Raw genomic sequence first — 72,089 nt, 5'->3', positions numbered from 1 at the left:
GTGGCCTGATTTTCCGCAATATAAGCATAATTGCTGTTGCCTTCTCTTGTCTCTTTCAGTTTTAGTTAAAGGGGGCCGTACACCTCCGATTTGCATGGGTTCTACCGTGTTTTCCAATGTACGTGGATCATTATCCTTTGACCAGACATACACAGCTCGAGTGTCTAACCTTATCCGGTCCGCTTTTCAGTCTTGTAATCTGTGATCTAATTGCACCACAAGGTTGATGAATTTTCCACAGTCTTTAGGTGGGTTAACCACTTGAGCAAGGACACCCTTTAGTTCCCCTCGTAGACCCCGATGAAATAGTGTGGTCCTTTTTTCCTCAGGCCACCCAGCTTCAACGACTAGTCTGTTAAATGTTGCTATATATGTAAGCAAGTCTTGACTTCCCTGACGGAGTGACAAAAGTTAGTTGTCTAATGCTTGGCCTTGGGTATGACGAGCAGAGTTTTTCCATTTCCATCTGGAAACCACCAAAGCCATGTAACAACGGGTTATCCTGACTTACCAATGGTACCGACCAATCCGCAGCACTGCCACTCAGATATGACAAGACAAAAGCAACCCACGCTTGGTCGTTAGGAAAAGCCCCAGGTCTGCAAAGGAAATGAAGACGGCACTGGTTCATGAATGTTGCATACTTCTTGGGGTCCCCTGTAAATCGTTCAGGTGGAGCTAAAGGAACTGCCCCAGGAAGGGTTATTTGTACTGGATTGGTGGAAGAAGTTGGTACTGGTGCTGGCGGAATGTTACCAGGCAATGGGGTCTGTCCTGCCTGTGATTGGAGCAATTGTCTACTTATTTTGACGGTACGATCCTTAGTAACAATCAAATCCCTCCTAAGAGCGTTGGTTTCTTGAATGGCTGAATGTACTTCGGCGCGTAATTGTCCCAACAACTGAACTAACTGGTCAGTCTCTGAAGTCTCCATGACGCCCAAGTGGATAATATCATTGAGGCTTTGTGTTCTGTTACGCTCACCTGGTATCCACGGGGACACCACCCATCCCTGGTTGGATGATTTGCACTCTCTAACCCTCTCCTGGTCCCTTGGTAAGACCTCTGGTTAAAGATGGGTCTGCAATATAGGAGAGCTGGATTCAATACCAGATTGTCTTTATGTTTACCCACCTCCCTTGGCCTCAACTCCTTCCTCCCCCTTAGGCCCTCTCCTCACCTTAATATTGTAAAAGGTGGATTCCCCGTCCTGCTCCTCATGGCAGGGGCACGTAGATGCGGGGGGGCGAGCAGCGACCAAGATAATTCACTGGTGCAAGCCCCCCTGTGGGAATCCAGGCTTGCTGCGACGCCGTAGGTTTGCTGCTTTACAGTCTTTATATGCAGTTCTTATGTTCCTCTTAGTTCGATTAATAATGTCTTGCTTCTTTCCTTTTAGGTATGGAAAAGTATGTTGGTGTTGTCATGCAGTTTGAAGATAAGCATGGGCCAGTAGGTGAAAGCGCGGTGTGCGTGATGCTGTCCGATGAGTAATGCGCGATGCGTGGCGCTGTTTCTCCTTTTATATTGCTAACCTGTGTCTTTTTTCTCCTTGCAGGTTGCGATGTTCCTCGCCGAGCGCTGTAATGTTCCAGCAATGATACTGACCAGGAGATGACTAACCAGGTAAGAATTGTGTGGTTTTCTTCATTCGGGAGGAAACGTGAGTAAACGCTTACTAATGCTGTCTTTCTTTCTCCTCTTTCCAGGTTATGGTATTCCAGGATGCATGCAGTGCCGGATGATGGAGTTCGTACCTTCAGGTGAGTGGAAATGAAGTTGGCGATGGATTGAAGACAGGATACTGTTCCAGGTAAGTTTTGTAGTGTTCTTTCTCTCTCTGCAGGTCCTTGGTTTCAGGTAAGCTGGCATCAAAGAACTGGACACAGTGAGCATTACGCTTCCCACAGCAGAATAACGCAAAGCATGTTCTGCTGTTTGGGTGCGGTTTAAATAGTCTCAGGTAAAGTAGTCCAGGTAAAATAGTCCCAGGCCTGCCACACCCAAAGTAGTCCAGGTAAAGTAGTCCCAGGCCTGCCACACCAAAAAGACTAGACCGCATAGCTCAGTTCCTTGTAACTGAGCTATGTGTGTGCCTTCATGTTGGCTGAACCCCCCCCCCCAAGTTAAATAGTCCCAAGTAAATAGTCCCATTCTAAAGTTGGTCTTCAGGATGGTTATGAGCCTGGCGGCAAAGGCGCCAGGACTGACTCCAAGAGAGTCTTGGATGAGGTTTTAAGGCCTTTGACCTGGCCCTAACTGGAAGGCTGACTTGCCAGTGAGGGCCAGGGGCAAGGGTCATGACACTTCTTGGAATATAGGGTGAGTGAGTCCGTCTTATCAAACTCTACTTTACTTTCCCTTTTATTCCACTTATGAAAACTGTTTTCTGTAGGTTGACACACATTTTTCTTATATTTAATAGGTTCCTTTTCCTCTTTCTTTCTTTTTCTATAGTATCTCTCCTGATGAACCACATACAACACTATGGGGAACACGTGTTGGGAGATAACGAGAGACAAGTAATGCATGGGAGACAATGAGAGACAAGGAATGCATAAGATACATGTATTGCCCCTGTTTGTATGAAATAAATACATTGGAAGAAAGATGAGCAATTCATCAGTTGCAATATGTTAAGATTGTATGGAAAATAAATACAGCATTACATGACAAACTGGAGTCGAATCATAAAAAAGAAAAGATTTGTCATCAGTTTTTTCTACACTGGGAGCACACACTGTACAAGTACCACCTTAAGAAAGATGACACACACCATGCATGATTCCAGAGATGGAGAGGCAGGGAGTACATCTCACCTGGCCCCCTAGTACATGTGGATTCAATTAGAAATCTAAGGGTCATCTTTGACAGCCGAATGTCATTTTAATCCCAGGTGAGTCAGTCACTAAAACTGTCCATTACCCTCTATTGATCATTCGAAGGGTGTGTCCTCTGTAAGAAACGGTCCTTCTACCCTTCTGGTTAAGCCAGTGGCTGTTTGTTTGGGCATAATCAAAGAATTACTGTCATGCGTGTTTCCCAGGGTCAGCCTTCCATGGAGGAGCACATTAAAAGTCAAGCCCTGTCTCATATTTGGATGGTGCTCAGTGATGTGGTACCACAATACCTAACCGATCTGTTTAAATGGCACCAACCTGGCTGCTGCATGGGTTCCATCAGGGAAGCAAGATATTTGTTATTTATAACTCGCTTAATACCCAGAGGTTTCTAAGCGTGGGCACGATCAAACCTGTGTTGCTCCGTGTCGTGTTGCTTCCAAAGTGAGCACGTTGCCGCTGAGCTATCCTCCCAAGGCTAAAGGAAAATAGGTTCCAAAAGTGCCTATGGGAGTCAAAACACTTAAAGTGAAAGGCAGTTTTCTATGGAATGCCTTCCCAAAATATATATATATATATATATATATATATATATATATATATATATATATATATATATATATATATATGTTTGCTTAGTTACTTGAAACCATTCTTTTTACTGGTATAAGCTTCGATTTAATATCTACTACAACTAACATCCTCTCATCAGTGATTGAAGTGAGCGGGGACGGTCAGGTTCGGTGTTCCACTACCTTGTACGACCATATTCAGCATTCTATACAGAGGATTTGTCCATTTATGTCCCTGTGCAAGTGTAAAGTTGTAATAGGCGCCTTAGTTACTAGTCACTTAGACTATTGCAATGACCCGGCCGCAACACCTTGTCACATGTTGCACTATGCTTTTGCCTACCCCATGCCGAGACCACAGTTCCACTACTTTGTTTGGTACACTTCTACCACTGCCTATCATCCCTAAAACCCATCATTATGAGGATGATGCCCACCTCCCGCTGCAATCATCGAATCCAACTAGCCCCAATTGCGCCTCCTCCTCTTGATTTCAATGTGCAACCCTCACAACCTACCTTCTCCTCATCACTCAAAACAGGGTTAGTACACCTGCTTCATTAAACAGCAATTCTGGATCCAGGCGACTTTGCAAACGACAGCCCGATCACAAACCTCCCCATGCCCAGGAAGATCACTCAAAAGATTGGATCACCCTAATTGCATGAACAAATATACCAGCCTTCGGCAAAACTATTCATCTGGTTCCAGAACACGGTGAAGTACTGAAACCGCAACCCTCGATGATGATAACGTACCTCTCATCTGCCTGCCAGCTAACATTTTTCCCTCACTTCTAACCTGTCTCTGTGTCTCACTTCCTCTACCTCCATTCTAGTGCTTCACCCATCATGGTCACGTCCCGAGCACAGCTGGCCATACCACCTACCTGACTTAAACATGTCCAATGTTGGTTGTCCTTAATCTATGTGTGTCCACTTTTGTATTGTCCCCGGTGACGGTTCCATTTACTCCCCTCCACAACCTGGTCGGAATGACCCTCAAACTCACCCCATTGTAAGAAGTTCACTGCTTCCCATCAAATCTTATTTCTTATCTGTTGTACATTCTTTTGTGATCAAAAGATCATTATTCCTTCTGTCTAGTTTGCCTGCTACCTTTCAGACAACACAAGCTGCTTCAGATAAGGAGTATCAGATAGTTTCTCTGTACAGCCAAGTGCAGAGTCCCTCAGGAGTCAACCCAGTTGTCTGCTATTTCCGAAATTATACATGGATCTTCTAGGAGCTCTACTTGCAGTCCCCCGGCATATCTCTGCACCAATTAACTAACAATTAACAGCCATAGCTTACGATATGCCTTGTTGAAGACATATCATTTCTAAAACGCTGTCTAGCACTTAACCAGTTGTGCTCCTCAGTAAACCAACCAAACAAACGGATATCTAAGCATGGCTTTCCGGCATCATGTGCCAGATCCTTGGCTTTCTCACCGACTGAAACTGCCATTCAAGCAACACATCCTGAAAAAACTATACGGCCAGGATTTTATACCACTGCTATTGCACGGGATAAAACCCTTTGTACTACCCCTAACTACGTGACCACCGTCCAATATTTAGTACTGTTTCCTCGAGACGGGGGAAATGCATTTGAGTCAGTTGTTCCAATCTTGCGCCGCTCAAAGCTGTACAATACGCTGCAACAAGATTGATCGCCGGCATCAGAAACTTTGATCATATCTCCCCCACGATCAGGGAGCTACACCAGCTGCCAATACCAGCTTCGATCATATTAAAATGTGCCTATATTTCATTCAAAACAATATCAACTCAAGTGTCATCTTACCTAGTTTAGAAATCTACTAATCCTCAGGGTTATTGCCTTTCCAGAAGCCTCACTTCTGGAAACAAGCCTCCTGTTATGTGTCTGCTTTGTGGTACAAGATCAGAACAGACATGTCATGGATTCAGCCCTTTTACAGATCATGAAAGAACTGAAGACCCTACAGGTCATACACTTCCTCAGCTATCCATTTAAACTGTAGGCCACCAGCCAGCCTGTCTCTGACACATAACCATGACCAATATCTACTGAAATGCTTAAACCTTGTACATCACTCCATTGCTTATCGGACAGGTTTGCACTTTATAAAGGCCTATACATATCCTCACATAACATATGGTAGGACATGACAGTTCAAGACCACCTGGGAGTACATCAGTGTTATCAGATGTTTGCATGCCAGGCTACGTTTATTGTATGAATTTAGAAATGGTACAATTGAACGATTTGTGTTAGAGTCAGCGTTGGCAGCACTGCCACACTTTTGTTGGTGTTGGTCATATTTTTGCACTGGAGTTGTAGCTGAATGCCTCTGCAGGACGTCCCGCCCCTATTCTGTCTATATGTTGGAAACCGGAAATTGTGACATGCGCAATGCCAATAATAGTACGTATACCATGAAAAGCATTTGAGATTAGTCATCCACTGAGAAAACCCTACAAGACGTGTCCCTGAAGAGATGATGGTCTCCTGAGAGAAACCCCCAAAGAAGTGTGAAGATGTGAACAAAAAAGGCTGGTGACGTCACAAGAAATGAGTGTGACACACTGAAAAGGATGACCAGAGAAGAGAAGGCATAGACCTTATAGAATCTGATGAGGAAGTAAAGAATCAAGAAGACCTTCATGTGCGGAATGAAGATTGCGCATGTGAAGAAGCACTGAAGAAAAGGCAAGTAATTTTATAACTGTACAGATGCGGTAATGCAAATAAACTAAGTAATCATAAGGATGGGTATACGTAGTGAATAGACTTCAGGCGGTGCCGCTAAATATATATATATTACATGGCTGCACTAGCGGCCATGTATTTATGGTTAAGTTGCTCAACTTTATGGGCGGCTTATAACTTTGCTCCCCGTGGATGAATCCTCACAAAACTTTGCAAAAAAGTAGTTGGCCCACTCTGAATTTTGCCAAGTTTGGTGAGGTTTCGTCAAGGGGGTGAAAAGTTGTAGGGGGGTCCCAAAAGTGAGTTTCTTTTCCATAGACATGATGGGAAAAGACTTTGCTCATGCCTACAGCTCAAACCCCTGGACGGATTTTCACCAAATGTGTGGCAGGAGCGGCGGCTTGGTCCCGAAAGCGTGCTTTTGTTAATTTGGTGTAAATCCATCCTGTAGTTTTTTTTTTAAATGACCAAAACTCAAGGCAAAAGAATTTGTGATATCTGTGTCCTGTCCATGGACCCATTTCCCTGTTCGGTCCACGGACCGACCTCTGATTGGCCCAGAAAAATTTGCTGACTTTTGCGTGGTCCACGGACATTGGGACGCGGCTGCTGATTGGGTGGTGAGAAAACGTGAAATGCGTTGGTTTCTGCGAAACGGCCGCCATATTGGATTCACAGACTTTTTTGGGGTCCGTGGACCGCGTGGCGAAAAAAAAGAAAAAAAAGCAACATTGCACTTGTCAAACTCAACATACAATCTCTGGAGAGGTGGGGGGGATGAGGATGGGATGACATATGGCCATAAGAAGCCAAAAAAAGGGTTGTTTCATCCCTGACAGTCCGCGGACACTTCAGATGTCCTAGGACATCTGTACCAATTTCTGCATTAAAGGGTTGGGGAAAAACAGTTTTTGGATGGTTTATAACTTTAGCGCCACTCAATGAAACTGCATGTCATTTTGCAATTTTATTCTAAACCTAATCCTGAATGGTTTTGCAAAGTTTGTGGGATTCTGTCAAGAGGGGGCAAAATTAGAGGGGTGGTCACAAAATATTGTAAAGGCATATAAATGTGGTGTCATTTGACAAATTTGCCCAACATTTAGCAAAACGATTTTGGATCTAGATATACATAATAATAATAATTTATTGTGATTTAGTCCAAATATTAGAACTTTACACAAAGCATTACAATGTTCCAGAAAAGATAATAAAACAGAACAATAAAACACATATTTCATAGTTATACAAAATTACAAAAGTACAAATCTTCATGGTTCTTCACACTGTAAGAGTACATATAAAAAATTGCATTTATAAAATAGAAATCTCTAGTACCTCTGATGCAATTACACTGGTGTACACATATCTAAAAACATTATCAGTGCATCCCGTGTAAATCAATTTCAACAACAGTAAAACAGTAGAACAGGTATAATCGATACAGCAGAACTAAGTTAAGTTTGTGGCAATAAGTTTCTAACCTGAAGCAACACTCTGAACAGGGCAAGTTGGGAAGATATTGTATATGAGTTGAGACAGTAGACCCAAAAGGAATCTCCAACGATACTCTCATAACTATGGACCAGTCTTCCTAACTGATTCATGTATAGTGGGCCCAATTTGGGGCAAGAGGTAAGAACATGTCTGGCAGTTTCCAGGGTGCTAGGGTTCTTACAAATACGACAGGTCCTATCATTTAAAACTAAGCCCTGTTGGACACCCGTAATAGCGAGGACCTGGAGTTGCTTTGTTTGAAGCCTTAGCAGGAAATCTCTTACTGCCGGATCAGGGCATACTAATAGATACAGCTGCGTTCTCCTGTACCTGTGTATTACATTAACCACAGCACCATACCCTTTCAATCTTTCAAGGTGAGAGTAGTTTTCACACCAGTGCCAGTGATTTAGTTTACGCATAAAAGATTTTTTCTAATGAATAAATGGTCGCATTTTCTTTTGTGCGTGAGTCCAACCAATCTCAAGGAAAAGTGATTCATTCAATGTTTAAAGTTATCTCCCTGTATGACCTTCTCGATTATTTCCCACTATCGCAAGCAGTTTGCCTTTCAGTGCAGAAAAAGATTTTAAGTAAAAAAATCCCCGGGCACGCAAGGCCATACCCCTCAAAGAAGTTAGTCCTAGTTCAAGTCTCAGGGACTGCATAGAGCATGATGGGCCCAGACCTAACACTGCTCACCAATATTGACCTTCTAGGATATTAAGCCAGTTTAAGTCCTGCATAGCTAACGCTTCTAAGCCATAGAGTATAGTTGGGACAAAGCACTGCTGATATAACTTTATAGTGCCTGCCAAGCTAAGACCCGTATTCCCTCTTGAGATTTTGCAAGCCTGTAGTGTTAATATTTTGGCTCGTCTTTTTTTACATGCGATTATCCTATTGTAATTAGGGGTTGTATCAAACTCCAAGCCCAAATAAAGGTAGGAATCAGCAAACTCGATCAGGCCCAAGCTGGATTCAATACCCAGCCAGATGGAGCCCTTACTGCTGATCCGCATTACCTTAGTTTTCCTCAAATTTATGGCCAAGCCCAGCTCAGAGGAATACTGTGCAAGTTCCTCTAGAAAGCTCTTGATGCCTAATATTCTTCTGTCGAACAGTATCAGGTCATCTGCATAGAGCATACCTACCTTTGGAATTGGCCCCAACCTAGGGGGGCAGTTTGACCTTAATCCCATACGTAGGAGTAAGTCAGAGATGTAAAGATTATACAACGTAGACACAGCTACACATCCCTGCTTTACTCCCATATTAATAGTAATAGATTCAGTCATTGCACCTTCATTGTTGAGTCTTACCTTGGTGCTGTTTTCACTATGTAGTGCTTTTAAGATCTGAATTAACCAGTCGGGACAATTAAGGCTAGTCAACTTGGACCAAAGTTTCTCTCTTATGACCTGGTCAAATGCGCTAGTAAAATCAACAAATGTAATATATATGGTAGAATCTTTGTTGCTCATTGTGGTATTAATCAAAGAATCTAGCACTTTGATGTTATGAGTGGTGCTGGCTCCTGGTCTAAATCCTGTCTGGGCATGATGCAGAACTTGTTCAGCAACTATCCAGGATTCTAGCTCTCTAAGCACCAGTGTCGCAAAATCCTTGCCCGTAGCATCCAACATGGACAAAAGTCGGTAATTGGGTACCTCCCTACGGTCACCTTTCTTTTGAACCGGGATCAACAACGACTTTTGCCATGTCGTTGGCACGGTACAAGAGCGACAGACCCAGGAAAAGAGAGTTAGGAGAATCTGAGCCCAATTTTCTGGATCTTTCTTCAAGATATAATTTGCTAGGCCATTTGGACCAGGTGCATTAGATCCCTTAGAATTTAAGATGACTTGTTTTATACTTTTAAAGTTCATAGGGAGTGGCCAAGGTTCTGCATATCCCATGTTGCGATGAGAGTAGATGTTAGAATTCTAAAACTTACTCTTAACATGTTGTACCCACTGAGGAGATTGGATTTATTATTTTTTTGACAGATCACCTCCAGTCCCGGGCAATGTTTGCCAAATTTTACGAGTATGTCTACTGCCAAGGATCTGGATACATTTTTCACATCTTGTTGTAGTTTTAGGTAGTGATAGAGTATGATACTGTTGTTTGAAAAACTTTATACAAACAGCTATCTCGTGAGGGATTACCAAGGGATAACCTGCCCCTCTGCAGGCCCTAAGTTCACGTCTCAGTTGACGTTTGCGATCCCGGATGTTTATATCAAATGTCATTCTACTCTTACTCACCCACTTTATTTTAGGTGCAGTTTTCCACCCGGCAACCATCCGGATCAGTCCCCTTATCCATTCTTCAATGGCCTCAGGGTTTTTGCCCCAAAGAAGCTGCTTTATACAGCAGTACAAGGGAAAAGCAAACGTATTCAGCCTCTCAATATTCTTTTCAGACCAACGGATCCTGTTCCCCGCCCGATTGACAACCACATTACTGCAGGGACACAGCTCCTCCTGTCCAGCAGGGCCAGTCATTACTAATACAGCCACGGAGTGGTCACTATAAGAATTCAATACCATCTGCAATCGTAGAACATGCTCCAATAGGTAGTCAGAGATGGCCATGTATTCTAGGATAGCCGACTTAGAGCCAGAGACCCAGGTTTTCTGTCCAGGGTAATCAACCTCTGTACGCCCATTTAGAACCGTACAGGAGCACTCCTTAAGCAAGTCTAACCACACCTTCCCCTTACTATTAGATTTTTTATTTGGAATACTACAATAATCTGAGACGTGTTGATAGCCCCCACACCCACCCTCATCAACCAGTTTTGCATTTGGTTGTACTTGATCATAAGTATATCCTTGCCAAGTAGAATAAATGGTGTCCAATTGGTCAATGATTTGCCCTGTGCAGGTTTCCCCGGGGGGATCATAAACACAAATTATTAGAATATCCTGATAGTTGCCGAATCCCCCAAGGGGAGAAACTTGTACTGCCAGTATACTACCTCCAGGAGATGCTTGGTGTACCAATCTTGGGTTTAGCAAGGTTCTAGCACCAATCAATAAGCCACCACTCAGGCGACACCGATTCCGTTTGATAGCTGCAACCTGAAAAGTGGTAAAACCATCGAACTCAACATCAAAAGTACACCAAGTCTCCTGTAACATGAACACATCCTGACTCGCCAGGAATTCTGAAAAAGTACCTCCATTTAGCCAATGGCTAAAGCCTCTGGTATTCCAACTGGCAACAGCCCAATTTCAACCTGAGCCAGTTTTCAACGCAATCATGGCCTTCAACCATTCCCACCCCTGTGCATCAGTGCAGTTCATCTTGGATTTAGCAAGCAGGATTTCTGGGGTAGCAACTTTTTGTTGTGCTACCTGAGCACAGTTACATTTAGTGCAACCGTCTTTGACCTCTTCTTCCATGTATGGTATGTCCAGCACGTAGCCCATAAGTTCTAATGAGTCTTTATGCAGTCTAATTAGAGATACAGGATCGTGGTTGGCTCTAGGTGTGGAAACAGCCTGTGTTAGGCTCTGCTATTATCCAAGGCTAATAGATTGTTCTGGCGTTGCAAGATCACGGGAGTTGTTGGGGTTTAGCCAGTACCCCTAGTTGTTAAGTAGAAAAGGAGGTTTGTTTCTCCTGGCTATCTTGCTTCAGTGGTTTGAAATAATCGTTTTAACACTTTAGTTAATGCGATACAGGATTCGCTTTTATTAGTGATAGTGTTGGATTGTGTCTCACATTACATTGATAAGCGTCATATACACTTTAAGGCAATTCTAAAAAAGTGTGCATGGTGTCCTTGAGGTATGTCGGTATCTTGGTGACTAATGGTTGTATCACATTGTTAATGTATCTGGCTAGTGTCTCATTTATTCCTCCTATTCCACTCATGATCGGTCTGCCTTCTGGAATGGTATCAAAGGTCTTATGAATTTTGGCCAGGAAATAGAGGGTTGGCATGATCGGGTGATCTGTTCTGAGGTAATCGTATTCCTCATCCATTATGAGTCCTTCTGTTTGATAATTTTTAAGAAGTTCCTGGTGTTCTTGGAGGATTCTTGCCTGTAGGAAGCACCATCCGGGAAGTACGTGCCCGGATAAGGGAACACATTAACAGCATATACTCACAAGATCCAAGAATACCACTGGCCAACCATTGGCAGAAGAATCACCAGATGGACGACAAGAGCCAGATAAGATTTATTGGACTGAAGACCGTACGGCTGGGAACCAGAGGAGGAGACAGAATTAAAAGACTCAGACAAGAGGAAGCACGATTGATCTGCCACTTTAGATGTGTTAAAAATGGCCTCAACACGGATCATGATTTCAATGTCTTTCTGTAACTATTCTCACCTTTCCAACCAACCAGCTCCAGCTCCTCTGGACCCAACCATCACCCACGGCAGACTCCAGGACAATCACGACCTCAATGGCCTATACCACTCCAAGGACCTCCATTGATCAGGGAACCTCCGTTCTCATCCAATACCTTGACACAGCAGCCCTACTGACAGGCATGGCATATACATGTCATCGGAATCAACAAGGACCAACAAGGACCGACTGACCCCTTTATGCCCAGACAGGACCACTGTCACTTGGCTTCCTACATATAACCCTTTATCCCCCCAAGCATGACACTTCTCACACCACATCCATGCCAGACCTCATCCCTATAGCATGGCACCATTCCAGCCCAGACTCTTAGGGGCTTAACATTAACATCCCCCCGCCATTCACATGCTCTGATTTTATCCATGTGCAAATGGTTTATGTATCCATGACCACTCCAACAGGCAACCACTGCCCCCCTAGGACATCGCCCTCTCCCAGCTTGCGGACCCCTTCACCCGGAGCACTAATGCCGATGCCCACAACCATGGGCACTTCGTGCCAACGGGGACACTATTCCCCTCGCGCACACGCATATTGTCCAATACCCCATCCACAATATGCAATGCACGTGCATGTGCAGTCCCGCTCCACCTCTCCCCTGTCACACGCGCACGCGCATACGGGGATACTATTCCCCTGCGCATGTGCCGTAGTGACAATCCGTGACTTGGCACAAGCGAGGTTAAATCAAAAAGGGCCATCACACTGGCACCATCCAGGAGCCGCCGCAACGGACCGTTGATTACAGCCACTAACAAGGTCAGCCTACCTCCTTGCCCCCTTGCGCCTGCCCTTGTCATGCACTTAGCCACAGCTCCGCCTCGATCGTTCAGGCTGATAATTTATGTATCGTTCACTCCCCAAGTACGAGCGATGCTCGGCCCCCCCAGCCAATGCGGAAGGGGGGGTGCTACTTACCATGCACCCTCAACAGGCCTGCAGAGCCCAGAGTACTCCAATCTAGCCACAGCTCTGCCATTCGGACAGGCTGGAAATCATTGTGTCCTTCACTCCCCAAGTACGAGTGAAGCTCGGGCCCCCCCAGCCAACGCGGGAGGGGGGGGCGCTACCTACCATGCACCATCAACAGGGCTGCAGAGCCCAGAGCACTCCAATCTCAATAGGCTCCATGCCTGCTCACCCATCCATCCACTAGACCTCAACCGGACCGCTGTGATTCCACAACACAGCCGGCCACGCCTTCACCTGGCAACGCCTTCACCTGGCAACCTTTGCCACGCACAACCAAGCCGGATCCCATCACTCATGACAGTGCCAGGACCTCACTGCTCCAAGGGGACCAACATATCCAGTAACCTGGGATCTCCCACCTTCAAACACAGGGGCAGGGCATGCTACACAACGCACTTAGAGGCAAGTAGCTACCTCACCCTACACTGGCCTCCACCTGGCACCTCATGCCGTGCACGACCCAGCCGGACCTCAATATCCTGAGGCCCTGCCATAACTCTCCAAGGGACCGGCAACAATAGTACCTGGGATCCCCTAACCCCAGCAACCAGACTCTTGAACACTCGGCCAGGGCTCGTTATCCAACGTCCCCCGCTTGGGCTCAAGACAACCCCACCTTGCAGGAACTATTATGTACCCTAACAGCAATCCACTTGCATTTCAGGGCCAACAGAAGCATCGCCTGTCAACAGGACAGCACCCATACTAGGACCAGGACCCCAGAGGGGCCTCACGAACTTTGACAATAGGTAAGAGGCTTTAAATCCTCGCAACTCCCAACCATGACTATTACCCCTGACCTATTCCTTGCTAACCTCTGTTTTGTTCTCTCTCCTCTCTCCTTCTACCTTGAATGAGTAATTCATTACATCAAATGTTTGTACCATGTAATATTGAATTACGTGCCACACCAATCCACTTCACTCAAACACCACTATTCATGCACCTATACAACCTATATCACAAATGTCACAAATCACATGATTCATGCACCTATACAACCTATGTCACAAATGTCATGAACCACATGATTTTATGAATATTCTTCAGCCTTGATAAATACACTCTGGGTCGAAACATGTGTCGGCTGTCGAACAAGGCGTACAATCGCCTTAAAGTGTATATGACGCTTATCAATGTAATGTGAGAAACAATCCAACACTATCACTAATAAAAGCGAATCCTGTATAGCATTAACTACAATGTTAAAAAGATTATTTCAAACCACTGAAGCAAGATAGCCAGGAGAAACAAACCTCCTTTTCTAATTAGAGATATAGTTTCAGGTAGGCTGCAAAGCAACTTAGTAGTATAAGACCCAACAGTACGAAGGGGTTCTACAAAGTCAAAGTCAATGGAATTTAAGATTCTGAGAGAGGGTATTTTGTTAAGTAAAGCCAGCAAGAGAGGTTGATTTAATCAACAAGTACCTTTCGATCCCTGTATTGGCAAAATAGTTAAAGACTTTGGATCCAAATTTACAGGCGTTAGACTGTGTGACTGAGGAGTAGTTGCGCCTGTAGCAACACTTAGAGTTGGATGGGTATCAAAAGTGGGAGGCGGCACCCCCCCTCATCTCTGAATCTGAAGTGGAACTATTTATAGCTAGTACCGAAGGAGCGTAGGATTGGGGACCCTACTCAATCAGCCAACTTGTAAGAGTACCTACTGTCTGAGCAGAACGCCTTTTTCTCTGTGCAGCTCGTTTTCTTTGTTTTTTTGACAAATTAGCACTATTAAGCCGCAGTGTGGAGTTCAAAGGCTGATCGGATCCCATTGGTCTATCCCCCAATGTAGGTAAATCAGAGGGAATATGCACAGCCTTCCTCTTTGTCTCCTGATGATTAGGAAGTGCTGCCTGCCCGTTTCTTGCATTTGTCTTAGCTGGAATAACAGTCATCACTGTTTTCGGGTCTTCCAAAGTATCAGTAATTACAAGTACAGTAACTTCTTGTCTAGGCAATGTTGGTTTGCTGGCATTTTCTGGCAAAGAATCCAATTTTAGCTTCAGAATTGGCTTTTCAACAGAAATCAAGTGGCTATGTAATGCTGCGATAGCGGATCCTTGCAATTTCAGATCTTCATGAATAGTACCGCATAGCTTTAACAAGATCTTTACTGCAAAATTCAATATTCTGTTATTTTGAACAATACTGGATGTGTCATGTTTTCTGGAGTCTACCTGGAGTGACTCGCTGATGGGGCTTGCCGAGTCCAGCCTGAGATTGGGACTTGCCGAAAGTCTGGTGTCCCCCTGTGAGGTAGTCATAGCTGGACCCCCCAGTTCAATTTTTGATGCCTCTAGAGCCAATGATGGCACCGTTTTGTTTTGAGGCCCCTGGTTGGCGAGGCACGCAATCAATAGTATATGACTCCATCACCACATTTGCCTCTTGTTCCTCAAGAGTTGATGGTACAGGGAAATCTTTGCCTAAAGGGGCTCCATTCCCCCTCTATCCACGAGGGCTGAAGAATGATCCTGTAAAGCGTAACACAGTTGTAAAAGGGAATCATTATCAAGGTCCAATGGACGGTAACTGGTATTTACCTCCAGATTTTGTACAGGCAATTCCACAGATTGTATGCCTGTATCTTGGCGCATAGATTTGGCTCTGAAAAATGCATCAAGGGGGCCTGTGGAAATGGTTTGCACTCCTTATTTAGGGATGTCACCTCGGGAGTAGTGTGCAAATTTGCTGATCGAAGCCCATATGGTTTCTTTCCATGGGTCACCCCTTTATCTCGATTTGCCGCTTTCCCTGGCATCAAGGTAAAATAAGCACAGGTTCCCAGTGGTATAGTAGCACTTCAGATACCAGTCAGAATTCGCACACAATGTTTAAATGCAAAGGTTGGAGGAGAGGTCAAAGGCAATAGCCCACAGTCACTCACCAGCGCACTATAAATTAAATGAGCGGGCAAATGAAATTTCTAAATTTGTTTCTGACAGTCGACTAACAACAAAATATCAGGCGCTCAATGTTAAAGTTTCAGTTGGACAAGTACTATTTTTTTTTTAACTGTAACCAGTTAACTATACAAATCCTGCACCGCTATCCACTTGCTTAAGGCGGAAAAAGTTAAACGCTGAAGGTGCCAAAAGCAAGAAAGAGCAAATGAAATAGGCGGCCCGATATATGAAAGGAATGGAATCACTCACCCCAATACGGAGTTGGCTGTCACCCGTGTTTAAATGAATCCAGGTAAAAACAGGCACAGCAGGACCGGCCAGCGGGGGACAAGCAGCTGGACTAGCGAGTACAGCCCAAGCAATGCGTCAGGTCACCATGTTTGCTAAGGCGGCCGGGGCTGCTGATTTACCCATAGCCTCCTCACCGCTGCACTTTCTGCGAGTGTTCCTCGTAATCTCGCGGCTGAGCAAAGGACCTAAGAGGGTTACACGTAACGCTTATCGAGCTGCGAAAAAAAGGCCTGTCAAGCCGCACTGTGGGTAGTATGCTCACTGAACACACAGCCACTTTCCAAACAGCCGCTTCCGACAAAGCCTCCCTAGATATAAATGGTTTTCTAAAGTTTGGTGGGATGTTCTCAAGAGGGGGTGAAATTAGAGGGGGGCTCTCAACATTTTTAGATGGCTTATAACTTTGTTCACATTTGACGAATGTGGACAAAATGTTTGAGAAAGATTATAGACCCAACCTTCAATGTTTGTGTAAACACTGAATAGATTTTGTCAAATGGGGGCTAAGTTATATGACTATTGTATGTACACACATTTTGACACTTTTGAAAGAGAAAAAACATGGGCGGATTTCAAGCAAACTCGTGTAAGGAGCATTGGCAAGGACATTAAAGCATGGTTTTGCAAATGTGCCTGTGTTTTACATTTTTGACAAGTGTCATAATATAGGTACAAAAAATAGTCATATACCTTTGGTGACTGAGATATAGTCTGTGTCCGTGGGCAGTAGCCAGATTGTCTGGGTCATGGCATAAGGTCATGATGCGGACAATCTAACTACTGGCCAAGACAGCGAGGGACGAAAAATGGTGCTAAAGTAGCCATGTCCACCTGGGACCGGCTGTGTGGTAAAGTTATTCTAAAGTAGGATAGGTTTGAAAGGGAATAAAATGTGCTTGTGGTAATATGGTCATAGGGTTCTGCAGGCTGCCATAGAAATGGAAGAGGGGCTCTGTACAGAGCCCCGCCTTCTCTTTCCATGGTGGCCATCTTGGAAAAGGATTGTCCTTCCGACAGCGGGACACCACAGGTGTCCCGTTGTAGGAAGGAATATCCTTCATTCCTAAAGCTGGACGACAGAGGCGTCCAGCTATAGGTAGAAAAATCTATTTTTTAGCACCCTGGCTTCCCGCTTTAGGAACCATGGTTGCTAATGACCTTTATCCCCCATTGCAGGGGCTGCAATGGAACATAATGGTCCGGTGTCCTCTTTATTTATTTATTCATAACACGTTGAAGCCCGCATACATCAGGGCGTACACAGACACACTTCGCTTGGGCCGATAACGTGGGCTGCTGGGCTGTTATCCCCTGTTGCAGACGAAAAATTGTGTTAAAGTGGACAAGGTTATTCGAAAGTAGGATAGATTTGAAAGGGATAAAAATGTGTTTGTGGTAATATGGTCATAGGGTTCTGCAGTCTGCCATAGAAAGGGAAGAGGAGCTCTATACGGAGCACCACCTTCTCTTTCCATGGTGGCCATTTTAGGAGGAGGGAGGGCAATAGCGGATGTCATTTTTAAGAGAAATAGCACTTTTACTAATATTCTTCCAAGTATGGGCTTTGCACTAGATTGTTAATGGATAATGAGTAAGTGTAGGTGTAGGAACTGTGCAAGGGTAGATTTTGAGCTTGAAAGTTCCTAGATCAGTCGAAAAATGCAGTTTCATACAGTCTTCGAAGTATGGATCCGATCGCGAAGAGCGGACGCCTTCGCAGACAGGTCATCATGCTCCGTGCGAGCGCATGGTCACGTGGTACTGTCTGGAAGGTCTGTGATGATATCAGACATTTGTGGACGTCGACAGATGCAAAAACAGTGGAGAAAGTTGAAAAATGTCTAAATAAGAGTTAAAAATGATGCTAGATGGTGGGAAATGGCAGAGTTTTAAGGCAAAACATTGTAAATTGGACATAGATATTGCTATATTGGGGTAAGTATGATAGCTGTAGTTGTAGGAAAATAGCATGCAGTGATAAAAACCCATGAAATTCAGTGAAAAAACTTTGTTAAAGGGACATTATGGTTAGGTTGCACTGATAAAAACCTATGAAATTCAATGAAAAAACTTTGTTAAAGGGACGTTATGGTTACAAGTAAAACCAAAAAACCTCAGAAATTCGTGAGTTATGGTTAGCTAAGCAACCCTAACGTGCACCGCCACTGTGCACAGCTATGACTAACACCCAGGACATCACAGATGACATCACAAATGTCATTGATGACATCACTGATGACATCACATGTGAAATTAATTTTGATGAAAAGTCCCTACAAGGGTTTGTGTTTATAATGTTGGTAACAAGATGTCAGGGGTGATCGGGAGAACTATCCTGAACTACTTAATGTATTAAAGAATGTACTCATCTAAACAACATTGTATTTGAGTATTGTTAATACAGGAACCTAATCATATATAAACATAGGTAATGGCTGCAGCATGCATTATAGAAGTACAATATTTATAATCTTGTAATTTTGGAAAGTACAATAACGAATGCTACCTTATCAGAGTTTTGAGTAATGTTAAACATGTAATAACTAGATAACAATTCAAGACTTCCTACACGTTAGCTATACATATGAAGAACCAATATATATATATATATATATATATATATATATATAAATATATGTGTCGAATCTGGACATTGGATGCTATAATTCTAGTAAGCTCAACCCGTGGAGAAAGGAGGATTGATAGCTGTGTGTGTGTGTCACAGCAAGAATAAACGGAAGCTCGAAGATGGACCAAAGGAAGATTGCTTGGCTTGGTGTCAAAGGCTAAGAGCAGCCAAAACTGATTATCAGTTCTTGAAGAACAGTAAAACGTGAGAAGCAAAATCGTCCCTTGTTAAGTTGCAAAGAGAGAACACCATGAGAGTCAAGTTTCTTCATTTAAGACAATTAAATGCTTTGAAATGGGCCGAATCAGTCTAAGATGGAAATAAATGTGGGCATTCAAGCCTGAACCATGATAAGGATGCGCTCACACTCCCTTACATTCCCAGAGAAGAGAAGCAATTACAAGGTCACCTTGTAAACTACAACACTCAAGTTCATTGAATGTGGTTGATACCATTGCAAAATGTTGTTTTTCAGCACGGTCTTGTGGTTGGCACATCAGAATCGATTGTTCCAGGCAAATACAGAAAAAAGGGTAAGTAAAGCATTGTTTTGAATCTAGCTCAATGTGAAGAATTGTGTTGAATTTACATTTTGAGGGTGTGATTCCTATATAATGTATGTGTACAAAAAAAATTAACCATGTTTCTTTTCATCCATCAGAGACCTACGAAGTTCTGATTCTGTCATGGGTTTTGTGGTATCAAACCACAGACGTTAAGACTAGGATAACACATAATGCAACATCAATGAAGGAAACCAACAAATAATGAGACTTACAGTCAGAATTCTATAGAGTTCTCTTTATTTTCTAATTTTACGACAAATTTATTAACAACAAACTTTGATATTGTTCTATTAACAAGCCATGCATTCTAATTGTATATTTGTTCTCCCCCTCTTCCCTCTTAAACTCCCTTCTTTTGCAGTTTTCTTTTTTGCATTTTTCTTTTTAATATTTTCAGTTGTTTGGTATTATTTTTCTTCTAATTAAATCACTTCAATGAAACAGGCAGTATCTCTGTCAATATTCAGAGACTATTATGTAGTTAACTATTTAGTTGGAGGTATAAAGAGAATTACAGGATCACTACAGCCTTGAGAAAGCCTAGCAGGGCGAAACATGTGTTGGCTGTACTAGTGATTTGAAGAGTCATCAAATGTTTTCAAAGACACAAAGCCACCTGCCCTGAAATGGGATATTCAATGACTGTCACAAAAGTGATCGCCTAATGAAGGACTGTCTTTGAATTGGAGAGCCACTTTGTATTTATGTGCACACTTTTGTATCACAAACATGAGAAAACGATTTGATTACTCAATGAGGTATTGCAACAGATTAAGAGGATACCATTTGGCAAACAGGAATACTTTTCTTTGCCACTGTTGCATAGACATTAAATATCAACTCCTTTGTCTTTATTAGTATATAGAGAATTAGGAGACTTGAGAGTCTGTTTAATAAGTACGGTTTGGCATTTCAACAATCAATGACCTGCCTTCCTTAGGAAAGTAACACATGTGCAACCGGTTGTATTTTAACATTTCAAGCTTCTCTCCATCAATGGGATCTGACCATATGGGGTTCATCTCAGTTAGTAAACCTGTATGAACAACATTACTTCGTTGTTCAATGACGTTTACAAATGCTTTATTGTGGCAATAAGACACGAGACGGCGGGCCAATACCGCCCCGGTAATGCATTGGTGCTGTAGTAACAAATCCCAGGGGCATTACTGTGGGCGGTATTAGTACCCCGGCCCGTTGGCGGCCATACGAGCGGACGCGCTGGGAACAGAAGTGTTCCCAGCGCGTTTGCTCCTGACAAAAGAAGAAAAAATAAAAGGTAAGTGGGGTTGGGAGGTAGGGGAGGGGATATTTTGGAGGTGAGGGAGTGGAGGGAAAAAAAACGTACCTGAGTACCCGGCGGGGGACGAAGGCAGCCTCAAGCCATTGGGAGGCTCGGAGCGGGAATTGCCCCATTTCGAGCCTCTTCATTGGCTAAGGCTGCCACGCCCCCCCACCGGGAACAAACGCAGGGACGTAGGTGCATCCACAGGATTACACCATGGTATGGCTCAGAAACGAGCCAATCACGTTACGTGTATCCTGTGGACACACCCATGCCGGGTAATAATAAAGCATATCTTACTATGTGACTGCCAAATGTATTCACAACTCACCAAAAACTCACCTACATCAGAAGCACACACAAGAGGCTTCATAATTCTTCGTACACACCTTAACTTTATTTGAATAGCAAAAAATAGGCAGATCATTGGCTGTTACAATGCATAAATGTAGTTATTAAACACATCCACCACAACACAATTTGGACTAATTCAGTCAGTTAACAACAGTAACCACATAGTTTTTACTGAAAAGACCATTTTGTAACCAGCAATGTTCTCTTATTATTTTTGCACACTGTTGTTATTGATTTTAATTAATGGTGCTATAGTATTGTTTGCAATAGTACACGGTGGCTGGTTTTAAACAATCTTTCTTTACGTAATAATCAAGAAAACAGCTTTTTCGTTTTGATATGTTTGTGGAATCAAAACATTTTGGTTACAATAAATGGTTGATGTCCTTTGTTTATGGTTAGGCTCCGACTGCACCGACATGATGTCATTATTTTAGGGTCATAAGCATAGGTTATAAATGAATGCTTCCAAACAGAACCATTTTGTGTACATTCTGTTTGGTTCCCAAGTTCCTAGTTGAGTACCGGTGTCCCTATGGTTGTATAAAAACGCTTATTAGGAAGTCGAAATAGGAGATTTCTGGGAATGTCATGCTTACTAAGAAGGTCAAACTGAGAGATGACTGTGGCGTACACTCTCATTGGGAATGTCTCACCAGGAGCGTAATTGACATTTTAAACAGGCAGCATACTGGGAAAGTCAGTTTTCTTGGGAATTGCAAACTGGGAGCCTGCTCCAATGTCAAACGGGGAGCTTATTAGGAATCTCAAACTCAAAGCTTACTGAGAATGTCGAACCTGCTGAGGATGCCATACTGGGAGTTCGGTTGTATACGAATTGTTCGAACTACAATTGTTCGAATTACGATTGACCTTTGCACAATTGACCGAATTGTGAAGGTCAATTGTTACATATATGCGAGGGGAAACCCCCGCAACCCCCCATTATATATATATATATATATATATATATATATATATATAATTGCTCGAATTATCTAATTGACCGAAAGTCGAGGGTCCGAATTGACCTTTGCACAATTGACCACAATTGATATATATATATATATATGGTCAATTGTGCAAAGGTCAATTCGGACCCTCGACTTTCGGTCAATTAGGTAATTCGAACAATTGTGTTCGAACAATTTGGGTAATACCGGGAGTTCACTGGAAACATCAAACTGAGAGTTTACTGTGAGTAGCGGGCACACAAGGAGCTGACTGTGACCTTCAAGCTTACAGCCAATTTCAAACTTGGAGCGTACTGGAAAGTCAAATAGAGAGTTTACTGAAAATCTGAAATTGGTAGGGCACTTGGAATATCCAACAAGGAACCTAGGGGCAAGGCCAATCTTTCTGGCAAGGTTGAATAATGAGACTTTGGGGTTATCAAGTTTCATGGGTGTGTCAAACAGATGAACAAATCTACAGCCTTCACACATGGATTTCACAAACTCTGCATGTGCTGAACCCAAAGAGGCCCCTCAAACATTCCAAAGATAGTAAGCTGGTAGATGGTTTACTACCAACCTCAAACACCTCGATCAAGCGAGAGAACAGAAGGCTGGAACACATCTGCCTTGAACCTGACAAGGTCACGTACTATTGACAGCTCCGGATCTATAGCGATTATTTGGACTTAAAACTTTACACAGATGGAGAAAAGATATTAACAAACCTCTATACCAAACCTACGGCGGTCAACAATGTGTTACATGCAGAAAGTAACCATGTTAAACACATCATCAAGAACATCCCCTATGGGGAAATATTAAGAGTAAAACGTAACTGCAGTACAGAAGAGAAATTCCAAACACATATACTGGATCTTGAGGAGAAGTTCATCCAAAGAGGCTATCGAGCAGACGATTTAGATCAAGCAATAAGAAGAGCAGAGAAAATACCCAGGAATAGCTTATTGACCAACAAACAGAAAGCAACCAACAAACATACAAAAGTTAACTTCATTACAACCTACAGTAGTGAATTATACACCTTGAAAAATCTTTTGAGGAAACATTGGAACATTCTACAAACAGACGAAACCCTCAACAAACACATAGAAGATAAACCTATGATGGTATTTCGGAAAGCACCTACTCTAAAACAGAAATTAAGCCCAAGTCATCTGAAAGGAGTCAAAACCAATAATTTAAGCACATTTCTGAAAGTGTCGGCACCAGCAGGAACAGACAAATGTGGCAATTGCATAATTTGTGCACAAGTACTCAATGTAGTAAAACATATAAGTCTACCAAATTTGAGAACACAGGAGATTAAACAATACACTAATTGTAACAGAAAATGTGTTATTTATGCCATAATTTGTATCTGCAGCGAAAAATATGTAGGAAGCACCATAAGGACAATGAAGATTCGTCTCCTAGAACATCTGAGAGCCATAAAGAATGGAGATGTAAGATACCCTCTGGCCACACATTTCAGTCAAGAACACCAGCTGTTGCACATTAAAGACATCAAATTCTTAGGCTTATAAAAAGTTGATCCACCTGAAAGAGGTGGAAATCGAGAACTTTTATTACGTAGAAGATAAGCTAAATGGATTTATTCTCTAGAAACATGCCAATCAGGTCTAAACATGGAACATGAGATGGCCTATTGGCTTTAGAATATGATGTAAAACAGCTCATGTAGCAAACATAGTCATATATTGTATGTATATGTTATATGTATATTTTGTGCATGGTATGGATATTTTTTGCATTCTTATTTCCCCTGCTTTGTTTCTTTCTTTCTTTCTTTCTTTCTTTCTTTCTTTCTTTCTTTCTTTCTTTCTTTCTTTCTTTCTTTCTTTCTTTCTTTCTTTCTTTCTTTCTTTCTTTCTCTCTCTCTCTCTCTCTCTCTCTCTTTCTTTATTTCTTTCTTTCTTTCTTTCTTTCTCTCTCCCCCTTGTTTTCTTTTCCCTCTTGGTTACTTTTTTTAAAGTCTCTTCCCACATGCATACACATTACACCATTTCAGAAATGTTCTACAACTCTTCTTGCATTTAGATCACTTTCATGACTTAGGTTTGTAGCACAACATAAACAACATAATAGTATTTCACTATGAGCCTAGACACAAATAACCGCCAAAAGGCATGTGTCACCACAGTAATCTTTGCAATGGCTTATCTACTAAAGCCACGTGTCACTGCAGTCATTTTTTGTGATGGCTTATCTACTTAAGATTATTCAGCGGCCAAATTTAGACCTCAAAATGGCCGCTGCATGTTTCATAACGTGATACGTCATCGCGTCTAGATACGCGATGACGTCATAACGCGGACTTCTGCGGATTATAAATACGGAAGCGGAAATGATCATAACCCAATGCGGATCCTGGCGTGGGCTACGAGGCAATCGGACCTAGCAACAGAGAGACAAATTAAGAGGTAATAACTTTGAAATTTCTGTAACTTTTAGGTTCTGTCTAAAGAGACTGCATTGCTAATATTGTAAAGATTGCCTTTTTGCCATCCCCTAAAGGGGAAAAGAGGAATATGCCTGTACTAACAAGAAGTAGATCCTAATAGATGTTGTCAATGCAAGTATATGGGAGGCATTTGGGTATAAGAGAACAGATAGCAACCCAAGTAAGACCCATGCCTATCCATAATAGAGGGCTTCAAACTTATCTGGACCCTCTGGTTTTCTTTCACAGACTTGCTGCAAGAGGGAACTCTATTTATATCAACATAAAACTGAGATTGAGATACATCAGGACGAATATCCTCCAGTACCATTTAGAGGACTTCTTGGAATATAGGGTGAGTGAGTCCGTTTTATCAAACTCTACTTTACTTTCCCTTTTATTCCACTGAGAAAACTGTTTTCTGTAGGTCGAACATACATTGTTCTTCTATTAAATAGGTTCCTTTTCCTCTTTCTTTCTTTTTCTATAGAATCTCTCCTGATGAACCACAGACGACACTGTGGGGAAACACGTGTTGGGAATAACGAGAGACAAGGAATGCATAGGAGACAATGAGAGACAAGGAATGCATAAGATACATGTATTGCCTTTGATTGTATGAAATCAATACATGGGAAGAAAGATGAGCAATTCATCAGATGCAATATGTTAAGATTGTATGGAAAATAAATACAGCATTACATGACAAACTGGAGTCGAATCATAAAAAAGAAAATATTTGTCATCAGTTTTTTTCTACATTGGGAGCGCACACTGTACAAGTACCACCTTAAGAAAGATGACACACACCATGCATGATTGCAGAGATGCAGAGGCAGGGAGTACATCTCTTGGGACAGTACAACTGGATGCAGGCGAACTGCTTGCACCTTAGTGCTGATAAGACTGAGGTCCTGCTCCTGGATTATCCACCAGGGGACCCCCTACACGTTGACTGCCCTTCTCAGCTGGCCCCCAAGTCCATGTGGATTTCATTAGAAATCTAAGGGTCATCTTTGACAGCCAAATGTCATTTTCACCCCAGGTGAGTCAGTCACTAAAACTGTCCATTACCCTCTATTGATCATCCAAAGGGTGTGTCCTCTGTAAAGAAAACGGTCCTTGTACCATTCTGGTTAAGCCAGTGGCTGTTTGTTTGGGCATAAGCAAAGAATTACTGCCACGCGTGTTTCCCAGGATCAGCCTTCCATGGAGAAACACATTCAAAGTCAAGCCCCGTCGCACATTTGAATGGTGCTCAGTGATATGGTGGGACAATACCAAACCGATCTGATTAAATATCACCAACCTGGCTGCTCCATGGGTTCCATCAGGGAAGCAAGATATGATATGTTATTTATAACGCGCTTAATACCCAGAGGTTTCTAAGCACAGATGGGATCGAACCTGTGTTGCTCCGTGTCGTCTTGCTTCCTGAGCTATCCTCCCAAGGCTAAAGGAACATAGGTTCCAAAAGTACCTATGGGAGTCAAAACACTTAAAGTGAAAGGCAGTTTTCTATGGAATGCCTTCCCAATATATATTATATGAATGGACAAATCCTCTGTATAGAATGGTGAATATGATCGTACAAAGTAGAGGAATGGTAAACAGAAAAAAGTAAAAGTAGTGGAACACCGATCCTGACCATCCCCGCTCACTTCAATCACTGATGAGAGGATGTTAGTAGTAGTAGATATTAAATCAAAGCTTATACCAATAAAAAGAATAGTTTCAAGTAACTGAGCAATATTGCTCAACAAGCAATATTGCTCAGTTACTTGAAACTATTCTTTTTATTGGTATAAGCTTTGATTTAATATCTACTACTACTAACATCCTCTCATCAGTGATTGAAGTGAGCGGGGATGGTCAGGATCGGTGTTCCACTACTTTTACTTTTTTCTGTTTACCATTCCTCTACTTTGTACGATCATATTCACCATTCTATACAGAGGATTTGTCCATTCATATCCCTGTGCAAGTGTAAAGTTGTAATAGGCGCCTTAGTTACTAGTCACTTAGACTATTGCAATGACCCGACCGCAACACCTTGTCACATGTTGCACTATGCTTTTGCCTACCCTCTCTGATGCCGAGACCACAGTTCCACTACTTTGTTTGGTACACTTCTACCACCTATCATCCCTAAAACCCATCATTATGAGGATGATGCCCACCTCCCGCTGCAATCATCAAATCCATCTAGGCCCAAGTGCGCCTCCTCCTCTTGATTTTCAATGTGCTACCCTCACAATTTACCTTCCCCTCATCACTCAAAACAGGGTTAGTACACCTGCCTCATTAAACAGCAATTCTGGATCCAGGCGACTTTGCAAACGACAGCCCGATCACAAACCTCCCCATACCCAGGAAGATCACTCAAAAGATTGGATCACCCTAATTGCATGAACAAATATACCAGCCTTCAGCAAAACTATTCCTCTGGTTCCAGAATACGGTGCAGTACTGAAACCGCAACCCTCCGATGATGATAACGTACCTCTCATCTGCCTGCCAGCTAACCTTTTTCCATCACCTCTAACCTGTATCTGTGTCTCACTTCCTCTGCCTCCATTCTAGCGCTTCACTCATCATGGTCACGTCCCGAGCATAGCTGGCCGTACCACCTACCTGACTTAAACATGTCCAATGTTGGTTGTCCTTAATCTATGTATGTCCACTTTTTTGTTGTCCCCTGTGACTGTTCCATTTACTCCCCTCCACAACCTGGTCGGAATGTCCCTCAAAATCACCCCACTGCTTCCCGTCAAATCTGATTTCTTATCTGTTGTACGTTCTTTTGTGATCCAAAGATCATTGTTCCTCCTGTCTAGTTTGCCTGCTACTTTTCAGACAACACAAGCTGCTTCAGATAAGTTGGATCAGATAGTTTCTCTGTACAGCCAAGTGAAGAGTCCCTCATGGGTCAACCCTGTTGTCTGCTATGTTCGAAATTATACATGGAACTACTAGGAGCTCTACTTCCCGGCATATATGTGCACCAACTAACTAACAATTAACAGCCATAGCTTAAGATATGCCTCATTGAAGACATAACATGTCTAAAATGCTGTCTAGCACTTAACCAGTTGTGCTTCTCAGTAAACCAACTAAACAAACGGATATCTAAGCATTGACTTCCTGCACCATGTGCCAGATCCTTGGCTTTCATCACCGACTGAAACTGCCACTCAAGCAACACATCCTGAAAAAACTATACAGCCAGGTTTTTATACCACTGCTATTGCACGGGATAAAACCCTTTGTACCACCCCTAACTACGTGAACACTGTCCAATATTTAGTACTGTCTCCCCGAGACGGGGGAAACGCATTCCAGTCAGGTGTCCAAATCTTGCGCCGCTCAAAGCTGTACAATACGCTGCAACAAGATTGATCGCTGGCATCAGGAACTTTGATCATATCTTGCCCACGATCAGGGAGCTACACCGTCTGCCAATACCAGCTTCGATCATATTAAAATGTGTCTATATTTCATTCAAGACAATATCAAATCAAGCGTCATCTTACCTTGTTTAGAAATCTATTAATCTTCAGGGTTTTTGCCTTTCCAGAACCCTCACTTTTGTGAGGCTAGAATTTAAAAAATGCCATATGGAAAAGACTGGGCAACAAGCCTCATGTTATGTGTCTGCTTTGTGGTACAAGATCAGAACAGACATGGACATGGATTCAGCCATTTTATTTTACAGATCATGAAAGAACTGAAGACCCTACAGGTCATACACTTCCTCAGCTATCCCTTTAAACTGTAGGCCACCAGCCAGCCTGTCTCTGACACATAACCATGACCAATATTTACTAAAATGCTTAAACCTTGTACATCGCTCCATTGCTTATCGAAGAGGTTTGCACTTTATAAAGGCCGATACATATCCTCACATAACATATGGTAGGACATGACAGATCAAGACCACCTGGGAATACATAGGCCCTCATTACGACCCTGTAGGAGGTCCATGGTGCAATTTGCACCATGGACCATGGCGCAGAGCTGCCAACTCCGCCATGGGGGTTGGCGGACTTACCGCCCCATTCCGACCTTGGCGGGGCGGTAAGTCCCCAATCCCCATTTACCCTTCCCCATTCCCATTTTTGCCCCATAGGGTATAATGGGAGTGGGAAAGGCGTTAATTACGCCACCGTAGAATACGGTGGCGTAATTAACGAGGGGACCCGTAGCGCCATGGATTTTTCCGCCCGGAAAATCCGGGCGTAAAAAATCACCATGGCGCTACGGAAAGTCCTAATCTGGCGGAGAGGTACGCCATGCATTACGCTGGCGTAAACCCCTCTCCGCCAGGGTCGTAATGAGGGCCATAGTGTTATTAGATGTTTGCATGCCAGGCTACTTTTATTGCATGAATTTAGCATTGGTACAATTGAACGATTTGTGCTACAGTCAGGGCTGGCAGCACTTCCACATTTTTGCTGGTGTTGGTCATAGTTTTGCACTGGGGTTGTAAAGGAGCAGCCAAATGCCTCTGCAGGAAGTCCCGCCCCTATTCTGTCTATATGTAGGAAACCGGAAATTGCGACATGCGCAACACCAGTAATAGCACCTAGACCAGTGAAAAGCCTTTGAAATTAGGTACCCACTGCGGAAACCCTACAAGTCGAATCCCGGAAGAGATGATGTTCTCCCGAGAGAGAGCCCCGTAGAAGTGTGATTTTGTGAACAAAAGAGGCTGGTGACGTCACAAGAGATGAGCGTGATGCACTGAGAAGGTTGACGAAAGAAGAGAAGGCATAGACCTTATAGAATCTGATGACGAAGTAAAGAATCAAGAAGACCTTCATGTGCGGAATCAAGATTGCTCGTGTGAAGAAGTACTGAAGAAAATGCAAGTAATTTTATAACTGTACAGATGCTGTAACGCAAGTAAATTAAGTAATCATAAGGATGGGTATACGTAGTGAAAAATAAATATATATATATATATATATATATATATATATGTAGAATCTGGACATTGGATGCTATAATTTTAGTAAACTCAACCCGTGGAGAAAGGAGAATTGATAGCTGCGTGCGTGTGTTTTAGCAAAGAATAAACCGAAGCTCGAAGATGGACCAAAGGAAGACTGCTTGGCTTTGTGTTGAAGGCTAAGTGCAGCCAAAACTGGTTATCAGTTCTTAAAGAACAGTAAAACGTGAGAAGCAAAATTGTCCCTTGTTAAGTTGCAAAGGGAGAGCACCATGAGAGCCAAGTTTCTTCATTCAAGACCATTAAATGCTATAAAATGGACGGATTCACAGTCTCTGATCACGTGAATCTAACATGGAAATAAATGTGGACATGCAAGCCTGAACCTTGATAAGAACGTGCTCACACTCCCTTATATTCCCAGAGACAAGAAGCAACTCCAAGGCCACCTTGTAAACTACAAGACTCAATTTCATTGATTGTGCTTGATAACATTACAAATTGTTGTTTTTCAGCTTTGTCTTGTGGTTGGCACATCAGAATCGAATTTTCCAAGGAAAATATAGAAAGAGGGTAAATAAAGAAGTGTTTTGAATCTAACACAATATGAAGAATTGTGTTGAATTTAGATTTTGAGGGTGTTATTACTATATAATGTATGTGTACAAAAATTAAGCATGTTTCTTTTCATCCATCAGAGACTTACGAAGAAGGGGATCATGAAGATGCAGACAATACCACAAACTAATGAAGTGGCTTGCCAAACCAGTCTATTGGGAGCAGCTACTTTTTGGAGTTCAGCATGGTCCAATAAAAATTTTGAGTCGTGATGCAGATGTCCAGTGTCTGGAGTTTCAATGGAATGTCACCAGTGACCCATGTAAAGTAACCGTGGATCATTGCTACAGCAAAAAATATCCCCATGAAGATACAGAAATAACAGACAATTTATCGGAATTGCTTGCAGAACGGCTCACACAATCCACACCTGCTAAAAAAATACAATCTAAGAATGAGAATATGTTCACTCTGTCCCTAATACATTAGGAAAATCCAGAAACGTCACAAACTGAAAAGAAATCAAGCAACTGCGCAAGCGGTTGACAAATTTGCTCTTGATATGGACTTCACTCTTCCAGGTGTTGAGGACTTATCCACCACCGTGGAATCGCAAACCACCAAACTGCAGGACGACTTGCTGTTACAGGAGCCAAAATATATTGTATTCGACTGTTGCCTGATTGAGATTATGAAAATTATAACGTGATCAAAAATGACATAGGAGGGTTGTGGGGAGCTATTGGTGAACTTTACTCGGGTAGTTAAAGGCACACACCTAAAGATCAGGGGCAGCGGTGTACACAACCATAACACATTTGCATGGTCTGTGCAACCTATACTTGGAAAAGTGCCTGCTGGAAATTGACTTCTGTTCATCTGCTTTGCTGTTTAGCGGATCAATGTTCAGCAAAATGTCAAGTTTCTGTACATTTGTGGGACTTGAGCTCCTTACAAAAACAATACTATAGCTATCAGAAGAAATTCGTGTACCTGTTGATTTGCCAGGCATGAACACAGAAAGAGATATCTTTGGACAATGCTTTACATGGAAAAAGGCTCAGCTTCGTGGGTGATGAACAGTGTGACAGTCCTGGTTTCTCAGCTACATACTGCAGTTACCAATTCCAAGACATGAAAACCAAAATAATAGTGAGTTCATTCGTTATGCAAGTGTCTGAATGTACAGTTGCAATGGAAAAATATGGGTTCATTAAATCCATTGAACTTCTGCAGTCCAAAGGAATGCAAAGAGGCCTAACAGCCACTGAGAGGCACATGGCAATAGCCAAGGCATTTAAGTTGGTCACAAATTATCAGCATTCATTTTTGGTTGAGCTCAAAAACCTGTGATGGATCTGTAGACATGCTGCTCAAAAAATGGCATTCATTGTTGCACCATTGTTCAAACAAACACTCTTGGGTAGAAACCAAACATATCCACGAAGGTGCATGTGGACCATTGAGTGAGGAGCACGAGCGTACGAAAAGGTGGTTGGTGCAAGACTCCCCTCCTCACACAGCACTCGAGAAGATTGTGTACAACAAAACACTTTCAAGAGGCATGAGAGGATTCACCAAATTCTGCAACACTGGAGACCTGGAGGTGTTCCATTATATGCGCCTAAAGTACAGGCCTAAAAGGCTGCATTTTTCAATAGACGGTATGTAGACCAGAAATAGACTGGCTGTACTTGCTCATAATGAGAACATTGGCAGGCAACAATCAAAAACTGCTGGAACATTAGGCAATCTCTGTTACAACAAGGAGTTTACTCAAAGAAGCAAACAGTCGGTGGCAAAGTCAATCTTCCAACCGATGCATTTCATATTTGTAAAAGATCTGACATTGAATGTGCTACCAATCAAATGCATAGAATAGCTCCTGATTTTGTTCCCAGAGGTTTGCTCTCCCAAACTTGAACTTGTTGAATGGTTGACTTCATGATTCAAATGATATGTGTTTCTCTTCTTTTTTTTAACATAAAGCCTGTTTTAACCGTTTACACAGTGTTTGAAATTAATTGCACATTGTTGCACAGAGTGTGGTGCAGGTCTCTCTCCTCGGCCGGTGCCTCCCTTTGGAATAGCCTCCTTGCCACCCTGCCACCCTCAGACTTGAGCAGGAGATCATTAAATTCCAGACACTGGTCACAAATCTGCTGTTTACCACCTCATTCTCTTTTTACCATCCCAGCTAATCACCACACTGCCATTTGACCGATGGCTTCACCCTAGGGAATTTTACATGATTGCAGTCCCTTCTTCCCAGTATATTCAAGCACCCCTCCACCCCCCACTGCACTGCCCTGTGGGCCCTTGCTTGGTGGCTCTACATACCACCTTTATTGAGTCACCTATACTTGCACTTAGCCTGAGGGTCTCTTCCTTGGCTCCAATTAGCACTTCCTTCACAGGTCCACCTCCAGCACTGGTCCACTACTCTGCTCCTCCTTCCAACCCCATCCCCTGTACTACTCCTAATTGTGCTTGCATGTCCAAATACAACAAGATCCAGTAATGGTGCACCTCTAATGATCTCTGTATCAATGCTAGCAAGACTGAGATCATTCCTATCCGGACTCCAGTTTCCTGAATCCCCCCTGTGCTCAGGCCACTCTGAATGGGTTATTCTCCCCCTCCTTCCTCTGAAGCCAGAAATCTTGGGGTGTTGTTCAACACTTCTCTTTCATTCACTCCACATCTTGGACCTTGCCAAGAAGGCTCACTTTCAACTTCATCTCCTTAGAGGGATTCTCCCTTTCCTCACCTTCCCCCAGATGGTCAATCTCTCTATAGCTATGTGTCCTCTCAAGGCTGCACCAGCCTTAATCTACCCTATTCCTCTGTACACCCCCACCAACTAGTCCAGAATAGGGCTGTGCGACTTATCCTTGGCCTCAAGTACAGTGACTGTATCTCTGCAGCCCTAAAATCTCTCCACTGCATTACAGTTGCTGAAAGTATCAACTCGCTCTTACTAAGTACTCTCCTTGTAGAACCCTTTGATCCTCCGGCACCAACTCTCTGCTGGTCGAATGCTTCTCCAAGCAGAGATCTGGTATCAGATCTCTTTCCTCGACTGTCTCCATCCTTTGAAACATCCTCCCTCTCCCTCTCCATTTTCAACTAGCTCTCCTCAAGTACCGCAAGCTTCTCAAGAGTCTCCTCTTCTCCTCTTCCTTCCCTCTCTCCCTTACATGCTAACTCCCCTCAGTCACTGAGATTGGCGGCCAGGTACCTTAGGAGACCTACCAGCTTGTGGGCTTCTGCCGATCACCTCCAGTATCCGACACCCCTGCACTTGCCTTTGGGCCCTCTCCTGCCTGTGTAGCTGTATCAGGTCCGGTTTTCACTTACTGTTCTGGCTGCTGGCACCCCCTCCCATGGCTGTCACAGACCTGCCACTTACCTGTTGTCTCCCCACTGGTAGTTCCCTAGCAATTTTCACTCCCCTTTTAATTTCCCTCCCTCTCTGCACGTGCACGTTCCAAAAATCACAAGGACTAGCAGGACTGTTGTTGTATTTTTTTATTTATGTCATTTTCCTGCATTGTCCTGATTGTTCCCTTGCTCCCTTGCCTTCTTGACTTGTGGCTCTTCTGAACAATATTCAAGCAGTAAACGTGTTTTACAAATGCCAAATAAATAAATAGTAGTACCACCACATATAATGTTGGGAAGGAGACATATTTTTCCCACATTCCTTAACCCTTTAGAATAAGGCAGAGGCCATTATCAGTAATTTGAGAGACATGGGGGGAGTGAGGTGCCCTTATCGGTATTCACATAAAAATATTATTGTGCATTTTGTAGATGTAGCATGCATGCATGAATAGCAGACATCTTAGATATTAGCAGCCATATTGTAGCCTGCAGCTTAAACGCAGAAAGGCAGACAGCACCCCAGGCCTAGGCCACGAACATGGGCGCAGGAATAGGTTGCATCCCATCCTTTGATTCCTGGGAAGAATGTGCCCTGCAAAGCCACAGGAGGAGGGCTGGGTGTCTGTGAACAGTGTGATCCCATGATAAGGAGGGCACAGGCCTCCAACCACTAACAGCCCTAATACTACATTATATCCCCCAACTGCTTTGGCTCCAGGATCCCTGAATTCCAGTGTACCAGATAACCCCTGACCATAGAATCTGCTGGACTTACGATCAATCAAAAGATCAGAAAGCAGGACTCTTCTGCCTTCACTCCTAGGTCACATGTTTTGTGCTGCTAGGTGGAGGGTGGGATGAAATTATAGCCCAAAGCTAGTGTGGGAGACCTTGGAGGAATGCCGGCCTGTCTGGGAGCGAGTGAAATGTGTTTGAGTTAGTGTGATCTCGGTTTTCCCCCCCGACCCTCTCTCTGCTTAGTGGCAGGTGCCCTAGCACAAAGCGATAGATGTGTTTTCTTAATAAGTGTCACAATTGTTACATGATTGGTTGAGCTTTGACAGCTACCACATCACCCACATGTACGAAGATGGACGGATGAGGCACAGAACAATGGCCTGGCATCGCCTATGGAGCAGGTGACCTATGTGTATGATCTTTCCAACCTGAACCGCGGGTTTCTGCTGTATGCAATGACATCACCAGTGACAATGACAATGTACTGCACATGCCGATGATGCACAAACGTCCCACAAAAGCAGAGTTGTTTGTTGGTGCTTTTTCCCATTTGCATGGAAATAAAACCTGTTATCGTTGAAGATGATTACTGTAATAGATGTACACATAAGTCAAATAAGCCTTTCAAAACCATACCCACAATAGACATGCGTTAATTATAGTGATGTAAATTCTGTTTTTGTCATTAAAGTTTTCCACACTTTCACACAGAAAAATACCACACAGTATTATTTTTTAAAAAAAATCAGTCCATTGCCCTATTGCCGTGCAGGAGCAATTCGGCAACTGCACTAGGTGCATCTGTGAAAGAATCTGTAAATATTGTGTCACCAGCCGCATTGTTGTCGTTGGAATGGGAGTAAATATTTTTCTATGCAGAATACTTTAAATAATTCATAATGTTTCACCGTACAGCTTCACATGAATATTACAAATGTTTTTAGGTGCAAAACCCTCAGAAACTAAACTCGCTGTAAACACCCGATAAAGGGTTCCATTGTTATTTGGCCTTCAATCCACTACACTAACATCTTGAAGGACACAATGGGCCTCATTACGACCCAGGCGGTAAGGGGTTTACGGCGGCGTAAACAGCGCCGACCCTTACCGCCTGATTCCGAGGTCCCTTAGCGCCATGGAGGATTTAACACCTGCTTTTAGCAGGTGTTAAAATCCATGGCGCTAAGGGACCTTGTTGTTAATTACGCCACCGTAATTTACGGTGGCGTAATTAACGCCTTCCCCACTCCCATTATGCCCTATGGGGCAAAAATGGGAATGGGGAAGGGTAAATGGGTTAATGGGGACTTACCGCCACGCCAACCTCGGAATGGGGCGGTAAATCCGCCAACCACCATGGCGTAAACGTAGTTTACGCCATGGTGGTAAAGGTACGACCCAGGCGGTAACTTACCGCCTGGGTCGCAATGAGGCCCAATATTGCTAATATCACAAAGAATTGATAAGATTCACTACATTGAAAGCAGACATGACAAAGTTAGGTTTCAATTACTGAAATCTGTCTTTTGAAGAGGTTGGTCTCCCGTGACAGAGAGAATGGACATTCAATCCACAATGCAAGCAAAGTTTTAATTAAAATTTATGCAAGTGTGGATGGCAAGTGTGCTGTATGCTAACTGATTAATGATGTAACAGACAAATGTTCAAGTAAACGCAAAGAATCAACATTGTACGTGTTAATTATAACTTGGAATTATAGTGGATATATTGATTTAGTGTGTACATTATATTAAACAGTTTGTACTTAAATACGTTAATACAAATATTTGTTATTCTCTATTTTACAGTTAAGTAGTACCAATGTGTGCTTGTCATGCGGTGATGATTCCTGTAGACGCCTTCTTCAATAGAAATTGGACAGTGAACAATGCATCGGTAATAACCATAATCTGGGACGATCGCCAGACACCAATCTGTCCTTTCGCTGCTGCAGTAACAAGGAGCAACATGGCAGCCTATAGACTATGAAAACGTGCAGATGTGAAAGTGTTGCATTTCGAACTGAAACCTCCCGTCTTTCTCACTAACGTATTGCAATGTAGGTCGAGCAAAAATAATTTTCTGCGAAAAATACAAAGACTGTGATTAATTGATCGCTGATGGGAATTGCCATTATAAAATGTTTTTGTGAACATAATCTCCTCTTTTCATCAATTCGACAAAAATAAAAGTACTTGCTACCATTCCAATTATCACTGTTTTCTTCAAAATATAGTTTTTACCCTTTTTGTGAATAGAACAAAAGGTCTCGTGCACTGTGTGGATGTGTGTGTTTATGTTTTCGGGTTCTGGGTTAGATAACGTTTTGACGGAGAGTCGGCTGCAGAGTCTTTTGGTCTGCGACAGAGAAGGATCTCCTTTTGCAGCTCTGCAGACTCTCTTCAGTGAGTGGACTGGCCTAGTCCACTTTCAATTGTTACTACCAGCGCACTGAAAATACCCAGAAAACCGCGGAGCGGGCCGCGGAGTCGGCTGCAGAGTCTTTTGGTCTGCGACAGAGAAGGATGTCCTTTTGCAGCTCTGCAGACTCTATTCAGTGAGTGGACTGGCCTAGTCCTCTTTCAATTGTTACTACCAGCGCACTTAAAATACCCAGAAGACCGCAGAGCGGGCCGCGGAGTCGGCTGCAGAGTCTATTGGTCTGCGACAGAGAAGGATCTCCTTTTGCAGCTCTGCAGACTCTATTCAGTGAGTGGACTGGCCTAGTCCTCTTTCAATTGTTACTACCAGCGCACTCAAAATACCCTGAAGACCGCAAAGGTCTTTGGGCTCTGCGGGCTCCACGGCACCACCTGCGGCCTCTTCATGGAGTCCACTGTCACCGTGGGACTGCGCACAATTTTCCTTGGTGCGCCTTCAACGTAGGGCCCTGTGGCACCCCACTAGAACCTGCTTGCACACTGACATTACCTACTATCGAACGCCTCCAAAGTCCCTTCCCGCTTCCCCTTCCGCCTGCCTAAATCCACCCTCAAGATCCCATCTCTTCGAAATCCATTGAGAAAAGCTGAAAGCCGCAACTGTCTAATAACAGAAGCAGAAAACCAGAATTTACCCCCGTTCGCCGGCCACAGCAGTTGTATGTCTGACTGAAACGATGTGCCCGGACGCGAGGTGTGCCCAGCCGGCACTTCGCTGCTTCTGCCTGGCCATACCAACCTGCCAGCTTGCTTGCAGCGCTCCTGCAAAGGGCGGGACAGCGCTACGGCTCACACCGGCACAGGGAGCATGGATCCTGAGGCACGATCAACTCGACCGGACGCGAGGCATTCCCAGCCGGCCCCTTGCTGCCTCTGCCCGGCCCAGACAGTGCACTTGCAGTGCGCTTGAGAAGGGCGGGACAACGCCACATCTCACACCGGCACGAGAACAGTGTTTCTCGCTTCGCACCACTAAACGACCATCGGGAGGCAGGCAGCGCGCCGCCCCGCCCCCACACTAATACAGGCACACGGAAACGCCGGATACACAAAAGACAAAATCAAAGGGGCAGAGAGACGCCTTCCTTGTGTAAACTTTGCTACCTGTGTGCACTCTTGCACCCATTGATCCTACATGCAATAAAAAAATAAAAAAAATAAAAAATAATTGTGCTCCCTGAAGTAACTTGTCTTGACAAATCAGCAGAATTGGATAAATCACAAGGATTGGTTTTGTAAAAACTAATCTACGCGAGTTACCATAAACCACCGGAAGGCTGATCAAACGGGCTTGCCCCCTAGATGCCATCAGACAGCTTCTGTCAACTCCTGCACCGGAAGATCTCTGAAGAGACTAAAAGGGCCCGCCAGTATCCTCGCACTAACAACTCACCTGCCTTAACATCCCTGGCACGTCTAGAAGACCAAAAGAAAAGGAGAACACATAGAACAAACAGGAGAACGAAAGGGCTCGCCCCTTGGATCTGATATTACGAATTCTACTCCGATAAGACTCCACCCCTTACTAGGAGACCAAAAGGGCTTGACCCTTGGATCCTGGTACTACAAAAAACCACTTCAGCATAATCTACACTGTTGGGCAGGAGACTGAAAGGATGTGATCCTTGGATCCTACCCATCCTGCAAGAACCGTTCGGAGACCGAAAGGGCTAGTACCTTGGATTCAGCCGGCGCGACTGCAACAAACAACACCCCTCGAGCCACATGGGCGAGAAGAAAAAAATCAACGACCAAAACATCCATAAAGACACCAAAAGGATTGGTACAAAACTGATAGCACACCTCCAAACGGTTGAAGTGAACTTCAAACTCAACTCAAGCCCCTTCACTACAAACTAACCATAGAGGGCACCTAACAACCAAGAGAAAAGTGCCTCCGGTCAATTTGCACATACCAATCTCCTAGGACCTCGATCCCACAAAAGAATTCAGACATAACCAGAATAAGAGCCAACCATTTCGAATACCTGGTATTACAACCACCTAATCAAAAAGCAAACAAACAAACTTTTACAATAGCTTAAACAAGAATGTCCATAAAACGCACCACTAAAGAGCCAATCACCTGAGGTCCAAAAACAAGATTACAAACTAAACTCAGTAGTGCTGCTACTCCTGACCTAGATTCTTCACAATTAACCATGGAAGAATCGCTTCTCAGAGCAACTAAACCAAAAAGAACTGGAAATCATCTACCACAGAAGCCAGAGCTGGCTCTCCTAAACTACCAAGATAGCAACAGCACAGCAGACATGCTCAACACTAACACAGAATCCAATGAATACTGCCAATCAGACCCAGAACAAATAACACCATCTGCAAGACAACGTTCGCAACCTGAGGAAAGAAATCTCAAGCAAAACAACAAACAAGCGCCAATTCACAGGGCTAACAATCTGTCTCAGCAAAACACCTTTCAACCACGACTAATGCAAACTTTGCCAGCAATGGATAAAATAGCAGACCGTGCTCTTGAATATGTGAATGATAGCATCAACCAGCCCTCTGCCAACGTGCACATCTCAAAGCACACAACTTATTGTGCAACCAAAAAATACAGCAGATTCCAAAACTTGCGACCAAGAAGACCTACATCCACAAGCAACTGAAAATGCCCCAGCCAATGGGAAACATGCAGAGAACACCAGTGACCTCTAAAGTGACACCGTCAATCACCCTAGAGGCAACATACATACTTCAAAAGCAAGTCTACTAACCATTGTGGAACTGGAAAATCCAACCCCTCCTAAAGCCATTGATACACAACAACAACACCTCAATCCCATAACAAAAGATCTTACTAACAATGCACCTGAGAAAGTAACCCCACACCCTACTGCCTGAAGAACTCAATCAAATGAACCTAGATTCAACAGCAAACTGCAAGGCCAATCATCCACAACAACCATATCAACAAAGAAAGAAAAAGCAAGACTAGCCAAACTCTCCTGGCTACAAACACACAACTCACTCAAACCTGCACAACTACTAGAAAATGCCAATTGCAAAGACACAACCAAGGCAGCAAGATTATCGATGGACATCACCGAAATTGAATTCATTATGACAAGCATAGATAAGAGAAAAGAAATATCCGGCACCTTGCCTAACAACCATCACTTGCACCTAACCTCAACTCCATGCATAATGCAAGCAACTCATCAACTCCCATCAAAACTGCAAGTGAAAACAGAACTTGAGGAAACCATTGCCGATAAACAACTGCCACCAAACTGCTTCAATTATGACTCGGATGACTCCTATTACACCCTATATCCAATGACTAAAAACCAAAAATCCTCACCATAAAGGTCCACAGGACGAAACCGTTAACACAACAACGAAAGACCCTGGCAACGAGGCACAGAACAACCCTAGAATTCCCACTACTGTGCTAGATTTACAAAATATGCTCATTGCGGTACTATCTCAATCAATGATTCCTTTCCTCAAACTGCATGAGACAATGAAAGACAATATCAGAGACCAAGCAACTCTCCTAGCCATGATACACTCTAAATAAACCTACATAGAGAACTTCATCTCTACCATTGAAACTCGTCTCAACACAGAAACAGAACATTCAAATCAATGGCAACAAAGATTAGCTGAAATAGCAAGAGGTGATCGTTAGGAAAAAAACAAGTTAACATCTGAAGTATTATCATTGCTGAAAGCACATCACCAACAACAACGAGCTCTCAACTTGAACCAACAAACTGATCAACCTATACCAATTCCTCTCATTCCACATCTACTCAAACAACCGAATCCTGTACTTCTGATCACTGACCAAAGCCCTCCAAAAGAAAAAATCGACCAACTTGAAACGTCCCCATTCTACAACCAACTATCCAACAACCCATGCCGATGAACAAAACATCACAGATCCCTATCAGATCTTCACAAAAGGGAACAAAATCCCTGAGCAGAAACCAAAACAACCTGAAAAATATCAAAAAAAGACAAACAGGATCAAGAGTGTTCCTACGAACGGTGAAAGCAACTGATTTATCCAACCCTCTGCCGATACGAAAGACTCAAACCCTCTCCACATCACTCACCAATCCACCTCAACAAAAACACAGAACCACAATACAGCCACTGTCCCCAGTGGACAACTCACAGATTGACGAAGATTTACTCAATCTAACCACGCATGGGGATCAAACAGCAGAGGATATACCGTCATCTGCACAACCCACAATTGGCACGCACAGGGATCAAATAACGGAGGATATACCGTCATCTGCACAACCCACAACTGCCTCGAGCTACATAATAATAGATGAATACTCTTCCGAATCCCAATCAGCGACAGTAGACGAGTATGAAGAAATCTCAGATGTATCCTTAGGAAATTTTACAGAAGACATGACAATGACGGCAACATATGACCAAATCTCAACTGAATATTTCAGCTCACGATTGCACAATCATACTGGAGGCAGTTGCACACCCATTTCATTCTTGAACACTCTAGAACAAAAAGAAATGTATGCAATCTGCATCGAAAATCAAATCTCCAGACCTGAACCACTAATTCTCAACAGAACAAACGTGCTACGATTATTCCAAGCAATCCCACACTTGAACAAAATAATGACAAGAGACATCAACCTGATAACATTTGAAGATGACCTACATCTAGACAAAATCAACGTGGAACTACGAGATCCCACTGACCAAAAAATTGATACTATCAAGGCACACCCAGCTTAAAAAACTCGGATTTGCATGCTGGGACACCACAGTAAAAAGAACAACCAACGCACAAAACTCCAGACAAAGGAAAGTTAAAGAGGACCACCTGGAACAGCGATCCGAAAGATACATGAACAATTACAATAGCGACCATTCGAAATCACCCAGGAACCAGAGCCAACCACGACACTTAAATCAATCCAGCAGATCTGAACGACCGTTCAGAAGAAACTATGACTTAGAAAATTCATACAGTGAAACCGCATCCCCAGGAAACTGAACAACCACTGGATCATAACAACTAACAGAGCCGGAAACAACGTGGTAGCTCTGTTCATGGAACACTAGAGGAAACCTGCATCTTTTCAACAATCCCTCACAGAAACTTGAAAACTTTCAAATCATATGCCTACAAGAAACATGGCTGAGTGAACCACCAGTCTGTGATGGCTTCCTGACCTTCCTCAATCCTGCAATATTCAAAAAGCAAGGTAGACCAATGTCAGGCCTCTTCACTCTGATCAAGATAAACCCAATCTAGACCGTATGCACCGCTGAAAACATCAACCCGTGGATCCAAATCACAATAATAACGAGCACAGAAAAACACCATACCCAAAAAAAACATGAATCAAGGATTGTAATTTTGAACCTGGAATCCTGCAGAAATCACAACTGAATCCTTCATTGATGGAGTTTTCATATCAATTGATAGAATTAATTGATATGAAAGCAGAAATCATAATACGTGGAGACCTGAACATCAACCTATTCATGCAGGACGGTACCCTCCGAAGCCAAAAACAACTATCACCACAAGGGAAAAGTTGGATGAAAGAAATCACTACTCGTAACCTCATCCTCCTCGATCACACAATGAACAACGCCACAACTTACATGCCAACATGGACCAGAGGAACTTCAACTGCAATCATTGATTATAAATTTCTATCGCAAAACCTGCATGCATCTGTTCTGAAAGCACAAACGATACCATCAGTCAAAAGCGACCATAACCAAGTAACTGTACACTCTCACGGGCGTCTGGAACAAATAACAACACCACCATGTCCACTAGAACTCGCTGGCACCTCAACCAGACTACGCATCCCACAGCCGGAGATAGCACATCTACCAAATATGCTGCAAGCTTCCACTCTGAAAGATGTTGACAAATTAAATTATGAATGGATCCTAATACCCTTCCAACAAACAGCTAAAAAGCAACCACAGAAAATTCACCAACATACATACAACCAGGAAACAGCTGACAAGAAAAAGTGCCTCGCAAAATGCATACTCCATCTGAAGAAATCAAGATCCGCAGAGAACACAGCATGAATAAAAACTCTGAAACAAGCATATTCGAATTGGAGGAAATCCCAACAAAAGATCCTCCAACAAGCGGATGCGTAAAACATAATGAAAAAGTACAAATCACACCACATAAGAGAACTCTGGAATATCACAACGATAATTCACAAAAACAACACAAATTGACGGCCAATGTGTCTCAAGAAAAATGGACAACACACTTCTCTTGCATTTATGGAGCCCGAACATCTAAAGACCTCAACAATACAACTCCGAACAAATCAAAATGGTAAGTAAAAGTAGATTACGATGAACGCATCTGCATAATCAAAAAGTTAAACACTTCAAGAGCGCCTGGTCCCGACGGCTTATCCAACGCTGTACTTAAACAAGATCCACCGGCCTGGGCACAGTTTATGTGCCAGACCATAGCCTTGATAAACACACTCAATCAAATTCCACACTCTTGGAGGGCCGCCACAATCGTCCATATTTATAAACAAGGCCCCCGAGATGACCCACAGAACTTTCAACCAATTGCACTACTTGACCCTCTCGGAAAACTCTTTGCAGCAACCAGTGCTTAAAGTGGGCCGGGGCCTACTGGGGCCGGGCCCCGGCAGTCTCCAGAAAGTGGGGCTGAGCCGGGGCCCAGCCGGGGCCCCCGTCCCACACAACATTGGCGGGATGCATTATCCCACCGCGGCCGCAGCCGCGACGGGAGATGCGCCCGTCATTATGTCGGCCAAGCTGACAGAAGTGCCAGCCAGCCACAGCGACGCTGAGGCTGGCGGCACTTCTGTCAGTTAGTGTAACTCCCTTTGATGACCCCTCATCAGGGTCATCAGAGGAAGTTACTGTCCCTTTGTTTTCCCTCCCCAGGTCACTGACCCCCGGGGGCTCCGTGATCTAATATGCAGATTAGATCACGGAGCCCGCGGGTTCGCAGAGGGTGAAAGACGCCTCGGGCTCAGTGATCTATGTGCTCTGAGCAGATAGATCACAGAGCCCGAGGTGCCTTTCTCCGTCGGCAAAGCTTTATAAAAGATGCCTTGAACTGTGTACGTTTCAAGCTATCTTTTATAAAGGTAGAAATATTTCTATGTTTATAAAAGACGGCTTGAAACGTGCACAATTCAAGGCATCTTTTATAAAGCTTTGTCGACGGACAAAGCCACCTTGCGGTTTGTTTTGTCCGTCATCAACGCTTTATAAAAGATGCCTTGAATTGTTTATGTGTCAAGCCATCTTTTAGAAACATAGAAACATGTTCCAAATATCTATGTTTATAAAAGGTGGCTTGAAAAGTACACAAACCATAGTAAGGTAAGCACACAAGTGTGCGTAAAATACTATGGTTTGTGCACTTTTCAAGCCACCTTTTATAAACATAGAAATATGTAACATTGCTATGTTTATAAAATATGGTTTGAAAAGTACACACACCATAGTAGTACGCATACAAACATATAAATGCTCACATACATTTATATATTTGTTTGCGCACCTTACTATGATTTGTGCACTTTTAGGCCACGCCCACAATGAAAGCCACGCCCCCAAACGAGGGCCCCCCCTCAATTTCTTAGCCCACTTAAAGCACTGGCAGCAACATTACTAAAGCAACTAACTACTTGGGCAACAAACAATGGCAGGTTTTCAACAAGACAAAATGGCTTTACGCCCAACATAGGAACAAACATCAACTTGATACCACTACACCTAATAAAGCACAGAGCCATCAAAAGCTGCATCACCGTACACACCGGTTTTATAGACCTTAAAATGGCCTTTGATGCAATATCGAGAGAAAAACTGTGGTCCAGGTTGGAAGTGCCCTGCAGGTTGGAAGTGCCCTGCAAACATACTTGAGCCAATCATTCTGTTATACTCGGAAACCTCAATCAAGGTGAGATTATCTAAATAAGGCGCCACCACCAACGCCATTACCACGGTAAACGGGCTAAAGCAAGGATGTCCTCTGGCGGCAACTCTGTACAACCTCTTCACAGCAGACATCGAGGAATATATAATCAGCAATCAAACCAATCCACCAAAAATAAACTCAACAACAGTGCCTATTATGGCATATGCTGACGATATTATCCTCCTTGATAAAACATGCTCCGGATTACAAGTAGCCCTGACGGCACTAAGTACATACATGAATACGAATGAATTTACAATCAACATCGCAAAAACTAAGACAATGGGCCTCATTACATGGAAGGCGGTAAGGATTAACGGTCACCGGTAATGCTACCGGTGACCATTAACCCTTACCACCTTACTACGAGGTCCCGTTGCGGGACCCGACCTTAACGGCTGGTGTAGACCAGCCGTTAAAGTAGGGACCTGCAAAGGGACCTTGGTGCTAATTACGGTACCGCAATTTGCGGTACCGTAATTAGCCCCTTCCCCATTCCCATTATGCCCTATGGGGCAAAAATGGGAATGGGGAAGGGCCATGGCGGCATGGGGAATTACCACCCCGCCAACCTTGGAATGGGGTGGTAATTCCCCATTCCGCCATGGCGGAATCAGTAAATTACCGGCATGAACCATGGTGCTAGTAGCACCATGGTTTAGCATCTACAGTGTAATGAGGCCCAATGGGCCTCATTACGACCCAGGCGGTAATCTGCCGACATTACCGCCATGGCGTAATGAGCGTTTACGCCGTGGGCCGATGGCGTAAAGAGCGCCACATTACGACCCATCGAGCACGAGCATTACGCCATGGCGGTAATGTAAATAACGCCATGGCGGAAAGGGCCCCTACCGGCATCGTAGGGCGAGCAAGGTGCACTTCCGCCACCGTAAGTAGCGGCCACCGTAATTAGCGGTGGCCGCAATTAGCGGTCTCTGTAAAAAGCAGAACCGGAAATAGCGTCATCGCGGCGGAACGGGAAACAGCACGTCGGCCATCTTTAAAAACACAATCCATTGCCATCCTTCTGAACAACACTAGATCCAACCCTGACACCTGTCCCAACCCATCACCCACCCATTCAACCACCCAAAAATGCCTAAAGTTGTTAAGAAGGCATGTGACCGCCAGCGCCAGGAAAGATTTACCCGAGAGGAACTCTGCATGCTTGCGGAGACCCTGCAAGACAATGTAGGTGTCGTTTTCTCGCCGGAAATGACCAGGCCGGCGATAGCAAAAAAGAAGGCCATATGGGCCCTGGTGGCCGAGCGCGTCAGCGCGGTGGGGACCGTAACCCGCACCCCAGAGCAGTGCAGGAAGCATTGGGATGACCTTCGCATACGGGTCAGAGCCGTCATCTCTGCGAACCGCAACCTTGCCCTGGGTACCGGTGGAGGTTCGGAATCCCCACTGAAACTCCAACCGTGGGAGGAAATATGTGCAACCATGATTGGCATGGAAGGCATTGAAGGCGTCGGAGGGATGGAAAGGCGAGGTAGGTGCCTCAAACAAGACATGCCATAGTCACTGCAGTCCATTCATGTGTAGCACAATGTTGCCGTAGAGTGTAAATGCAACACATTAGCTGGACACTGCCCACAGCCACATGTGAGCTCCACCCTGTATACACTGCTGGCACCCACATACCTCCATCCACATTCCACACAAAAAGGAGACAACCTGCATGGCCCTGCCTGAAATCTGCCTCATCTACTGACCAGAATCATGTCAATCATTGTCGTTCCAAAGTCTGCAGACCCATCATTAACGCCCTCCCTCCTTTGCTCCACCACAGGCACAGAATCACACCCCGAGGACCAGGACACCGCTGCGACGAAAAGAGCCAAGAAGGCCAATAATACCATCCCCGCACCCTCAACCTCAGCTGCAGTGAGGCAGACCCCACAACAAGCAGAATCCACTGCAAGCAAACCGGACGGCCCACCGGCAAGCACCCCAGTAGGCAGCAGGCCAGCAGCAGCAGCACCACCTGTACCAACATTGCCTGCCACAGAAGGCACCGGGTCTGCGGCCAGCAGCAACATGGGTGAAACAGCTGCAATTGCTGCATGTTCAGGCTCTGACATTGAGGAGCACGAAGTCAGAAGCCCCACTGACTTTCTACATTCCCCCTGTTTGCCAAATGCCAGCCCCCATGAGGATCACACACAGGGGCACACAGAGGAAGAGGAGTGGCCTTCTACCCCATGCCCAGTTCTCAGTCCACAGGAGGGGAGCAGCCCCTCCATCACACCACCAGCACTGGGCATGGCCCAGCAGGGGCAGCAGTCCCTTGAGGATACCATACAACGGCAGCAACATCTGTCCAGAATGCTGACTGAGCATGCTGCGGAATGTGTGGGGGCTAGGGCAACCATTGAACAGGCCACGGCGACCCTAAGGGCCGAAATTACGCAGAGTACTGCCACCCTGAGGGATGCTATGCAGGCCATGTCAAGGGACATTTGTGGCGAACTTGCCGGGTTGCGTTGTGCGCTCACTGAGCTCTCCCACACCCTACAGGACGTGCATGCACGGGAGCAGGCAGGAACATCCTCCACTGCCAGTTCTGCACAGAGCAGCCCCGTCCGACGTTCCGGACGGAACCTGCGCTCCACAGCCAGGGGTGCCCCGGGGGCCGGGAGAGGGCGCTCCTAACAGCCTGTGGCCACTGTCACAGGCATCTGTAGACACTTACATGGGGTGTGTTGGGGTATGCAGGGGGGAGGGGGGAGGGGGGAGGCGGGAGGGGGTGTGTTGGGGTGTGCAGGGGGGAGGGGGGAGGTGGAGGGGGTGTGTTGGGGTGTGCAGGGGGGAGGGGGGTGGTGGGAGGGGGTGTGTTGGGGTGTGCAGGGGGGAGGGGAGAGGTGGGAGGGGGTGTGTCACGACGTTTTATGATCGAAATACACTTTTTCCTTTTCCGAAATGAAATGTGTGGACATTTTCATTGCATATGTGTGCTTTATTGGTGTACAGTCCACAGTGTGCATGTCCCAGAGACACACAGTGCCCCAAGTGCAGTCTCCATGTGATACACACCAGCCGTGTGTGCTAGAATCAGTGGTCGGTGATATTTTGACACATTTCACGCCCCTCCTGTGCATCGCCTCCTCCATGAGGTGCCGCCCCATCTGCACCCTCCTCATCCTCATTGTCAGGTGGTTGCAGTTCTGCGTCAGGGGGCAGGGGCACATTCCGTCTGACGCACATACTGTGTAGCATGACACATGCCATGACGATCTTTGCCACCTTCTCATGGCGGTACAGGAGTGCCCCACCAGACCTGCTGAGGCATCGGAACCGTGCCTTCAATAGGCCGAATGTCTGCTCTATGACCACACGGGTACGTGTATGTGCATGGTTGAAGTCCTCCTCGTGCTGGTTCTGCGGGTTCCGGACTGGTGTAAGGAGCCACCTCTTCAGGGGATAGCCTGCATCACCTGTATGTAGGCGAGAATGTATGTGTCAGTCATGACGTCTGATCAAGAACATGATGTGCCACCATGGCTTGCATCCAACTGTTACTTTGGCTCACTTCTACATGCACTAATTGATGCACACAATGCAACCAGTATATGCTCATGGCTCTCATGGCCTGTTTTGCATGCCATCACCCAATGTATGCAGAGGGGTGGAGTGCATTGTGAGTGCCCATCCACTGTGTCCGTTCATGCCGTTTGGTTAGTTGGCCTGGCACATGTCCTGTGATGGCAATGCGCACATCATTGCAACATTGCTGTGGGCCTCATCATGACCCCAGTGAGCAATGCTGATGTAGACAGGGACATTTTGGGGGCCCTGCTGTCTGTGTAATGGTGTGTTGATGTTTCTGTCCGTCATGTGCCTCCTTCTTGGGCAGTTATGGGGGACAGGCCTATCGGTTGATGGTGTTTGGTGACGTGCATGTAGGTGCATTTCATTGTTGACAATGTGGTCTGAATTGGTAGAATGCACTTGCAGATGGTTGTGTCATGGTTGGGACACAACCTCATTCACATGGTAGGGCTGCATACATTGGGTATTGGCTTTACTGGTGTTGGGTGGAGTTTGGGTTGCTTTCGGGTATCATCTGTCTCCGTTCTCTCTGCTACTCACAGCCAATTGGAGTATGCATCATTCCCCCCCCCTTTCAGCCAGGTGGACTATGCATCATTCCCCCCCTTTCAGCCAGGTGGAGTATGCATCATTCCCCCCCCCTTTCAGCCAGGTCGAGTATGCATCATTCCCCCCCTTTCAGCCAGGTGGAGTATGCATCACCCCCCCCCCTTTCAGCCAGGTGGAGTATGCATTGGTACGTCATTCACCTACCCACTTCACATTTCCATGGTCGTGACATTGGACTCACCGAGTAGCCAGGATCTTGGGCCTGCATGTCGCTCCATGTAGCGTGGTATTGTGGAGTTCCTCAGGAACCATAGAATCATGAGTTGATCCGGGGAATCGGGCACAACAATGTGTAATGATCTTGTTGGAGTCACAGACCATTTGCACGTTGATTGAGTGGAACTGTTTCCGGTTGCGGTACGGTACCTCCATGGCAGGTGGCACCACCAATTCCACATGGGTGCAGTCGATGGCACCAATGCAACCAGGTATGCCCGCTAGTGCATGGAAACCCACTTTGGTGTTTGCAATCTCCTGGGCAGTCCGTGGTAATGAGATGTGGTCGTCTGTGTGCTTGAGGAGGGCATCGAGCACTTGGATGAGTGTTTGTGAGAATAATGGTTGTGAAATGCCATGCAAGTGCCCCACTGTGTGCTGGTAGGTGCCTGTGTCCAGGAAGTGGAGTACAGACACTACCTTCAGTCGGGGTGGGATGGCGGTTGGAGTTTCTATCATGCTGACGATGTCGTCATGTGTCATGTCTACGATGGCGGTGATGGTGTCCCGGTCCAAACGGTACAGGGTGTGGATCTGCTCAGCAGTGAGGTTGAATGGATTGGCTCTGATGCGTGGGATTGGGGGCTGCCTGCGTGGTGGCACTGGCTGTGCTGGTGGGGCTTGCTGGGCCTGCCTTGCCCTCCTTCTCCTCCTGCGTCTCCTCTGTGCTGCCTATTGTTGTTGTTGCTGTTGTAGCACTTGCATTGCTATCAGGTCCTCTAGCCCCAACATTGCTAGTCGTATTGGTATCATTGTGGAGTGTGACTGGGTGTGGGAAGGGGTGGGGTGTGCTCTTTTTGTACTTCCTGAGTCTGTATTGCCTTCACCTGTGCTGTTTCTGTGCACCTGTGGCAGCTGCATTCACTTTACATGGCCATTTACGGTTGGTTCGCGATGGCGTAATTAGCACCATAGCGGTAAGGTACTTAACGGGCTGGGTGATGGCGTTAGGTGCATGTCCGTTTGGGTCGGCATTCGCGTACTTTTCCGCCATGGCGCTAAGTACGGTGTGGGTGGTGGCGTGCACGCGCCCTTGGCGCAGTTAGCGGCAGCGTTAACTACGATGCCGCTAATGGCATTGTAGTTAACGGTCACGGGTCATGATCGGACCTAGCGGAAAATGATGGCGGTAACCATTTACCGCCATCGTTTTTCACTTAGCGCCAGGGTCGTAATGAGGCCCAATGACATTAACTAGACCAAGAGTCTCATTACACGGATGGCGGTAAGGATTTACCGGTACCGGTCAAATACCGGTACCGGTAAATCCTTACCGCCTTACTACGAGGTCCCTTTGCAGGTTGGGGGATTTAACGCCTGCTTTTTGCAGGCGTTAAAATCCAACCCGCTAAGGGACCTCGGAGCTAATTACGGCACCGCAAAATTGCGGTGCCGTAATTAGCGCCTTCCCCATTCCCATAGAGCCCTATGGGGCAGAAATTGGAATGGGGAAGGGCAATGGTGGAAGGGGGATTTACCACCCCTCTAACCTTGGAATGGGGCGGTAAATCCCCTTTCCACCAAGGCGGTGCCGGTATTTTACCGGCATGAGCCATGGCGCTAATGGCGCCATGGCTCACCGCCTACCGTGTTATGAGGCCCCAAGAGCCAAAAAAACAAAACAGTCCACGTTTAACATCGACGGAAAGCAACTGGAAGCTGTAACAACTTTGAAATATCTTGGCATATCAATAAACCAGTCAAAATCAGAAGAACAATGGCTGGAAAAAATAGAGCAGACATCACAATCCCTCACACGACAGGGTTGCCTTCTCCACCGGAAATATGGAAAATTTTCCTTCAAACCAATCTCGCCTATTACAGACAAAAATACATTCCCACAATCACCTATGGCACGGAAGCTATGATGAATGCAGGCACAGTAAATTGGATGAAATATGAAGCAACATTCTGGCGCAAAATTCTCCATCTTCCGCCATCATATCCAATGCCAAGAATAAGACATGAAATGGCAACCCAATCAATTGCATCCATCGTACTTTGTAAAAAACTAGACATATTCCGGAATATCTTGTCCGACCAGAAAACCCCAGCCATTCAAATCCTGAGAACACAAGCAAAGACCTTCAATAACTCCATTCTACAAGAATGGAAACAACACTTAATGAAGGAAATGGCAAAAGAGCAGATAACAGAAGAACTCTTAACTCTCCGCCTGCAATATGCAAAAATAAAACTTCAACGAAATGACTGGATAAAACACGATCGAACTGAAAAATGCATATCAACAGAACCACCAGTGCAACGAAGATAATCGAAGACTCAATGAGCTACCACCATATCTCCAACTCTTTCCAGATTAAACCATCAGAACAACGTTTCTGAAAATACGTTTAAATATTCTGCCTACCAACGCAACTCTCGCTGTAACCAGGCAGATAACTGCTGCAAAAATCTACTGCCGTTTCTGCAAGGTCGAAACAACTCCCGAAACCTTGTTTCACCTTGTCATGGAATGCCCGTCCCTCTCAACCCAAAGTAAACAATTTGGTGTCTTCTTCGAACTCTCAGCACAGCAAATGGACACAGAAGAAAGGTGGATGGCTCTACTCAGTGGAGAAAATAACAAATACACATACACAATCACACTTTTCCTTAGCACCATCTTGAAACTCACAAAGAGAAACCCCTGAGATACCCTGCATCGCAGATTCTAGTACAGTTATGAAGAACAAATGAAAACGTTTTTAAATAAACTAAACTATTAAAAAATAAATATAACGTTTTGACGTGGGTGATGACAGGGTATGTTTGGCTAAACTGCCTTTTAGGCAGAATCCTGTGCAGCGCCCTTAGGGACCACTACACACAATTAAGACTACAGGTGGCAATACAAGTTTTACCTTTGGTACAAGCCTGTACTACTATGTTAAAGTGGTAGCAGTAGTGGAGCAGCCAGGCTTATCTCAAGAGTATATGAGTAGTGGCAGAGATTAGACAAAGGGACCACAATTACTTTGACTCAAGCAAACACTGACTCAAGGTTTCAGGTAAAAATATAAGTACATTTATTTTTAAACCATTTGTTATTAACACAAAACTTCTATTAATTCAAAATCACACGTAAAATACACTACAACCAACCAATTCACTTTGGTACACTCTAACTCAAGGTAAGTACCCTATGTTTTAACGGACTGGTGTTGTAAAACAAAAGACGTTACCGGGAATACACTTGCGATCACTTTTTGACAGTAATGACAGTTCGGTCTTACTAAAGAAACGCGTATCCACGGCAAGAAATGTCACCGGGGCAAAAACACACTTAGCACCTGAGTTAACCAGAGAGAGTTGGGGTCAAAAATCATAGGCAATACTTTTGTCAAGATAGACAGAATCAGAGAACACTATTTGATGGAATTCAAGAGTCAATAGGCCGGAGCCAGTGTCAAGTGGAACCGTGTTCCTGTTGTCGAGGATCACACAGTCAGACAGTTCAAGATTCAACGTTGCCAGGGGTACTTAGATATTGTCAACAGAGGAAGCAAAGGTTATAAGAAGAAGGGAAAACAAGGGCAAGCCTTGGAGTCAAAGAAAAGGGATTCACGCTAACTCCTCAAGCAGAACACAGTACCTTATTAAACGAAAAAGCTGGTGCCACGGCAGTTGTTCCTGTTGGTTTCCTGCAGACCCACGGTTCCTGGAGCTTCGTTGTGAAGGAGGACGTCTGGAGGGGTCTGCACCACACAGGGATGAAGTCGGCAGCAGCGACAGTGAATAAAAGGAGCGCTCCTTAAAAACAGGAGAGGCTCTTCAGATGGCTCTCCGGACCACTAGAGCAGTGTGCAGCAATTTCGACCAAGAAAAGGATCCTCTGGCTGTGGAATGTGAGCTGGTTATCCCCACCAGGCTCAAGGGAAGAAGACTCCGGACTGGATCTTCTCTGATCGTCGAAGGGTAGATAGCTCAGGACTGCAGAAGGCCTTCATCGGGATGGGGTAGTTGCAGCAGCCGTCTTCTTCTCCGTTTCTCTTCGGTTGCTTGTAGTTCCAGTCGCGACTCTGACTTCCAGCCCAAGAGACCTTCCTTTTATGTGAAAATCCCCCATTCACACAGCCTGGATGTCAATCACGCAGCAGGGGGGTTGTCCAGCTCGGGCAACCACCTCAGCCAATCATGGCAAAGTGCGACTTGGGTTACCTAGGATACCCTGTGCAGGGGGTGACTACACCCCCCCCTCACATTCAGCTCACCTAGACACCCAGGCGCCTGGAGGAGAGCTTCTTGGCAGAAGCCTGCCAAAAGACAGTGAACAAAGGAGGCAAACCTGGTTTGCTGTGCAAAGTAAAACACAAGAAGGACTTTATCAAAAAGAAATGGCGAATAAACTCGACTGGAGCCAAAAGAAAAAGTATTTGGTCAAGCGGGTTATGTTCGAGGCTAATATAATAGCCTAAAACAATACCACGTTTATATAATATAATCGCGGTAGAAAGGTTAGGGTAGATACCACTGCCACCAGCCAAGTCTAAATGTTAAGAGAGCGAAACAAGGCTCTAGGAGGTACAGGTAAAAAGGGATACGGATTAACCCTTTCCAGTACTCCATGTAAGATGGGGTGTACTGGATCTGTGGCTTAATGACTAGATAAAATTAATGGCAACTTTACCCTTTTCTGGGGGACAGTAGTCGGCCCCAGAAATGGAGTTGGTGGGAAGTCTAAAAGACAACCCTGTGTCACTGCACTGAAGGTGCTGTGTAACACACAAAAGAAGGGGACTACTGAAGTGGTGTACTCCAGAGTCCACAATCACAAAAACAGGTCGAAGACACATGGCAAAACATGGGTAAGAGTGGGTGAAAAGCTCACACTCTTACCAAGTGCAAAAAAAAATAAACTCCAGAAATCCAGCAAAGCTGCTGGGGGACTCACTAGGTGAGGAAAATTAGCCATAAAATTAGAATTCTCCCTAGCACTGCCCAACAACTTTCTCAGTGAGGTGAAGCTGAGCCTCTCTAAGGAACAGTGAGCAAGGGTTCCACTTCTGGATTATCATGGGTTACTTATAGTGAAACCCTAAGTTTTGCAAAATTGAAAAAAATGTGTGGGAGCCCCTCTACTGAGACTGAACACGGGTCAAATACCTTGTTCAATGGAATTTCGTCCACTCAGGAGGGCCTACAACCAAGTTTTAGCTTTTGTAAAACCATTGCAATTTCATTTTTAGTTTACTTTCTACATTGGTAAGAATGGGATACCAAATTAAACCTTTATTTCTGAAAATGTTTTCAATATTTCAAGCAATTATTGTCAAAAATATAAATGAAATGTTGATATAGCAATGATATGAAATAAGCCAGAAAGCATCACATTAAGTCCAGTTGGACCTGATATCCCTCCCAATCCCTACCACGCTCTCTCCTTCAATCCAATCCACTCCCTACACATTTTCATCCGAGACGCCGCGCTCATCATATCGCCCATGCTGAGAGGGTGGCGATAGGTGAACAATTATATACAGTATGGATACAGTGACTCATTGCCCTCCTATAGTTGAGATTCCACTCTTCCGTGACGTGTTTTAGAGTATGACTGCCCTACAGGGGAGAGGTATTCATTGAACTGTTTAGGACGCCTTATCAAAGCCAGTTTATTTTCACGTTGTCTGTCACCGGCCAAGGCAAGCATGAAACTTTGCTGCCTGTTCCCATGATGCCTTTAGGACCCGCTTCTAAGCTCGAAATCCCACTGTGCCGTCCTGTGGCCGCGGCCTGTCACTTCTGACACCAGATCAGAGAGCTGATCCTTCTATGACAGCTCACAGAATGCCTAATCACCTGCAGGGGTGCTCGGTGATGTTACCCCAAGCTCTCTGCTCTCCGATGGAGCACTGAGCCCCGTTCCTGCCCGGGCTTGCTCCTGGATCCTCTATGGCCTACAAAAGGGTTCTATGTGACGTCATCCAGGAATCCATCAAATTTTATTTTTATTTTCAGTCATTTGGCTGCAAATATATGCTTTGGGGAGACTCCCCTTAACTCCATTGCCCCCACATATATTTGCTGCCAAATTTGGCCGAAAGAAATGGATTTAGATTCGACCACATCTCCTGCGATGAAACCTCCCTATCCCTGCAAACGAGCACTTGCCGCTGCTGAGCCAGTACTCTACCCATCTTTTTGAACATCAAGCTTTATCTTGTTTTTCGAAAAGAAAGCCTTGAGTGCAAAGGCGTTGCTAGGGGGTGGCTGAGGGGGCTATAGCCCCGGGTCTTTTGGTTGTAGCCCCGGATAAAAGTTCAGGGGCAACAACCAAAAGGCTAGCTAGCCCCGAGTCCTGACGGTCCCGACAATAGCCTCGCCCCGGATCTTTTCCAGACCTAGCAACACCCCTGCTTGAGTGGCAGTTTCATAAACAGCGACAACTGTATATAAAAGGACCTTCCATGCTCTGTTGAAATGTTGAGTCAATGGCCATCATGGCTGAGGCATATCCGAGGTGTGGGTGCCCGTTTCTCTTTCGCTCAGTTTCTCTATAGAGGTGTCCTAGACCACCTCAAGCATGAAGTGAGTGTGACTTTGGTAGAACAGCTGACTGCCCAATCTACATCGTAGGCTCCCTGGCAGGGACGTCATTTCAACAAAATGCCAGGGGTAGCGGAAGTGACAGCACATGATCCTTGACCACTGATGACATCACAGGAAGTGATGTCATTTGACCCTACACCAAAGTGACATCACAGGAGACGATGGAACATAACCTTTCACCCCTTGACAAAGCAGGAAGTGGCATCACATAGTATTATTTCTAAGTACACTACGAAATATATGGTTACGATATAACTATAATGTGATATACATTTCATAAAAAAATGGATCGCCATAGGTATCGTTAAGACCAGTGTTTATAGGCCCATCTTACCAAATTACTGTGAATGTAACAAGACTTCCATGGCCAAATTATAATGATATGTTACAATAAAGCACTTGCTTAAGCGCTTTACATAGAAAAAATATACATACAATATGGTTACGATATCACTGTAAAATGATATACATTTCATACAAGAATGGTTCACCATATGTATAGTTAATATCAGTGCTATAAGTCCATATTACCAAATTACTGTGAATCCCATCAGACGTCAAGGCCAAACGATAATAATGTGTTATTATTTAGCACTTATGCTTAAGCACTTCTATAGAACAAATATATACACAATATCACCTCACCTGTACTCATTTATCAAGCTCAGCAGGATGAAAGGCTAAATTGACCTTGCCGGGAGACAAACCTGCAACCTGCAGCTCACACACACATTGCAGCAGAGAGTGCTCAGCTCACTGAGCTATCTTACTGCTATAGCTATCAGAAAACCAGCCACTCCAGAAACAAAGAGCAACTATAATTTACTGGCGCCTGACCTCCCGGTGCCACGGCTAGTTCTGAGTCCGGCGGCCGGGAAGTCAGGTGCGGGTACATTTGTTAATCCCCATTCCCATAGATTCCTTATGGGAGTGGGGACACGGGAGCACCGGCACCATTGCTAACGGTGCCGGTGTCCCGTGAAAAGTTTGCCTACTGTGACTGCTGCGCCAGCAGGGTCTGACCTGTCGGGCACAGTTGCCCCAGCAGGCAGACTTGTAGTTTGCCGGTCTGGAAACAAGGGTGCCGGTAAACTTACCAGCACCCTTGTTTCCAGACTGGCAAACTTATAATGAGGCCCAATTTGAGTTGGGAAGAAGCTGCAGTTTGCGGGGTCTGATGGCAAAATGCAACGTTATCATCTTGGTTGCCCAACCCAGCCGCCACACACAGCTTTCCTCTGTTAGGAATGCAATCTGTAAAAATCATGTATGCGAACATGTGTTGTTATGTCTCCTGTTTGCTACTATGTTATTCAGTTTAGGGTAACATCTGTTCAGGACTTACAATACCTGGAAGATTGCCTGCAGTTGGGCGAGATAAAGAGGGAGGGTAGTGGGGTCTCTAGAAATCGATATTAGGGGGCAAACCAGGGGGCACAAACATAATAAGGGGGATGGCCGGGTGGTGGCACATCAAGTAAGGGTCAACAGGGCAAACTGGTTTCAGTAAATATATATTTTAACAAGCAGATTAAGAAAGGTGGCATGAATGTTCAGAGTAGGTTTAGGACAATACAAGTTTTGCATCAAGTAAAGTGAACTCATATTAAAGAGTTTATTTTTTTATTTTTTTTTATTTTTTATTTTATTTATATAGTGCACCATGGACCCAGAGGCATGATGGCGCATAACATAACAGACAATCATACAAACGACAAATAACAAAAAACATGAAGCATAGTAAAAAACAACCTAAAAACCAATATAGGCCCTCTATAAGAACAGGAGTTAGGCCCCTGATATATCCATGAACAAGGTATAGGCCAGCATAGGCTTGAGGGTGAAACATTACAGGGCACATTTAGAGAAGTAAAGTACAGTTAGTGTCCCCTCTTGGAAAGTAATTGCACTGGCTAAGAGAGCGGGGGAGTGAGCTAAGTCCACACCCTACAATGATGCAGTCACTGTTCGGCATTGAACACCAGTCGCTCAAATCAATGCGACGAATGACCTTTAGATTTGACAATCTAACAGTGCCTGGATCTGTGCGTTGGCGCAGCCAAGCTAGAACTTTATTTCTTAAGGTAACATTTGACTCTTTAACAGTGACTTTGGGAATGTTAGCAATAACAACATTGCGGGGGTCCATGATGAATGCATGTGTACTGGGATCCTTAATACACGGCATTTGCAGTTTGTTTAATCGCACATTCCTTTTGACAGCTTGCTTGGGTGAGGTTTGTTTTCTGGGGCTAATGAGTCGTAGATTTTATCTTGGGTGTAAACTGGTATTGGTAATGCCGTGGAGTTATCCTCGCATAACTCCTTATGGTTAGGACTATAACACTTGGCCTGTTTCCTTTTGCTCAGCGATGTCTTGGCTTGTGCTTCCAGAAAGACTTTGCTAGGGTCTGTTTGTGTGGCTTGCTAATGGCTCTCTGCTAGTATATTAGTTTGGCATCCATATTCCAAACTTTTTATCTGTGGCCCCTCAACTAAAGTAGATTTTATGTCCGTTTGAGTTGCCATACTGATTTTGTCCGGGCAAACGACTGCTATGAACTCATTGAGAGTAGCGACAATAGCACAGAGGTTCTGTAAATTGTGACACTGCTGAAGTTCCGTCAAGATGCTTTCTTTTAAGTATAGAAATTGAGTGGTGGTGGTGTCGACTGCTTGAGTAAATAGGCTCTCAGGACCCTTTGTAGAACTTGGGGGTAAGGGTGTCCTTATAGAGTATTTCTTTATCCCTCCAATTAGCGTGGTCACTGCTGGTGAAAAGACTTCCCCCCCAGGGTCTATCGAACCCTTGCAGACTGGCCGCACTGGGGTGGATAAAGTTATAGGCAGTGCATCAACCAGGCCCAAATTGAGAATCCTGGTGGTGGAATTTTGAGGATTAAGTGGCTTGCCCATGTGAGAAGTTGCTCCATGCCGTCTCTGTCTCCTCCGTGTACTTAGAGCTAGGACTTCAGATATGCGTTCCCTACAGCCTTGAGGAGAAACGGCTGGGGAACCCTGGCCAGACCAAAAAAGAGTCTTCCCTGTCTCCAGTGTGGATTTCTTTACAACCGGATGACCAGATAAGCGTGTAGGAGAGCCGGACTTAATTATGTCCTCCATGTAAATGCAAATGGACCCGGAACTAAACAATACTAAGCCGTACCTCGCGGCTGAATAGTATATTAAGGAAAACGTGCAGCTTGAGCTGTGGGATAGCGTCCAGTATGCATTCAACTGAAAAAAAAGAGGAGAATGCTCATACGATATCTTACCCCTTTAAATGCAGACTGGCTTCGCACAAAGCTTCCCCCGCTGGCCGTCTGATACAGAGAGTGTGCCCGCACCCCGGTGCCTGGATAGCAGAAGGCAAGAAAAGGGGGGGGGCAACAGTATCCTGCGTCCGAGCCGCCAACAGCTTCGGCTTCCTAATTCCACGGCACCGGCACCCGACGTGCAGAAGGGGAAGTGAAGCAGTTAGAGTAAAGGACCCACTATGGTCCTGGAGACGTCCCAGAAGCGTCAAAAAGGCTTTAAAAAAACGACCAATGACCTTTAGTCTTACAAGTGTTTTACTTGTGATTTTCATTAACACATTTTCAAATCATTTGTTGCTGTACCTTTAAAACAATGAAGAATTATATAACAAAAGAAATTAACTGTCTGAATTCACCCCAAGCTCCCCTTTCAACAAGAACCTTCAAGGTCCAACCCACAGCACCCCGAATGGCACCCCAGGTAAGCTTGTTATGTGTGATGGTACCAAAAAGGGCAAATAAGTGCTACCACCCGAAGGTATCTAAGCACGTGGTAGAAAGGATTCATAGATGCAAAATCACTACCACAAGGCAAGAACAAGACATACATGAAAGGGGACTTAAAGTTCAAGACACACAAGGGAAGTGAGAAATAGAAAACGATGCAAATGGACACACTGGGGCTCATTATAAATTTGCCGGTATGGTGGAGGTAAATCTGCCAGGATACTGGCAAATAGAATGACCGATACTCGCACCCGGTCCGGCAGAATTACTGCCGCATTATGAGTGCCGGTACCGGCCTAAGTCCCCATTTCATGGAGTCCCGTAGGCCTCCATGGGGGAACTTTGCCGGTATTATAGGTGCCAGTATTACCAGTGATGTTTGCCCGTAATGTGGCAGAGGTAATTCCACCACCTCACTGGCAAACTTGTAGTTGGCCGGTGCGGTAACGTGCTGGTATACGTTAATACTGGCATCTTAATACTGCACCGGCCAACTTGTGATGGGGCCCACTTACTAGAAATGGCCCGAGGAGCCCTGGTAGGACCCCCATGTGCTAGCAGTTTTTGGACCCCAGTAAGGCAGAGCCCTGCTGCACTTAAAGCCTAGACTGGTGAGTACCTGCACTTCTTTTGTATTTCTTAAAGGCACTGCCCAGGGTGTTATTGATGTAAGTGTTGTGCAGAGGCACATTGCACATGTCAGTGAAGCTGACCCACAAGTCTCAGTCTCTATTTCCTCCTGGTTTGTGAGGTTAGTGTGCTGATCGTTTTTTGGTGTCCAGATTTTTGATGGCTACTATGTTGTTAAAATATGATGCCTTGCGAGTTGCAGGACAACGCTGGTTAATCTGATTGGTTCTGGTGGGTCTTAAGCCCCAGCCTGGGGTGCCTACAGGCTGAAAGGTTTGCTTTCTTTGGTCTTTGGAGGGGTCATGCTAGATTGTCTGTTGCACTCTGGCAAACAGATACATTTTGAGAGATGTTTCGAAGATTAAGGGCCTTGTCGCAAGTGTAGCGGTATTAATCACTCTGCCAAAAGTTTCATTCTTACCAGCTACGTTTGTGTGGCAGTAAATACTTGAGGTCTGCTCACCTGCCCCTTTCTTGATAATGCACCTGCAGCATGATGTAGAGATGCCTGCAGGACACACGTGATGACAATGCATGTCTCCAAATACCAGCATGGTCCCCACCTCGGGATTGCTTCTGTTGCTGCGGTTCTCATACTGCTCTAAACACAGCAACCTCGTCCCCCTTTAAGAGATCTGTTTTCATTCTCGCATTTGACCTATTGACAACGTGCATCCAGCAAAAGGAAGAGAGAGGAATGGAATGCAGAGGGAGAGAGGGAGGAAAAAGAGAGAGGTGGAGAGAGAGAGAGAGAGAGAGAGAGGGAGATCGGGAGAGGTATCAGTGTATGCTATGTGAGGTACAGCTAATTTTAAACAGAAAAATCGAATACACCGGCTGCCTGGCAACCAGGGTAACCGTAACAACGAAGCTCCCACAATAGGTCAGGATGGTGAACTGGGGGTACCGCCTCTCACATACTTAACCCGGATCCATACCCAGAAGGAATGGAGCGCGCAGTGTCCATAGCATGCCCATCTCAGATGAGCCAGGACATGTCCCCCCATGGAGAGCCCCCTCACCGTGCAGCTTAGGGGGCTCGGAGAAATCCCTCTGGGCTGCACTGCTGGTTGCCTGGCTTGGGATGCCATACATACATCACTATGTATGCAGTCAGCCGCCGGCGGTGCTCTCACTGAGTGTACGCATCATGTTCAAAAAGCCACCTGTGAAGGTAGCCGGGCTACCTGAGCCAAATGCATCGCTTCTCGGATATCATGCTCACAGCAGCGCATGCGCATGGAACTCCGTCCACATCTTTCCTGAAGTATCAGGTAAGTTTGTAGCTCTCTGGGACCACAGCAAATGTGCCAAAGTAGATATCATTAGACTCTGAAAACCGCTGAAAGTTCAGAGCTCCTCTAGGCAGCAGCCATCTTGCGAGATGCTTCACAAGCACCCCCATTCAAGGACATGGTTAATGGCATGATATGATATGGCATTCATAACGCGCCTAAACACAAGTGGTTCAAGGAGCGACGAGGCAAGGGAGGGGGAACAGAGGGAAGACAGCCAACGAACTTACTAGGCCAGGTGTCATTCAGATCGCAGAGATGCAGGGGAAGTGTGAAGGGGAAACGTACAGGGGGTGGGAGATGGTACAGTGAAGAACATGGGATTAATAGAATAATTAAAAGCAATAAGTAAAATGTACGGCCAGCTGGTGGTAAGTGCAATGGTAAGCGCAGACATCAGGTGTCAAGTGCCGGTAGGGGACTGTAGGGATACAGAAACAGTCCCCAAGTGCAGGGGTTACCAGAGAGGCTGTGCAGGTGTGCAACTGGCAGGGGAGGGAATCTGGGCCCCAGATCAGAAGGGTGGCCAGGTACCCAGTGCAGTTTAGTTTCAGCAAGGAGTTAAGAAGGGGAGAGGAGGTGACAAAGCAGAAGCAAAGAGGAAGGTCTGGAGGTGCTTCCGGAACCAGAGATGGTTCTCCTCAAGTTTCAGGGAGGCAGGGAGTCTGTTCCAGAGGGAAGCCTCAGCCGAAGAAAGAGCTTTACCGCCAACATGTTGCTTGGAGAAGCGACTGACCCTGAGGGAGTTGGAGGCGGATGAGCGAAGATCAGGCAGAACCAGGACCCTCTGGGCAACTACTGAACCTGCAATAGGGGTCACTTGCGCGTGACACATGTGCGGCAGGGATCGGTTGTAAGACGTGGTTCTCCATTAAAATGTGTACAAAGGAAATGTCCATTATTAATAGAAAATGCCTGGCTTTGGACAATAGACTGAAGACCTTCTCGGTTTGCTGCTCAAAGGTACTTGGCATGTAGGGAGAGGAGAAGCTATGGAGTACAACACAATACATCCTGCGTTCAGGTAGGGAACAGGGTACCTTTGTGGAGGGTGTGGCATACCATCATGATTAAGGGTGGGATTGGATGAGATGGAGGAAGGAATGGGTAAAGTTGCTTGGCACAGCTCAGGGTTATTCTGGGCACCTCATACGTCATGCTGGGAGGGCGTGGGCCATTAGGTACACCTTTAGTATTGTTCAATTGTAGGTGGTCTACTTGCTGGATCAAATCCTCTGGTAGACCATCCCACCACTGCGGGCTGGCTAACTGCAGCACTCTCCCTCTGTGGAAAACCTTATTTTACTAACACATAGATTTTCCTCATATGACAAACTCAGCTGTCTTCCCAGGAAATAAGGTTTGGTACATTTCAGTAAATCGACTGAGAAATATGCCTGTGGTTTTTTGTTTTTTTCATCTATCAGGAATTTTATGTATTGCGCTTCATGCCAGATTCCGCCCACTTCCAAGCACTATATCAATAGCTGTATCTTCCAAATTGTCATGATGCTCAAGCTATAGACCTCAGAAGTGTGAAGAGCTGAGTCGGCCCTGCCGCGTCCAGGCTGCCAGCAAGCGTTCGAGGGATTTCAATGCATTGATAAGGTGGTGTTGGCTCTACGGGCCAGGGCCACTTGTGCAGCTGATTCCGACATGGATAGAGGGCTCGGTCTGACTCGAAAATGGCGTACAGATGTTTTGATTTAGACACTGGGGGCAAGTGAGGCCCTAAGTCAGTGGCCAAGTAGCAGGGAAACGGCACTGAGTTTGGAACTCCCAAGATGATGACATCATAGTCTCGGGAGGATAGTTCAGGAGCAAAGTGCTCGTCTTGAATGCAAGCCGAGGCGGAGCAACACAGGTTCGTTCCTCGGGTCCGTGCTTAGAAATCTCTGAGTATTAAGCGCGTTATAAATAACCCATTACAATTACAATCAATGTTATGACTTTTTAAGCAGAGGCTGCTTACCAACTTCCATCCATGGATCTTAGCTCTGCCAGGCTAATTGCATGGATGGGGCTGCTTGCTTTTCCTAGCTGGACTAGGATTTTCATTTCCTCTGGTTGGAATGGTACGCTGTGCACATCAATGCGGGCAGCGAGTGGCTACATGTGCACATTGATGATCTGCAGTGCAATGAGTGTCTCCTGCTGGACCTGCATGTTGGGCTAGTTGTTGTGGAGGAGCTTTGTCCTCAGTTCACTGCTCTGATCACTCCTGGCCTAAGGACTCAATTAATTTGAGTATTACTCCCCCCGTGCCTGTGTGGTGATGGATGGGGTCCGTGATCGATGGTATTGCACGCTGACGATACTTTGAGGATCAATTCTGCTGTATGGTTGTTACCGAAAGTTGATAGAACTTCTTGGTTTACGCTGATTCAATCCATCTCATGGGTGCGAGCCCTGATTGGTGGTCCTGGAAAGCAGCGTTCAACTTGCCCTGGCCCGTCATTCAACATGTTTTGATAGTCTACTGTCGTTTTGTGGCCAGTACTTTCGAATCTAGCACTCTTCCAGACAATCTTGGAGTTCCTTTGGCGTCTGTTTAATTTGAACCTCCAACCGCTGACCAATCGGCTTCATAAGTAGGATTTCCATTTTGGCCTGCTATAGGCATGCAAGTGATACAGAGATCCTGCTCCTGTTGGATAGTGGTGATAAGCAGCCTTGTGAGCGGACGGGATGGCAGCAGATAGTTTGAAATGTAAAGCCTCAAAAACATGGTCTTTATATGTGGTTTCCCTGGGACTGGCTCTTTGTTTTATAGTTAGGCACACTGTTTAGGTCCTTCACCCAAGCCAACTAATGTTCACAGTCTGGATGTTTGGTTGGACGAAAGTTTATCCATACAAACCCAGATTAACACAATCGCATATTGACACACACTCACAAAAGTTTTTTTTTTTAATTTTGTATTTTATTTGTGCATTGGTTTAATATTTAAACATTTCACATAACAATTACATACTTTACACCACATATTAGTTATTTATTTAAAAGAATAAATTAGTACTGCCACTTCATTAATTCATAACTTTTAAAACTTCCAGCCGTCGAACTCTCCACGCATAATTAAAATGTTTCCATAGAATATAAACATGTTATACATACTCATATCATTCAATTAGACCAACATATTTTTAAAACATTGATTAGCGCGTGACCACCTCCCCTAAGACTCCATTTGCCACAAATGCTGAGCTCCCACCAGTGCCTTAAGTGGCACTACAAATCGAGCCGGGGCTCATCGTGGGGCGTGGCCTAACAGCGGGGGTCCTGCTGGCCCGTGAGGCCACGCCCCCTTGACAAGCCTCAGCTCAATGGGCTACTGGCACCCCTGCCAGGCAGCCTTTTGTAGAGATAAGGCTGCCTGGCAGGGGACAGCGCCTCGCCTATTCAGCCTTAACGGTGGCGCTGCCCTTCGCCAGCTGGGGAGGGGCACCGTCACAATTAAGGTTGAAAGGGTGAGGCCGCTGGAAGCAGAGGCCTTTTTCCTAAATACTGAAACTCCCGCGAATCTGCGGGAGCTTCAGTATTTAGAAAGCAAGGCCTCTGCTTCCAGCGGCCTCACGTTTTCTCTATAATGGTGGCGCCGGCCCACAGGCATCCCTTGATTAAAGGGATGCTTCTCAGGTGCGGCGCCACCATTATGGCTGAAAGGCATTTTTTTCTGAAGCCTGAAGCTCTCACACACGAGCGAGAGCTTCAGGCTGTAGAAAAAAAGTATTTTCGTGTAGTGGCTGGGGCTGCAAGGGGAGATTCGTGGGCCCCGGCAGGGCCCCGCCTCAAAACGAAATTTCGGAGCCTGCCGGGGCCCAGCCCAGGCAGGCCCCGGCCCACTTAAAGCCCTGGCTCCCACCCATTTGTCCCTATACATGATTTCCCCCAGAAGCGTGACACGGGATCACACACGGTGGGGCATCCGACCATCACACACGGAAGAGTTGCTTTGATCTCTTCGCCTTTACAGTAGTGGCCTCCAGCAGAGGGGGACATCCTTCCTGTTCCTCATTTTCAGGATTTCTCGTGTCTCCAGCAGGCTCAACCTAAATCTCACAAACTTCCACTAATCTTAGAGTTGGAGAATTTCACCAAATATGGTGATAATGTGCACCATTTTCTATGTTCTTGTGCCAATTCTCCAATCGGTCTGCATTTATTTAATGCAGAATTGGTGGCAATCCAGTCATATTCCCATAGTCGAGGTTTAACAGTCTGCACAGTGACCTCAATTTGCTCCACAGTACAGTTAAATTCTCCACAAATTAAGTCACATGGCCCAACTCCTAAGATGTTCATAACCATTTCTAGACAACAATGGGCCTCATTACGAATGTGGCAGTAAGGCAACAACGGCGCTGGTAGTGCTACTGGCGCTATTATTACCATACCGCCACATTACGAGTTCTGCTTGCGGGTGCCGCTCTGCACGCCTGCTCAGACCAGGAGTGCAGAGGGGCACCCGCGAGCAGAACTCGTGATTGCACCGGCACCGTTATAAACCATGCTCCCCACCCCCTATTGGGCAGAATGGGGATCGGGAGCCCGGCCATACCGGCACCCGCAAATGGTCAATTACCGGCCCATTCAACTCGTAATGTTGCACCCATCCATTTTCCGGATATGATTAATCAGTTTTACTAGTTGACTGCACTCTCATTTGTTGATTACTAGCCAGAAATGTGTAATCCGGCCTACTTTTTGTATTTGCTAATATGTTTTCCTGCGAATCCATGTCACCATACTTAATGAATCCCAGTTCTTGAGTCAGTTTCATTTTCCTTGCGGCTATCTGTAAATCATGTATACTTGCATTTTTTTTTATTGGTCATACAATTCTGAGGAAAACATTACCCGCATTGGGCATGTCTGCATGTTGGAACTCGCGAGGAGGAGACTGTGGAAGCACTCCCTCAAGGGCTCATTTGAGAAGACAACTGTTTGTTCACCATGTTGCCTCGGCTAGTAGACTGGTTTTGTCTTTTGTTTTGATTGACTTTTGCATTGATTGTGTTGGTGCACTGATTTATTGTCATTTTCTTGGATTTTTTTTTATTTCATTGTGTCTTTGTATTGTGTGCGTTGGTTATATGTGATTTTACTCAAGTAAAATTCAGTGGTAAGTTTAATCGAGGTACATAATAAAAAATACTGATTTTTTAAATTGTTTTTATTTGGTGTGGGGTTCCCTCCCCAAGCCCACATTTTTCTACACTTTTAACCTCACCCAACCCCCATTTTAACCACTTACCTCACCACCATATATTTATTTATTTAAAATGTTCGGTATTTCTTCTGTATTTTTTTCTTTGGTAAAATGACTGGATACCATGTGGCATTCTATGACACGTTCCCAGCAAATTGCACCTTATACATGTTGATTCATGAGGTGGTCTCTACTTATTGTATTGATGCTTTTATCTACTGTCTCTCAAGTCTAGCTGTGTTTAGTCTTGTGCCTAGTTTGCTTTGTCAGTGTGGGCCTCTCTCCCACTATGCAGTACTCTCATATCTAGCTGTGATCAGTCTTGTACACAAATTGCATTGTTAGTTAGCTGTGTTTAGTTTGTTTATCATACGCTGATACCAGCTGCAGTAGGTAACCTAGGCCCATCGCTACAGGACTCTCAATTCTAGACCCGGACAAATAAGCAACTCTCACAGCCTACAGTACATATTGCTCACACCACTAGCGTGGACACAGGGCGCAGGCATGACCAAACATCCATGCACAGTAGAACACGTCTACGGCTAAGCATACCTGGCCTAGTTTCACACTTAGCCGTCCAGACTGAAACACCTGACGTACCACAACATCTCTGCCACTAGCATACAGCGACCACCAGCCGGTATAGCTGGCCTCACATAGAGTCTCGCAACAACAGCAATCTATCTCTAACCCTCAAGAGCACCCACCCACATGCCTGACCTCTACTGGGCTGCCTAGTTGAGCCCTGCCAGCCACCCAAGTCTTAGAATGGCAAACATGCACACACGCATCTAAGCTACTCTCCCTAGAGTCCCAAACCACATCGACTACGGTCACCAAGGGCGTTCAACCAAGGAAACAGAGCATTGAGGCCACACAAGTGGGGAAAGAGCGCTATATAAATAAAAAAATACAATACAATACAATACTGTGCTCAACAAATCGCACACAGCAGATGGTGCTTCTTGACATGTGATCTTTGAATATCAGCAGATAGCTACGTTGTGTAGCATTATATGAGAATATTTTGAAAGTACTGTTTATTTGCCTTCTTGCCTGTTTTTCATTTGTCTTTTCATGTGTCTGTTTCCCCCGTATGAAGGCTTAAGGGGACCTCCTACCTTACATTTTTGTATCTGTACCTCGCATACATGAGTATGTGAACACCCCTGACTCTTTATCCTACTTTCGATGTTACTAAACCTTTCTTTAAGAAATGTGTTTATAGAGATTGGTGAAAATACTGCGTTTCTCTCATTCTCATCCATCTTTTCAAAGTCATCACCTAACAGCGTATTACATTTCTCTATTTGTCACAAATTCCATGTATCCATACTCCCTGCAGCATTTACTGTTAAATTACCTGGGCCATGGAATACCAGAGGGCCAATTTGTAGCCCAAATTGCGCAGGTAACTCATTCTGATCACTAGACACATATATAATCAATGCATGATGACTGCGACCCTCTGTACCATGTTTTGGCCCTCTCCGCATCTCTGTTTACAGTACCATTTAATTCGGGAAGGTCCCATTTCTTTGGGAATGTAGTCCATACATGTCCAGAATTAGTATTAGTCTACACTACAACCCACAAATCATCCTCATTTATCCAGTCCCCTTTATGTCCGCCTAGCAATATCAGGCTTGTGTCCAACTCTACTAGCCAGTTCGCAATTATATTGTTCAACTTAACTAAAAATCCCTGGATTTCATATTTTGTTGGATTCCAGTAGACATTGATGATTAAGCGGTCATAGACAGCAAGTTTGTATTCAACAGCCAACATCCCCTGCTCCTCATTCCATTTTTTAGTAGCCCTCTCCCCAAGAGAATTTCCAATTGCTATCAAGACTCCACCCGAAGGGCGGCCCGTCCTGCCCTGAGTGGCGGGCTGGAAAGATGATTAATGATAATCAAATAGGATCAGTAGACCATGTTTCTTATAACATGATAATCGAGTATCCCCCTAAATATTTGCATAACTCAGCATTTGTACAGAGCTGCCTATGGCCACTTATATTACATACAATTATTTCATACAATGATTCCGGACTCGAGCAGCTGAGGCTGTCATTTCTCAAGCTTGGACCGGTTTACAAGCATCGCCGGTAACCAAGACCAGTTCAAGTTCTGCTTTTCCTTGTTTTAACACATGCTAGCCACTCTCTCAGAACAGTTAACCCCCTTTTCATTGGTGCAGGAATTTAGTAGCTCTTTTAACTCATTAGCTTTATAGCACTTTTCTCCGACAGACTATTCCAGATTTGCCTTTGGGCCTCACTCTCCAGCACAAGGTGCTATGTTATAAACCAAGGACTTTAAATCCTCTGATTCAGCTTCCATCATGTCTCGTATTACCCTTGATGGTATTTCTAAAGTGACCAAGTCCTCCCGGTCTTCATTGATGAATTCCACCAATTCCAAGCCACCCGATGAAATGCATCTCCGCCTGGGTAATTCGTGGAACAGGGCCAGGATATTTGTTCTGTTTAACGGAGGTTTGCAGGTATCAGGCAGTATAAACTCCACGATCTAGGTGCTCTATGTTTTACCATAGTATGATTCCTATTGGTCATATCCCTAGTCTGCATCACCAGCCTCCCGCAGTCATCATTAGAATTCTGCGTCTTTTGCTTATTAGCCATTCCCTTCCCTCGGCATTGAAGTTTGCCCAACCCGTATTATATGCCAGTTGTTTAGGCTTAGTCGAGAAACCTTACTCTTCTTATGAGCCTTAGACATCATCAATTCCTCTGATATGATATGACATGATATGGCATTTATAATGCGCTTATACACAAGTGTTTCAAGGCGCGACGAGGCAAGGGAGGGGAAAACAGGGGAAGACAGACAACGATCCTACTAGGCCAGGTGTCATTCAGATTGCGCAAGTGCAAGGGAGGGAATGGAGGAGAAGTGCGGGGGGGAAGTGGAAGAGGAAAGTGCAGTACATGGAATAAAGAACCAAAAATAAATAACAATAAGTAAACAATAATGAATTGCTGCCAGCAGGTGGCAAGTGAAAGAGGTAAGTGCAGACGTCAGTGCCAAGTGCAGGTAGTTGGACCGTAGGGATACAGAAACAGTCACCAAGTGCAGGGATTGTCAGGAACCGACTAGCAGGGGAGTGGATCTGGGCCCGAGAATCAGAGGTGGCCAGGTATCCAGTGTATTTCCCGTAATAGCCAGGGAATCAGCAGGGGAGAAGAGGAGAAAAAGCGGACAAGAAGAGAAACGTTTTGAGTTGCTTGCTGAACGGCTGTCCCTGAGGGAATTGGTGGCAGATGAACGAAGAGCTCGAGAAGGAAGGTATTTAGGAAGAGATAGTTGAAGGTATTGAGGCCCCAGGCCCCAGAAGGCCTTGTGGACGATGCAGAGGGTTTTGAACTTAATCCTCGCAGCCACTGGGAGCCAGTGCCGAGATTTCAGTCCTGGAGAGATACGATCCCTGGGCTTGAGGCCAAGTACAAGTCTCGCAGTTCTGTTTTGGATAAGATGCAAAGGGCGGAGAGTAGAAGCGGGCAGATTTAGAAAGAGGCTGTTACAATAGTCCAGCATGGAGAGAACCAGAGCTCTGGAGACAGTGAGCTTCTGGGGGAAGGAGAGGAAAGGAAGAATACCTCTGATGAGGTGTAGCTTGTAGTGTGACCTCTTAGAGACGTCAGAGATATGAGGAGAGAAGGAGAGTGTAGAGTCGAAGATGACCCCAAGATTTTTAGCCTTGCAGGTGGGAGCAGGAAGGGGGCCAAGAGAGGCCAGCCAGCGAGATACCGGAAAGGAGGGAGTGGGTGTGCAACAGTTCTTACTCCCGTCCCATTATACAAAGGTCTAGCAACCTCCTTTATACTGTCAAGTTGTTCCTCCACCATGGATTTATCATGAGTAGTCAAGTCAGCATTGTCTAGATTAGAAGATTCAAGAGTGGTTGTTGTTTCTAGCCTATTTCCAATCTCCTGTCTTCTCCCAGGGTAAGGTGGATTTTTGCCTTGGACTTTCCTCTTGGACTTGGTGGATTTCGAATGTATGGTATTTTTAATATGGGCCAACCTTAACCCATACTTTGTGGAGCGTGGGGTGAGGGCTCAGAGGAACTTTCTAGAGGATTTCTTATTAGGATAACTTCTCATTTGTTTTTTTTGCTTTTTTTTTGCTTGATTACCCTCCGGCTCCCCTGATGGAATCACTTCAGCTGTAACCACGATCAAATCACAGAGTTCTTCAATTGTATCTCCATTAGGACCATCGTCCTCAACTACTGCAGGTTAGATCGAGGAGAAGGAATTGAGGAGAATGAATTGAGGATGTTTCATCAAGCCAAGCACACTATCTAAACTGGTTTGAATAGTATTTACTTCCACCCATATGTTATCCTATAGATTAACAATTGAAGATAATACCATGTTCATGATGGCAAAATGAAGCCTTGCCCAGGGTGATTAACACCCCTATGGTAACTGGGTGGGAAGGGGAGACTCCACGGTAGTGTTGGTTGATGTTGCATATGTGTCCAGCAATGAGTCCCCAATACCAACTTTAAAAATGGCTGGAGTATTTGAAGGTGAAAAGCCTCTCGCTGGTACTTCAACAAGCGTAGTTTCCTCCCGATCTATGACAATTAACTCCAGGTTGTTGGACTCGAGCTCCACCAGTTGGGGTGGGTGTTGATCTTGATTACTCTTAGAGAAGTCAAGGCTACTGTAGGGGAGCAAGTTGATGCATTCTCCCTAGCAAACACCCCATAACCCCCACATTATTGGAGCAGCAGACGAAGAGCCACAATTGGGAACCCATGTACAAGTTTATGCGATATGTCCAGACCACGTCGACTGTCTGAAAAACAAAATGCACTAAGGCAGCCATTTAGAAGATACCCTCACGTTGAAACAGTGGACTAAACCTATAAAGAGCATGTCCCTTGCCGAGTTGTGTTGAGAAGCAGTCATGAATAAAATGGTGCACGACATGGATGTACATTACACAAAGTCTTATAACAGCAAAAGAATGTTCGAAATAAGATATATGACTCTATGCTGAAATTATATGAAAATACTTAAGAATGACGATGTAACTGAAGCAGTAAGAGAAACATTCACTCCATGATGCAGTACTTACCAATACAAAGAAGAATGAAGTGACCCTCCTGGTCAATTATTGTAAATACACTGAAACGCAAGATATAAATAATACATAGAAGCTTGCTTATAAGAGGTATATATTCAACGTTTAGGAGTACCATCAGAACAAGATGGACAACGGCTCATTTCAATCAACCCAGTTACCTCAAAATGCGAGCCCACAGTTTTAATATCAAAAAGACGATGAAGAAGCTGTTTTCCTTGCAAAATAGGGGTGTAAATTGGCTTTGAACCAAGGATGCCATCTTGAGAGATGAAGAAAAAGCACAAAGGGAGTCTACAAGCAGACCATGCTCAAGGCCATATTTTCTAAAGATTAGGAGGAACACGAACATTTACTGATGCCAAATATTGGATTATTAAAAGACATAAAGTCAACATGGGATAGAGTGAGCAAGTCACTAAAGGCCAAAAGGAGAACGACACCCAGACAAGGCTAAATCAAATAAGGTTAAAAGCACTGTCGATATAGACAAATTCATGGACTTGCAACACGTAATGAGGAGTTTGCAAACAAGGGCTATTCATTAGGGCTGGAGCCAAGATAGCGGTGCACCTACAATACCCTTGAATGTCCGGAGACTGTGCAGACTGGCATGGACAACCGTCACCCAGAAGACACTGGCATGAGGCCTAGCGATGAGAGAGGG

Source organism: Ambystoma mexicanum, chromosome 4q (genome assembly GCF_040938575.1).
Source record: "Ambystoma mexicanum isolate Mex_15411 chromosome 4q, UKY_AmexF1_1, whole genome shotgun sequence".
In the NCBI taxonomy this organism is placed as follows: domain Eukaryota; kingdom Metazoa; phylum Chordata; class Amphibia; order Caudata; family Ambystomatidae; genus Ambystoma; species Ambystoma mexicanum.
This window is presented reverse-complemented; position numbering follows the sequence as displayed.